The sequence below is a fragment of the Oncorhynchus kisutch genome, linkage group LG15, assembly GCF_002021735.2.
Source record: "Oncorhynchus kisutch isolate 150728-3 linkage group LG15, Okis_V2, whole genome shotgun sequence".
NCBI lineage: Eukaryota > Metazoa > Chordata > Actinopteri > Salmoniformes > Salmonidae > Oncorhynchus > Oncorhynchus kisutch.
In genome coordinates, this window is record NC_034188.2 from 36,046,844 (window position 1) to 36,107,791 (window position 60,948).

The following is a 60,948-nucleotide window of genomic DNA, read 5'->3' on the forward strand; positions in this document are numbered from 1 at the left end:
TATCAATATGCCTTGTCCATTACTGTCCTGGTTAGTGATTACTGTCTTATTTCACTGTAGAGCCTCTAGCCCTGCTCAATATGCCTTAACCAGCCATGTAGTTCCACCTCCCACATATGCAATGACATCACCTGGTATACAGTCTCTAGAGACTGTATCTCTCGCATCGTTACTCAATGCCTAGGTTTACCTCCAATTAGTCTCCTCCTACCATACCTTTGTCTGTACATTATGCCTTGAATCTATGCTATCGTGCCCAGAAACCTGCTCCCTTTACTCTCTGTTCCGAAAGTGCTAGACGGCCAGTTCTTATAGCCTAGAGCCGTACCCTTATCCTACTTCTCCTCTGGTGATGTAGAGGTTAATCCAGGACCTGCAGTGCCTAGCTTCACTCCTACTCCCCAGGTGCTCTCATTTTTTTACTTCTGTAACCGTAAAAGCCTTGGTTTCATGCATGTTAACATTAGAAGCCTTTTCCCTATGTTTGCTTTATTCACTGTTTTAGCACATTCTGCCAACCCGGATGTCTTAGCTGTGTCTGAATCCTGGCTCAGGAAAACCACCAACAACTCTGAAATTTCTATCCCTAACTATAACATTTTCATCCAAGATAGAACTGCCAAAGGGGGCGGTGTTGCAATCTACTGCAGAGATAGCCTGCAGAGTTCCATCTTACTATCCAGGTCTGAACCAAAACAATTCGAGCTTCTACTTCTAAATATTCACCTTTACAGAAACAAGTCTCTCACCGTTGCCGCTTGCTATAGACCACCCTCTGCCCCCAGCTGTGCCCCGGACACCATATGTGAATTGATTGCCCCCCATCTATCTTCTGAGCTTGTGCTGCTAGGTGACCTAAATAGGGACATCATTAACACCCCGGCCATCCTATAATCTAAGCTTGATGCCCTCCATCTCACACAAATTATCAATGAACCTACCGAGTACAAACCCAAATCCGTAAACACGGGCACCCTCATAGATATCATGCTAACTAACTCGCCCTCCAAATACACCTCTGCTGTTTTCAACCAAGATCTTAGCGATCACTGCCTCATTGCCTGCATCAGTAATGGGTCTGCGGTCAAACGAACACCCCTCATCACTGTGAAACACTCCCTAAAACACTTCAGCAAACAGGCCTTTCTAATCGACCTGGCCGGGGTATCTTGGAATGACATTGACCTCATTCCGTCAGTAGAGGATACCTGGTTATTCTTAAAAAGTGCCTTCCTCACCATCTTAAATAAGCATGCTCCATTCAAAAATGTTGAACCAGGAATAGATTTAGCCCTTGGTTCACTCCAGACCTGTCTGCCCTTGACCAGCACAAAAACATCCTGTCTTTCATATCGTATGAGATTCCATACATTGGAAAGCTGCCGCGGTCATCCCCCTCTTCAAAGGGGGCGACACTCTAGACCCAAACTGCTACAGATCTATATCTATTCTACCCTGCCTTTCTAAGGTCTTTGAAAGCCAAATTAACAAACAGATTACCGACCATGTTGAATCTCACCGTACCTTCTCCGCTATGCAACCTGGTTTCAGAGCTGGTCATGGGTGCACCTCAGCCATGCTCAAGGTCCTAAACGATATCATAACCGCCATCGATAAGAGATAATACTGTGCAGCCGTATTCATCGACCTGGCAAAGGCTTTCGACTATGTCGATCAGGGCCTGGCAGTCTCTATGGGGACTCTATACCCTGTGCCACAGGGTTGAATTCTCGGGCCGACTCTCTTCTCTGTATACATCAATGATGTTTCTCTCGCTGCTGGTGATTATTTAATCCACCTCTACGCAGACGACACCATTCTGTATACCTCTGACCCTTCTTTGGAAACACTGTGTTAACTGACCTTCAGATGAGCTTCAATGCCATTACAACTCTCCTTCCGTGGCCTCCAACTGCTCTTAAATGCAAGTAAAACTAAATGCATGCTCTTCAACCGATTGCTGCACGCCCGTCCAGCATCACTACTCTGGCCGGTTCTGACTTAGAATATGTGGACAACTACAAATACCTAGGTGTCTGGTTAGACTGTAAACTCCTTCCAGACTCAAATTAAACATCTCCAATCCAAAATTAAATCTAGGCTTCCTATTTCACAACAAAGCATCCTTCACTCATGCTGCCAAACATACCCTTGTAAAACTAACCATCTTACCGATCCTCGACTTCGGTGATGCCATTTACAAAATAGCCTTCAACACCCTACTCAACAAATTGGATGCAGTCTATCACAGTGCCATCCGTTTTGTCACGAAAGCCCCATATACTACCCACCACTGCGACCTGTATGCTCTCGTTGGCTGGCCCTCGCTTCATACTCGTCGCAAACCCACTGGCTCCAAGGTCATCTACAAGTCTCTGCAAGGTAAAGCCCCGCCTTATCTCAGCTCACTGGTCACCATAGCAACACACACTCATAGCACGCGCTCCAGCAGGTATATATCTCGCTGGTCACCCCCAAAGCCAATTCTTCCTTTGGCCGCTTCTCCTTCCAGTTCTCTGCTCCTAATGACTGAAACTTACCTCCCTCACTAGCTTTAAGCACCAGCTGTCAGAACAGCACACAGATCACTGCACCTGTAAATAGCTCATCTGTAAATAGCCCATTCAATCTACCTCATCCCCATACCGTATTTATTTATTTATCTTGCTCCTATGCACCCCAGTATCTCTACTTGCACATTCATCTTTTGCACACCCTACCACTCCAGTGTTGAATTGCTATATTGTAATTACTTCGCCACCATGGCCTATTTTTTGCCTTTACCTCTCTTATCCTACCTCATTTGCACATGCTGTATGTAGATTTTCTACTGTATTATTGATTGTATGTTTGTTTATTCCATGTGTAACTCTGTGTTGTTGTATGTGTCGAACTGCTTTGCTTTATCTTGGCCAGGTCGCAGTTGCAAATGAGAACTTGTTCTCAACTAGCCTACCTGGTTAAATAAAGGTGAAATAAAAATAACTGAGCAATCGGGGGAGAAGAGCCTTGGTCAGAGTGGTGACCAAGAACCCGATGGTCACTCTGAAAGAGCTCCAGAGTTCCTCTGTGGGGATGGGAGAACCTTCCAGAAGGACAACCATCTATGCAGCACTCCACCAATCAGGCCTTTATGGTAAAGTGGCCAGACGGAAACCACTCTTCAGTAAAAGGCACATGACAGCCCGCTTGGTGGTTGCAAAAAGGCACCTAAAGACTCTCAGATCATGAGAAACAACATTATTCTGTCTGATGAAACCAAGATTGAACTCTTTGGCCTGAATACCAAGTGTCATGTCTGGAGGTGGCAGCATCATGCTGTGGGGATGTTTTTCAGTGGCAGGGACTGGGAGACTGGTCAGGATCGAGGGAAAGATGAATGGTACAGAGAGATCCTTGATCAAATCTAGATATCCTTCCTGTTTGACCCTGTCCGGGGGTGTCCTCAGATGGGGCCACAGTGTCTCCTGACCCCTCCTGTCTCAGCCTCCAGTATTTATGCTGCAGTAGTTTATGTGTCGGGGGGCTGGGGTCAGTTTGTTATATCTGGAGTACTTCTCCTGTCCTATTCGGTGTCCTGTGTGAATCTAAGTGTGCGTTCTCTAATTCTCTCTCTTTCTTTCTCTCTCTCGGAGGACCTGAGCCCTAGTACCATGCCCCAGGACTACCTGACATGATGACTCCTTGCTGTCCCCATTCCACCTGGCCGTGCTGCTGCTCGAGTTTCAACTGACCTGAGCCCTAGGACCATGCCCCAGGACTACCTGACATGATGACTCCTTGCTGTCCCCAGTCCACCTGACTATGCTGCTGCTCCAGTTTCAACTGTTCTGCCTCATCATTATTCGACCATGCTGGTCATTTATGAACATTTGAACATCTTGGCCATGTTCTGTTATAATCTCCACCCGGCACAGCCAGAAGAGGACTGGCCACCCCACATAGCCTGGTTCCTCTCTAGGTTTCTTCCTAGGTTTTGGCCTTTCTAGGGAGTTTTTCCTAGCCACCGTGCTTCTACACCTACATTGCTTGCTGTTTGGGGTTTTAGGCTGAGTTTCTGTACAGCACTTTGAGATATCAGCTGATGTACGAAGGGCTATATAAATACATTTGATTTGATTTTGATTTTGATCAAAACCTGCTCCAGAGCGCTCAGGACCTCAGACTGGGCGAAGGTTCACCTTCCAACAGACAATGACCTTAAGCACACAGCAAAGACAACCCAGGAGTGGCTTCGGGACAAGTCTCTGAATGTCCTCTTTGGCCCAGCCAGAGAGCCCGAACTTGAACCCGATCGAACATCTCTGGAGAGACCTGTAAATAGTTGTGCAGCGACACTAACCCATCCAACCTGACAGAGCTTGAGAGCATCTTCAGAAAATAATGGGAGAACCTCCCCAAATACAGATGTGCCAAGCTTGTAGCGTCATACCGAAGAAGACTCAAGGCTGTAATCGCTGCCAAAGGTGCTTCAACAGAGTACTGAGTAAAGGGTCTTATGTAAATTATTCTTATTTTTAATACATTTGCTTTGTCATTATGGGGTATTGTGTGTAGATTGATGAAAAAACAATTTAATTAATTTTAGATTAAGGCTTTAACGTAGCAAAATGTAAAATAATTCAAGGGGTCTAAATACTTTCAGAATGCACTGTATGGGCTGATGCTGGGCTGCTTGCTCCGGACTGATGACACGCACCTCAGGGCGAGTGCGGGGAGGAGGCATAGGACGTACTGGACTGTGGAGGCGCACTGGAGGTCTGGAGCGTAGAGCTGGCACAATCCGTCCTGGCGGCATGCTCACTTTAGCCCGGGGTGCTGGCCCAGGATGCACTGGGCTGTGAAGGTGCAATGGAGACACGGTGCGTAGAACCGCATAACATGGTGCCTGAACAGTGACACACACCCCAGGGCGAGTGCGAGGAGGAGACACAGGATGCACCGGACTGGGGAGGCGCACCAAAGGCCAGATGCGTGAAACCGGTGCACATGACAACAGACTAGTGTCACGCTCCTCAGCACATCCGCTCTGCAGCGCTCTCAACGCCAGCATCTTTCTCCGGAATCTTGCGTCGAGCTCCTCCCTCGACTCCCTGACTGGCTCAACCCTCGGCTCCGCCGACCACGCCTCCCGTGCCTGCGTCAAGTCCTATATTCCTGGTCTTTTCGTAGTTCCTCTCTCGCTGCCTCCGCCTGCTTCCATGGCAGGGTCTTGTCCCCTGCCATTACCTCCTCCCAGGTCCAGGATGTCCTCCACTCCTGGGCACAGTGCTTGGTCACTTGGTGGTGGGATCTTCTGTTACGCCCGTCGTCGGAATGAGACCAAAGCGCAGGTTGGAAAGTGAACACACACCAAAAATAAATGAACACCCCCCAAAAAAAAAAAATAACACCAAAAAAAACATCAAAAGATAAACGAACGTAATGTTCTGCAGGGCTACACAGCTACTGTGCAAAAACAAGATCCCACAAACTCAGGTGGAAAACAGGCTGCCTAAGTATGATTCCCAATCAGAGACAACGATAGACAGCTGCCTCTGATTGCGAACCATACCCAGCCAACAAAGAAATAGAAAACTAGAATGCCCACCCAAATCACACCCTGACCTAACCAAATAGAGAAATAAGCAGGCTCTCTAAGTTCAGGGCGTGACAGGTTTTAATCCTCATACAGTCTCTAAAATAACGTAATGTGAAGCGTAGAGAACAGGTTTAAAATAAATAAACTATTAATACACTGTGCCTCTGATAAATTAATTGCCAGTGAGACTTACTGTGAGTACTGCTCAATCCACCATTCTGACAGAAATTACAAAGGATGATGTAACTTTTCACCTTGACCTCAAAAAAAAACATATTTAAGGTTTTTAAAGTTTAATTTATCCAAGGACACACTCAATTATTATTTTTTCCCAACGATCAAAAGCCCAGTACATGATTTTAATGGTCTCTGCACTTTATTGCCAATTTCTTTACATTGGAGGTATCGCTAAGGTTACTCTTGTAATATGTTGACCATGTATAATTCTTTATGATAGACAATAAAACATTGTGGGTGCTTATATCTGTCTTATTTCACACATGTACAAGTGTGTTAAATATGAATGTGCGAATTGGAAATGTGTTTCTTGCATATCCCAAGTCACCCTGAGACACCCTCAGAGAGTGGGGTCACTGCCAGGGTCTGCCAACAGCAACCCTGGAGCAATTTGGGTTAAGTGCCTTGCTCAGGGTCACATCGGCCAATTCTTCACCTGTTCGTCTCGGGGATTCAAACTAGTGTCCTTTCGGGCCCAATGCTTTAACCACTAGGCTTCCTGTCGACCTAGAGTGGTGATGGCCTGGCAATCATTCAAGACCACGCCATCAATGAGAAATCTATATGCTTGACCCAAACACTTACTTTACCGTCACCTGCTTTGAAGCAGTGACAGATTCGTGGCATGGCTTTTGTATTGGTATGGAGTTGAACAGACCTCCAGCTCTATTTTAAAAGAGGACTCTTCACAAAGATTGTTTCATCAATGTGGTAAAAATAGATTGGGATTTCATCAGAGGACAATTGCATGCAAATCAGTTTCCCTTGAAGGGTTGAGCTGCCCAGGGGACAGAAGTGAGGGAGATTTAGGTTGGATCTACTCAGCAGTCATTTTAGTCCACTGGGATTCGTTGATTTGTATTCACCCACACATAAAGCCATTGTGCTAATGTTAGCTATGAGTCACTATTAAGTAAGTACAGCATCAGGGCGCGTTATTTATATATTGGAGTTATTGTAGATACTGGTAATGTACTCTACTCAATATGTCTGTTTTGGGGTGGAGGATTGAAGCAGTTGGTCCTGAGGAGTCTGTCTTAGGTAAGTTATTGCAGTAGCACTTTACATGCAAATGTCATGAGGTGAGCTGTACTATTCAGCTTTTAACCCCCTTGTCCACTGTTGACACTACTCCCACTGGGCACAAGCTGCCCATTTTCCATGAGACAATGTTGTAGCCACGTGGAAAACATCATGAATTTGTAAGTCATCAACGTACACGCATTTAGAGAACTTTTTTTTCCCACCCAACCTTCAACAAACAATTTCAAATTACTTTGATTGACAGCTTAATGAAATAGTGACACAATCTAGGCACCGAAGTGATGTCAGTGCCCAGGCAGTGGGTTCTTGCTTTCCGGAAAGATTGGGCCAATTGCAACCAGATTATCGCCAGCTGATCTCTCGTTAAAACATCAATACGCTCTAAAAAAAAGATCAATCGCACAGATGATCTCAATTGCAACCATCACCGATTTACCTTTCCATAACATGGATGTCGGGGGTTATCTTTAGTTCTGATCGCAACCAATCATTTCCAAGACAATTTCGCCCTCCGGTGGGTATTATCATCGGAACATTTTATATTCTTGCTTATTGAGCAGACAAAGGGCAATTTATCTATTTGACAATCATTCCATAGAACTGAAATAAAGTATTTTATAACAATCTATGAATTGATTTATTGCACACGTGTACTTCACAGAAAAGTTGTTCCCCGGCGTAAATATGCAAATACATGCTAGAATCTCGCTAGCTCGTGCTTGGCTCTGCCCACCACCTTACTTGTTCTGCCCACTATGCTTAATTTGCTCCCATTGAAAACAACGCAGATAAACTATCTTGGGTTAGTTATAACTATATTTGGTAACAGCATCAGATCAGTTGGTCTGCTAGTTTTTATTCCACAGGTTTTTAGCTTTGAGCGCTATGTCATCTTCTGTTAGTCATGCATTTAGAAATCCAGAGGTAAACTGCAGGTTCCGAGTCTTCATTGCAATTCTGACATAGGTTCTGCTACCCTCCATCCGGCTGGCAATTATCACAAGTCATTGCTCATCGGGTCCTGCTGTTATGGTCAGCTGAATGGTCAGTCCACAGGAGGGATGTTTAACATTATGCTTGACCCAGGTTCCTGCAGCTTCGGTCCACTATCACAGGCCGAAAGATATGAATTACACCCCGATGGCTTTAAACTACTAATAATGAAGTAAAAAATGTTTTATAAGGGGCACACGTATTGCATACCATTGACCTGTCACAGCAGATGAAGGACACCACTGACAGACACTGTGCTTCTCATGCCTTGGCCCCCAGTTCAGCAGTATCAAATGAGGTCAATATTCACCATCCCAGAGTGTCGACCGCTCGCATTGTTTGCGTACACATCCGCTGCAGGGGCAGCAGTGATGTGGAAAACCTTCACACTTCACATGCAAAAAAACTACATCACTTCCAATTATTTCTCATTAAGTCATGTGTGCCCTGCTCAATTGCATGCGCCGAACTACTGTGTGCGTGAGCGAAGACAATAATGACAGCGGACAAAAGTTGCTTGATTTGAGTCTTTGGAAGTTATCGCCGGGAGTCGTGTGGTCATTACGAATTAGGACGAAGAAGTGAGACTGCAGCTTATGTCTGCGATGAAAGTGGGAAAATAAATATTCATTAGCACCTTTGGGCTGCAGAGACCATGGAATACTTGAGGGAGAACGTTAAACATGTCTGTTAATGGTTCTCTTCATTTAATGCTCAACATAATCACATAAACAATGTTCAGGACAGGAAAGATAGAGGGAAATATGCCTGTTAGCTGGAAGAGTCGCATTGAACAAGTGGACGAGGGTAAATGTCACGCACACCCAGACATACTTGTAGCTAACCTTTCGGTTTGCAGTTGGCAAACCTTTTGATTTGCAGTTATGCATAATAATGCTATTTGTGTAACCATCTTAAACCTGTCTAGAATAAATTATCCTTCATTCCAGATCCTCTACATAGGGTACACGTGATTCAAAAGAGGGTGTCTCAATTCCTGAAAGACACCCACTTCAAATATGCTACCAAAATAACACAACTTCATAAACTATAAAAGTGGGAGGCAGGTAACTTAGTGGTTACCTGAGCCGACAAGGTGAAAAATATGTTGATGTGCCCTTGAGCAAGGCACTTAACCCTCATTTGCTCCAGGGGTGATGCACTACTATGGCTGACCCTGTAAAACAACTCGTTTCACTGCACCTACGTATCTGGTATATGTTGACAACAAAACCATGTTTTTTTTTAACTTGTTGTTTTTTAAAGGATTCCACAAAACATCCCCTTTGAATGTCTTACAGTTACAGTAAGCCCTATAGCTCTATGTTGAGGGTAGCAGTTTGGTATCTGGCCATGGGTTCAGCCATCTCCTGAGAGCCTCCTATGAGAACCCAGGGCTATTTCCAGTGTGCTAGGCTATTTATAGAGTGCTGCTTGTCTCAATAGAGAGGCAAAATGATCCGGATCTTCCAAGCAATCAGGCCAGTAATCTGACCGACTAAGGGCTTTGTTGAATCAAAACTGTAGCTTGCTTGAGTATTATGGGTGTTCAGGTCCGTTTAAATCCTCAGACTTATGAGGTCATGATCACCTCAATAAAGTAGGTAAGTGTATCGCAATAGGAGGTGTGTATCATACCTAAACGCCTTTTCTAGAGGAAGTGATTGAGTTCATTAACCTTTTGCTATGTGTCTGTGTGTGCTTGGAGTGCATAGCCATTTCTGGTGTAAAGTCACCAACTGTGCCGGATGTGTTTGCAGCAGCTTCAGGGTACAGATTCTAATGAGGTGGAGTCCTCCATGGTTCTTGAATGTAGTGAACACAAATTCACAAACAACATTAATGCAGAGGCATTAAGGAAGAGGCATTAAGGAAGAGGCATTAAGGAAGACACTAAAAATAAACTTCCAGAATGAAACCTTAACCTAAAGTCACATGGACAACTTTTTTCTTTTTTTCTTGGACCATTAGACTGTATTATGACATCCAAAGTTAAGACGTACCAAACATACAATGAAACGCATTAAAAGTATTCAAGCATGTTATTTGAGGCATTTAAGCAGCTGGTGACCTCTCTTTCTCCCTTGTACCTAATGGACATTGATGAGACTCGTTGATCCATGCTTTGTTTTCTGAACGCACAAGCTAACTTACAGTGTCGTGCTACACTTGCACTTGTAGACGAGAGGCATTTATGTCTTTAACAAGGGCGGAAATGAGGAACTCGCACATCTCTGGGGTACGTGGCCGGTGGGAGATGAAAGGAGAGGCATTAAAATACAGTTAGTGGGCAAACGTTTGCCCTGGAGCTAATAATGGTGTGTGCAAGTGTAGTTCTCTCTCTCCTCCCTCTCCACTTTATGTGAATGCATTACTCCTCCAGCGCATCAACTGTGCACTTTATGAAGCACCCCCTCTCCAATCGATTGGTGTACATAACTCCAGTAAGACTGGAAAATGGTGATTGTTGCAAGGCAGTCTTGTCTTCCTCTCTCTTTCTCCATCCAAACGCAGTCAAACACAGCAAGCCCAAGTTCTCTCCTCCTGTGAATATTGGATCATATAGAATGGTCTTTTTCCAGAGCTGTTTGAATTTCAGATCATGTAGAATGTAATCTATGGATACATTTATAATGCCCCACTGGTGACCCTTGAATGGTCTACTTGCTTAATTACTTGTTCCTTGTCATCATATTTTGTCAATTGAATCGTTAACTTTAATAAAGAAAGCCAATGTGAAAGACAAAAGCATAAAATGGTCTGATTAGATTTCAGCTTTCTCCTTTCCCCAGCGATTCACAAATCCCCTGGCGGCTACTGTTCATCTATAACAATTAACGTTGAAGAGTATATTACTGCTTACCTACCCCAAATTGGTATTTTGGGCTTTCAAGATGCATTCCCCAGCACCTTTCTCCATTAGGTTGACAAGAAATGCACTGCTTGAACAGTTTTTTTGTTATGATGCGCCGGAGGGTAGGGCTGCCGTCTTATCGGCTCTCAACCAATCATGCTATTTTGTTTGTTTTTTCGCTTTGTTCGTAACTTGTTTTGTAGATAATGTTGCTGCTACCGTCTCTTATGACCGAAAAGAGCTGCTGGACACCAGAACTGGGATTATTCACCTCAAATTGGAAGAGGAGTTCTTCAATGAGTCGGAAGCAAGGGACATACTGCAGACACCCGACCAGGCCTCGATCCCAGTGATTCACTGGAGAAAGAAACTGAGATTTCGCGGCAAAAGATCAGGGTGCCTTGTGAGGATCAGGCGACGAATGGCCAATATGCCTTTGCCTTCCGTTCTGCTAGCTAATGTTATATCACTGGAAAATAAATGGGACGAACTGAAGGGACGTATATCCTACCAACGGGACATTAAAAACTGTAATATCTTATGTTTCACCAAGTCGTGGCTGAACGACAACATTAAGAACATACAGCTGGTGTCACGCCCTGGTCTTAGTATTTTGTGTTTTCTTTATTATTTTGGTCAGGCCAGGGTGTGACATGGGTTCATTATGTGGTGTGTTTAGTCTTGTTTTTTTTGTAGGTATTGGGATTGTGGTATAGTGGGGTTTTCTAGAAAAGTCTATGGTTGCCTGAAGTGGTTCTCAATCAGAGGCAGGTGTTTATCGTTGTCTCTGATTGGGAACCATATTTAGGCAGCCATATTCTTTGAGTGTTTCGTGGGTGATTGTTCCTGTCTCTGTGTTAGTTTGCACCAGTATAGGCTCAGTCACTTTGTTTTTTCTTTTTTCCTTGTTTTGGAAGAGAAAAGAACGTGAGCCGGGTGCGCCATTCTCCTTGCGGAGATGGTGCAAAATCCATCAACGCGGTCGGTCCCTGGGATTAGGCTGGCCAACACGATTCGGTTTGCTTGGAAGGAAAAGGAGTTGGAGCCTTTAGGATGGGAAACTTTTGGAAGGACAATATTGATGGGGATTCTAAAGCTGACGGTGAAGGACGTGTTTTGTTTTCCAAGGCAACTCGTTGGAGGGAGCATACGACGTGGCACTATATACAGAGGAGAAACACGATGATATCCTGAGAAGGGCAAGAGCAGTGGGAGGTGAGAGGCCGATGAGCCACTATGAAATAACAAGCCTGGCGAGGAACAACTTTAGGGTTGTAACTGTCAACATTTACAACCCTTACGTTAAGGACGAAGAGGTGAGGGCCTTTCTGGGGAGATGCATGGATAACGTCTCCTCAGCAAGGCACCTCAGACTCCCTTGGGTTTTGGAATGGGAGGAGAGGCTTCCAGGCCCTCCTCAGGGAGGACCCAAATCGACATGGTGGCTACCTCCATCCTCCTGCTATGTTCTCCCTGGGGGCTGACAGGGGGACGTTGTTTTATACACGTCAGCCTCCATTTTGCAGGCGCTGTATGGCCTATGGCCACATCTTCGCCTCGTGCAGCGCAAGAAAATGCAGATTTTGTGGATCTGGGGAGCACGAGGCGAAGGATTGTGACGAGCCTAAGGTGTGCCACGGGTGTGGCTCGTTAGCACACCTGTGGCGGGGGTGCCCGGCTCGTTAGAGGTCATACGCGTCTGTGGCTGGGGGGGAGCAGGAGCGGGGGATGGGGGAAGAAGAGGAGGGGAAGGAAGCATGCCTCATGACCAGAGTACAGATCCAGAGGGGAGGGTCGCAAGGAAGGAGGAGGAGCAAGAAGCGGCGGATGGAAGAGAGAAGGAAACGGAAGGCACGGGAGTAGGAGAACCAGGAAAAGCGGCGGAAGAAGGCAAGCGAGTGGAGGAGCATGAGAGAGAAGAAAGCGAGGGAGGGGTGGTGGAGAAGGAGACGGTGGAAGAGCAAGTGGAGTGGGGGGAAAGTGCCCTGGTGGAAGAGATGAGGGGTATGGTGGAGGAGCTGGCGGGGGAGAGGGTGGTATCTCTCCACTGCCGCCATCACCAAAGAAGAGAATGAAGAGGAGGGTGCGATTGGCTGACAGTGAGAGGGAGGGGATGGTCAAGAGAGTGATGGGGTTGGGAGAAACCTCTGGGTTGCTGCTGGTTTCCCCAGGCCCTCAACTTCTGTTGGGTGGGGTCACACCTAACAAGACTCAGGACTGGGTACAGGAGGAGGTGGGGAGTTTTTTGTTTGGGGACTCAGCCTCCCCTATTTTTTTCCAAAACCAGCTGCAGCACTGGGGAGGGGGAGGAGTGTGGGGGTAGACCCAGGGTGCAGGGCACCCCGGAGCCAAACACTATTCCTGCATCCTGGGTTGGTGAGATGGAGGAAGAGGGGGGGACGTCGGGAGTACGGATGGTGTTTTCACAGGTAGATATGGAGCAGGGGAGCATCGGGTGAGTCTCCTGTTTTTGTTTTTTTCTGTCTGGGTTTAGTATTTGAGTGTATTACATGTTTTTATTTTATTCTTTCATGGGATCTAATTCTACTTTTGTTAGTTTAAATGTAAGGGGTTTAAGGGATTTTGTTAAGAGGAGGGCGGATTTTTGTTTTTTTACAGGAGGTTCACCTGAGGGATGGAGGGGATGTTAGTAGGTTTAAGAGGGAGTGGGACAAGGGGGAGTCGGTTTGGGGTATTGGGGGGGTGCACTCATCGGGGGTAGGGATTTTGTGTGGGCACAGGGAGGTAAAAGTGGAGGGTTCTTTTGTGGTGATGCAGGGGAGGGTTATAGGGGTGGATGTCACGATAAGGGATTGTACATTTAGATTAGTGGTGGTGTATGGGCCATGTACCCAGGTCTTTGGGTAAGTTGTCTGGGCGGCTGTTGCCTGTTTTCTTTTCGGATCACGACGGGGTGCTCCTGCAGGTGGGGTCGCCAGTCTGCCTCTTTGGTAGGGGGTACTGGAAGTTAGATCGGGATGTGCTGGAGGAGCAGGCTTTTGTTGACGGGTTTTATGGTTTCTTTTGGAGGCTTGAAGGCCTCCAGGCCATGTGCGAGTGGGTGTTAGAGTGGTGGGAATTAGTTAAGGTGAGGATTAGGGCTTTTATAATAGGGTATTGCAAGAGGAAAAAAGGGAGGAGAGGAGGGAGGTGGATCGTATCCAAAGGTTAATTGAACTCGAGTACGAGGCAGGCAACCTCGGCGGGTCGTTTGACTGGGAGAGATCCGCAACCCTAAAGGCGCAGCTCAGGGAGTTGCAGGAGTGGAAGGCTCGAGCTTTCCTGGAGCGTGCGCATAGTGGCTTTCTAGAACACAATAAGACTTGTTCTGCTATGTTCTTTAAGTCGGTTAGGGCCAGACAGAGTAGGAAGGTAATGCATGGCGTTAGGGAAGAAAATGGTAGTATAGTTAGAGAACCAGAGGATATGGTCAGGGTGACAACTGATCATTTCCAAGGTTTATTTAAGGAAAGGGAAATAGAAGTAGAGTTGGGAAATGTGTTTTTAGAACACTTGTCCAGGCGGTTGCCGGAGGACATTAGAGAAGTGATGGAGGCCCAGATCTCACTAGAAGAGGTTGAGAGCGCTCTTAGGAGGATGGGAAAAGGGAAGGTGCCTGGGATGGATGGGCTGCCGGCTGAGTTTTATCTCAAGTTTTGGGGTATACTTGGACCAGTGGTCCTCGAAGTCTTGAAGGCCATCCTTGAGACGGGGGTCCTGGGGGGATCAATGGCTGTTGGTGTGCTGTCACTTTTATATAAGAAGTGGGAAGTAACAGACCTTGGCAACTGGCGGCCGTTGACCATGCTGTGTGTAGATTACAAGCTACTTGCAAAGGTTTTAGCAGACCGGTTGCGCACAGCCCTTCCCTACGTCGTCCATGAGGATCAGACGTGCGGGGTAGAGGGCCGCTCTATTAGATGGAACCTACAGTTAATCAGGGACTCCATCGCTTGGGTTGAAGATAGAGGACTGCCTTTAATGGTAGCAGCGCTAGATCAGGTGAAAGCCTTTGATCGCGTGAATAGATCCTTTTTATTCAGAGTGTTAGGTCGATTAGGATTTGGGGAGAAGTTCATAGGATGGATTCGTACATTATATGTCGGAGCGGGGTGCCGAGTTAGTGTAAATAGTCACTTGGGTGACGTTTTTGACCTCTCGTCTGGGGTCAGGCAGGGGTGCCCACTCTCGGCTCTCCTCTTCGTTCTGTACATGGAGCCTCTGGGGGCTGCCATTAGGGCAGACACAGGGGTGGAAGGCTTGTTGATCCCTGGAAGTGGTGGGCTGTGTGTTAAGATGACGCAGTACGCCGACGAAACTTCCTTGCTGCTGTGCAAGGACTCGTGCCTGACAAGGTCCCTTGCCATCTTTGGGGATTTCACCCGAGCGTCGGGAGCGGTTCTGAACCATGCAAAGTCTTCCGTCAAGTTTTTCGGAAGATGGCGCGGTAGAACGGATGTGCCCGGGGGGATATCTCTCTGTGAGGAGGCCCTGAGGATTCTCGGGGTCCATTTTGAGACCTCCGGCTCAGCGACGCTAAATTGGAACATGCGTATCGCAGTGGTACAGAGGAAGCTAGCAATGTGGAAGGCTAGGTATTTGTCTTTTATGGGCAAAGTCCTGGTCCTAAAGGTGGATGTGTTGCCGTCTCTTTTGTATTTGGCGTACATCTACCCATTGCCGGCTTGTCTGAGGAGGCCTCTAGTGAGGCTTGTGTTTCAGTTCATGTGGAGTGGCAGGTACGAGTGGGTCGCCAGGGCACGCATGCTCTGTCCCATCGGGGAGGGAGGTAGGGGGGTACCACATCGCCCCCTCAAGCTGGACGCAATTTTTGTTTCTTTCTTGTTAACAGAGCTTGCTCATCCAGTGATTCACCCGTCCGGTTACCTCCTGCAGGTGTTCTTCTCATATCAGGCGAGAAGCATAATGGTGTGGTCTAACACGGGTCCTCGGGCGGAACAGCTGCCGTGGCGCTTTGGTCATGCGGCCAAGTGGCTGCGTGCGCACCCTGAGGTTGAAGTTGGCCGAGTAGGTTTAGATCACAGGCACCTGTACGAGGAGGTCAGACAGGCAGGGAGTCCGGCGCCTGTAGTGGGCATCTCAGAAGTGGTCTGGGAGGGAGTGCAGGCGCGGGGTCTGGACAACAGGCTCAAGGACCTGAATTGGTTGAGCCTCCATAAGTGCTTGCCGGTACGTTCCATCATGTACCGGCATAGTTTGGCGCAATCCCCCACCTGTCCAAGATCTGACTGTGCGCCATGTCTTTTGGGACTGTGCCTTTGCCGGAGTAGTATGGGCTAGGGCACGGGTGCTGTTAGGTTTGTTAAGGGGGGATTTTGTATTGACGTGGGCCAGGTTAGAGAGAGGTGTAGGGTTAGCGAGAGGGACGGATAGGGACAGGTTTCTGCTCTGGCTTCTCATGAGTCTCTTTAAACGGGGGCTGTGGGAAGCCAGGCAGAACATGGTGAAGACAGGGAGAGATTGGGGGGTGGAAGGGATAGTGAGGAGGGTGGAAGGAGATTTGAGGGGGAGGATGAAGAGCGAGGAGAGGAAGTGGGGGCAGCATGCTGCTCGGGAGAGGTGGAAGGGGGGTTTAGGGCTGGGTGTCATTTAGATTTGTAAGGGGATAGATTAGGGACGGGGAGATAGGGAACGGTAGGGTGACGGGGAGGGAAGATTCTCCCCTGAGGTTTTGTTTGGGGTTTTTGTTGAGTTAAATTAAAATACCATTATTGGAGTATGAATGAAAGTTATGAGTTGTAAAGAATGAATGGTATTGAAGGTAATAAATTATTTTTTATAAAAATTAAAAAAATAGGCTGTTTCGGTTTTCGTGTTACGTTTCTTGTTTTGTATTGTTCGTGTTTATTTCGTTATTAAACATGTATGAAAATTACCATGCTGCATTTTGGTCCGATCCTTGCTACACCTCCTCTTCAGCTGGCTGGTTATACACTCTTATCGGCAAGACAGAACAGCAGCCTCTGGTAAGACACGGGGCAGGGGCCTATGCATTTATGTAAACAACAGCTGGTGCACGATATCTAAGTGAGTCTCAAAGTTTGGCTCGCCTGAGGTAGAGTATCTCATGATAAGCTGTAGACCAAACTATCTACCTAGAGAGTTTATCTGTATTTTTCGTAGCTGTCTATATACCACCACAGAGCGAGGATGGCACTAAAACCGCACTCAATGTGCCATAAGCAAACAGGAAAACACTCATCCAGAGGCGGCTCTCCTAATGGCCGGTGACTTTAATGCAGGGAAACTTAAATCAGTTTTACCGAATTTCTATCAGCATGTTAAATGTGCAACCAGAGGGGAAAAAAATTCTAGACCACCTTCACTCCACACACGGAGATGCGTACAAAACTCTCCCTAAAAAAGTGGTCAGATGAAAGAGATGCTAAACTACAGGCTTGTTTTGGGATTCTTCCAATGGCATTGAGGGGTACACCACATCAGTCACTGGATTTATCAATAAGTGCATCGAGAACATTGTCCCCACAGTGACTGTACACATACATACCCCAACCAGAAGCAATGGATTACAGGCAACATTCGCACTGAGCTAAAGGATAGAGCTGCGACTTTCAAAGAGTGTGACTCTAACCCGGAAGCTTATAAGAAATCCTGCTGTGCCCTCCGACGAACCATCAAACAGGCAAAGTGTCAATGCAGGACTAAGATCGGATCGTCCTACACCGACTCCGACGCTCGTTGGATGTGGCAGGGCTTGCAAACTATTACAGACTACAAAGGGAAGCACAGCCGAGAGCTGCCCAGTGACACGAGCCTACCATACGAACTAAATTACTTCTATACTCGCTTCGAGGCAAGTAACACTGAAACATGCATGAGAGCATCAGCTGTTCCAGATGACTGTGTGATCACGCCCTCTGCAGACGATATGAGTAAGACTTTCAAACAGGTAAACAATCACAAGGCCGCTGAGCCAGACGGATTACCAGGACGTGTACTCCGAGCATGCTCTGACCAACTGACAAGTGTCTTCACTGACATTTTTAACCTCTCCTGTCTGTCTGTAAGTTTGCTGATGACACAACAGTCGTAGGCCTGATCACCCACAACGATCAGACAGCCTATAGGGAGGAGGTCAGAGACCTGACCGTGTGGTGCAAGGACAATAACCTCTCCCTCAACAAAGGAGATGATTGTGGACTACAGGAAAAGGAGGGCCGAGCACGCCCCCACCGATGGAGAGGGGAAAATGAAACCTATTCCCCCTCGGGAGACTTAAAATATTTGGCATGGGTCCTCAGATCCTCAAAAGGTTTTACAGCTATACCATCAAGAGCATCCTGACGGGTTGCATCACTGCCTGGTATGGCAGCTGCTCAGTCTCCGATCGCAAGGCACTACAGAGGATAGTGAGTATGGCCCAGTACATCACCGGGCCCAAGCTTTCTGCCATCCAGGACATCTATACCAGGCGGTGTCAGAGGAAGGCCCTAAAAATTGTCAAAGACTCCAGCCACCCTAGTCATAGACAGTTCCCTCTGCTACTGCACGGCAAGCGGTACCGGCACGCCAAGTCTAGGTCCAAGAGGCTTCTAAACAGCTTCTACCCCCAAGCCATAAGTAACTAAGTAACACAGCTAACTAGCTGCTATCCGAGTGACTATTGGCTAATGTCGATTCTGGAGCAAACACCAATTATCCCGGAGCTAGCCAGCTGAAGAGATCCATCAGCCACTCCTGGGCTACAATCACCTATCCGGACCCGTTTTACTGCCAATGCGGAGCCCCACCGGGCCTTCATGACTGAAATACCGACGTTATCTGCCCGAGGGAGTTATTCAACTGGCCCCTCCATCGCGACATAACCTGAACGCCCATCTGCTAACTGCGGCCCGCTAATCGTTAGCTGTCTTGAGCATATCGGCTGCTATCTGAACAGGTCTATCGAACAATCTTCTTGGGCCACTATAACTATAACTATTTTGACAATTGGATTGGTCCCCTCTACCACACGGAACCCACTAATCTACCGAAGGAAAAGCACGGGGTGGCTAAAAACAGACCTCCATCTTCTGCTAGCTAGCTACCCATGGCTCGGCTAGCTGTCTGAATCGCCGTTACCCCAACCAACCTCACTACTCACTGGACCCTTATCTTGTTACGGCTGCAATCCCAATAGCGGGATCGATATGACAACTACCAGTGAAAATAGAGGGCGCCAAATTCAAACCACAGAAATCTCATAATTACAATTCCTAACACATGCATGTGTTTTATATAATTTGAAAGGTAATCTTGTTGTTAATCCCACCAAAGTGTCCGATTTTAAATAGGCTTTTCAGCTAAAGCACTACAAACGATTATGTTAGGTCTCCACCAAACCACTATAAGCACAGCCATTTTCCAGCAAAATATAGCATTCACATAAAGCAGAAATAAAGATAAAATGTATCACTAACCTTGAATTATCTTCATCAGATGACACTCATAGGACTTCATGTTACACAATACATGCATGTTTTGTTTGATAAAGTTCATATTTATATCAAAGAATCTGAGTTTAGATTGGTTTATTAGATTCACTAGTTCCAAAAACTTGAAGTGATTTTGCATAGCCACATCGTTTCAACAGAAATGCTCATCATAAATGGAGATGATAATACAAGTTATACACATGGAATTATAAATATACCTCTCCTTAATGCAACCGCTGTTTCATATTTCAAAAACGTTTATGGCGAAAGCAACACATGCAATAATCTGAGACGGCGCTCAGAACAGAAGCCAAATTAGCCGCCATGTTGGAGTCAACAGAAACCAGAAAATTCATGATAAATGTTTCCTTACCTTTGATGAACTTCATCAGAATGCAGTCCTAGGAATCCCAGGTCCACAATAAATGCTTGATTTGTTAAAAAATGTCCGTTATTTATGTCCAATTAGCGCGTTTGGTAAACAATTCCAAAGTCACAAAGTGCGTCCACTATAACGTGATGAAATGTCCAAAAGTTCTGTAACAGTCAGTAGAAACATGTCAAACGATGTACTGAATCAATCTTTAGAATGTTGTTTACATATATCTTGAATAATGTTCCAACCGGAGAATTAGAACGACTTCATATGACCGGTGGAACGCAGGTACTTCCCCTGTGAACGCGCATAGTGAATGCATGGTCAACTCGTGGCAGTGGTGACTATTTCCTGTGTCATTCGACCCCCCTTCACATTAGAGTCATCAGACAAAGTTCTATTGACTGTTGACATCTAGTGGAAGGCGTAGGAAGTGAAAACTCATCCATATCTCGCTGCCATTTCAATGACAGCTTGGTTGAAAATCTGCCACCCCCAGGAAAAAAAAACAGGAAGTGGAATTTCTCAGGTTTTTGCCTGCTATATGAGTTTTGTTATACGCACAGACATAATTCAAACAGTTTTAGAGTGTTTTCTATCCAATACTAATAATAATATGCAAATATTAGCAACTATGACTGAGGAGCAGGCCGTTGAATATGGGCACCTCTGTGCACCTTTCATCCAAACTACTCAATACTGCCCCTGCAGCCATAAGAAGTTATGATCACTCGGCTAAGCATGCCTCTCCTTAATGTCAATATGCCTTGTCCATTGCTGTCAAGGTTAGTGTTTGTTGGCTTATTCCACTGTAGAGCCTCTAGCCCTGCTCATTATACCTTATCCAACCCTTCAGTTCCACCACCCACTCATGCGACATCACCTGGTTTCAATGATGTTTCTAGAGACAATATCTCTTTCATCATCACTCAATGCCTAGGTTTACCTCCACTGTATTCACATCCTACCATACCTTTGTCTGTACATTATACCTTGAATCTGTTTTATCACCCCCAGAAACCTGCTCCTTTTACTCTTTGTTCCGGACGTCCTAGACATCCAATTCTCATGGATTTTAGCTGTACCCTTATCCTACTCCTCCTCTGTTCCTCTGGCGATGTAGAGGTGAATCCAGGCCCAGCATTGCCTAGCTCCACTCCTATTCCCCAGGCGCTCTCATTTGATTAATTCTGTAACTGTAAAAGCCTTGGTTTCATGCATGTTAACATTCAAAGACTATTCCCTAAGTTTGCTTTATTCACTGCTTTAGCACACTCTGCCAACCCGGATTTCTTAGCCGTGTCTGAATCCTGGCTTAGGAAGACCACCAATAACTCAGAAATCTCCATCCCTAACTACAAAACTTTCAGACAAGATAGAACGGCCAAAGGGGGCGGTGTTGCAATCTACTGCAGAGATAGCCTGCAGAGTTCTGTCCTATACTATCCAGGTCTGTACCCAAACAGTTGAACTTCTACTTTTAAAAATCCACCTCCCTAAAAACAAGTCTCTCACCATTGCCGCCTGCTATAGACCACCCTCTGCCCCAAGCTGTGGTCTGGATACCATATGTGAACTGATTGCCCCCCATCTATCTTCAGAGCTTGTGCTGCTAGGTGACCTAAACAGGGACATGCTTAACAACAAGCCATCCTACAATCTAAGCTTGATGCCCTCAATCTCACACAAATGATCAATGGACCTACCAGGTACAACCCCAAAGCCGTAAACACGGGCACCCTCATAGATATCATCCTAACCAACCTGCCCTCTAAATACATCTCTGCTGTTTTCAACCAATATCGCTGCGATCACTGCCTCATTGCCTGCATCTGTAATGGGTCAGGGATCAATCGACCTCCACTCATCCCAATCAAAGGCTCCCTGAAACACTTCAGCGAGCAGGCCTTTCTAATCGACCTGGCCTGGGTATCCTGGAAGGATATCGACCTCATCCCGTCAGTAGAAGATGCCTGGTAATTTTTTTTAAATGCCTTCCTCACCATCTTAAATAAGCATGCCCCATTCAAGAAATTTAGAACCAGGAACAGATAAAGCCCTTGGTTCTCTCCAGACCTGACTGCCAATGACCAGCACAAAAACATCCTGTGGCGTTCAGCATTAGCATCGAACAGCTCAGTAAAATGCAACTTTTTAGGGAAGTTAGAAACCAATATACACAGGCAGTTAGAAAAGCTAGCTTTTTCAAACAGAAATTTGCTTCCTGCAACACAAACTCAAATAGGTTCTGGGACATTGTAAAGTCCATGGAGAATAAGAGCACCTCCTCCCAGCTACCCACTGCACTGAGGATAGGAAACTCTGTCACCACCAATAAATCCACTATAATTGACCATTTCAATAAGCATTTTTCTACGGCTGCCCATGCTTTCCACTTGGCTACCCCTACCCCGGTCAACAGCCCTGCACCCCCCATAGCAACTCGCTCAAGCCTTCCCCATTTCTCCTTCTCCCAAATCCAGTCAGCTGATGTTCTGAAAGAGCTGCAAAATCTGGATGCCCACAAATCAGCCGGGCTAGACAATCTGGACCCTTTCTTTCTAAAGTTATCTGACAAAATTGTTGCAACCCCTATTACTAGCCTGTTCAACCTCTCTTTCGTGTCGTCTGAGATTCCCAAAGATTGGAAAGCAGCTGCGGTCATCCCCCTCTTCAAAGGAGGGGACACTCTTGACCCAAACTGCTACAGACCTATATCTATCCTTCCCTGCCTTTCTAAGGTCTTCGAAGGCCAAGTTAATAAACAGATCACCGACCATTTCGAATCCCACCGTACCTTCTCCGCTATACAATCTGGTTTCAGAGCTGGTCATGGGTGCACCTCAGGCACGCTCAAGGTTCTAAATGATATCTTAACCGCCATCGATAAGAAACAATACTGTGCAGCCGTTGACCTGGCCAAGGCCATACAACTCTCCTTGCATTGACTCCAACTTCTCTTAAATACAAGTAAAACTAAATGCATGCTCTTCAACCGATCAGGTGCTGCCTGCACCTGCCCGCCCGTCCAGCATCACTACTCTGGATGGTTCTGACAACTACAAATGTGGACAACTACAAATACCTAAGTGTCTGGTTAGACTGTAACCTCTCCTTCCAGACTCACAAAAAACATCTCCAATCCAAAGTTAAATCTAGAATTGGCTTCCTATTTCGCATCAAAGCATCCTTCACTCATGCTGCCAAACATACCCTTGTTAAACTGACCATCTTACCGATCCTCGACTTTGGCGATGTAATTTACAAAATAGCCTCCAACACCCTACTCAACAAATTGGATGCAGTCTATCACAGTGCCATCCCACCACTGCGACCTGTACGCTCTCGTTGGATGGCCCTCGCTTCATACTCGTCGGCAAACCCACTGGCTCCAGGTCATCTACAAGACCCTGCTAGGTAAAGTCCCGCCTTATCTCTGCTCGCTGGTCACCATAGCTGCACCCACCTGTAGCACACGTTCCAGCAGGTATATCTCACTTGTCACCCCCAAAGCCAATTCCTACCTTTGGTCACCTCTCCTTTCAGTTCTCTGCTGCCAATGACTGGAACGAACTACAAAAATCTCTGAAACTGGAAACACTTATCTTCCTCACTAGCTTTAAGCACCAGCTGTCAGAGTAGCTCACAGATCACTGCAACTGTACATAGCCCATCTATAAACAGCCCAAACAACTACCTCCTCCCCTACTGTATTAATTTATTATTTTATTTTGCTCCTTTGCACGCCAGTATTTCTACTTTGCACACTCATCTACTGTCAAATCTACAATTCCAGTGTTTTAATTGCTATATTGCATTTACTTCGCCACCATGGCCTATTTACTGCCTTTACCTCCCTTATCTCACCTCAATGCTCACATTGTATATAGACTTTATGTTGTTACATGTGTCGAACTGCTTTGCTTTATCTTGGCCAGGTCGCAGTTGTAAATGAGAATTTGTTCTCAACTTGCCTACCTGGTTAAATAAAGGTGAAATAAAAATAAATAAAAAATATGACTCCTGAACAGCTAATCAAATGGCTACCCAGAGTATTGGATTAGCTATTTGATTACTCTGCTGTTACTCTCTGTTATTATCTATGCGTAGCCACTTTAATTACCCTACCTGCATGTACATCATTGCCTCAACTACCTTGACCCCAGTTCCCCGCACATTGACACATTGACTCTGAACCAGTACCCCCTGTATATAGCCCCACTATTGTTATTTACTGCTGCTCTTTAATTCTTTGTTTTTCTTATCCCTTAATTTTTTTTATTTTTTTTATTTTTTTTTAGGTATTTTCTTTAAACTGCATTGTTGGTTAAGGGCTTGTAAGTAAGCATTTCACTGTAAGGAAAATTTGTTTTGATTTGTTTGGCAGACTACCTCATGGCTTCTGCAGTGCACCTTGCACCTTCATGAGAAGTATGACAACCTTCCCTGATTAAAACTACACCATCTCAACGACCTTCAGATGAGATTGCTCTAGATAGACTGGAGAGATTTCAGCTACCTGTAGACCAATGGCCTCAAACTTGTTGCAAAGAATTGTCTCCTTCTGAGACGTGAGCACATTTTCCTACGATACATGTCAATACTTATGTGTGAGAGTAACTCAGACATGTCAAATTTCTCATTTTTTTACTTGGATATTGGCAGTATACATGTACTGTGTGGGTGTCTATGGAAGTGTTTCCAGAAAGGCTTTCTCTTTGAGGGCATTGCTCTGCGTTCCAACCACTACGCACAGCACTAACTATTTCAGTTTGGGCTCAATGTAGGAAACATGTTTGATAGAGAGCGACTCTGTTTCGGCTGATCTGTGACCCGCTAGCACCTCGCCCGGTCAGGGGGGATGAGGCAACCTCACAAAGTAACACACGGGGACACTTTATTGACATACAACAGACATGGAATTTGAATGGGAATGGTTGTGCTTCTGTAATGGACAGAAAGCCAGGGTAATGTTACCGACAATAGCCCCAGAGCAATAATAACATTAAGAAGAAGGGGGCTGTGAGTTGGTACTTACAGTCACCGTCAGGGAATTCCTATGAATGTTGGTCTTTAACATCATCCTCTCTTTCTTCCTTTATCAGTTGTCTTTGAGAGGTGTGACCTTCCCAGGGCACAATTTATTATTTTGATATCTCTATTGGTGCTTGGTTTCTAAGTCACTTTGCGTAAAAGTCTGGCAGCCAAAAAACATCTACACAACACTTGTGTAGTTTTATCAGACTGCTTTGTGGCGCTGTAAGCTGCTCTTTTCTCTTTTTCCTCTTTGTACACGTCTCCTTGCCTCCTCATGAGGGTATCATGGAAACATGGTCACAGTGTGCATCCTGCATCACTTCCTCATCCGTTTCCACGGCAGCACCCGCCCCCCCACCAGTAGCAGCAGATGTATGCACAACACTTGTGCTGGGGCTTTTTTGCTGAGCCACAGCAAATGGGATGGAAACCAAGTGACATCATCATAAACTTGAGTTAGATAGAACATTGACACACCACACCAAACTCTGCGTGTTACAATAACTGTGCCATCGTTTTAGTTCCTGAAGCACCATGACATGCTGCAGCATGTGGAGCCTTGTTTTGCTTGCCATCAGATCTAATGTGCACATTAAGGTTAGCCACATGAGACTGTAATTTCCTGCCATTGTAAATCTATTCGAAAGATGTTAAATTAATTAAAATGCGCTAGTCCACAACAGGGTCTCCCAAACTCGGTCCTGAGGCCCCCCCTGGGTGCACACTTTGGTTTTTGCCATAGCACATCACAGCTGATTTTTTTTGGGGGGGACAGTTTGAGAAACGCTGGTCTACAAGATGCCCCACAATTCAGAGAAATTCCCAAATGTAATAACATTACATGATGTGGCACTAGTGAGCTTTCAAAGCTCATGCTAGGTTTGGTGATTTATCTTAGACACATTGTTTAGAATGTCGGCACATTATCAAATGAATAGAAATCTTCATAAATATATAAATAGAAAGGTTTTCACTGTTGGAGATCTCTTTTAGTGATGATGATGATGATGGTGCTGGTGAGGAATTGGATGATCACGACAATCACCCAGTCAATAACATATTCATTCTTCCTGCGGAGTGTTTTAGCTCGGAAACATACTATCTTTCCACTTTCTCTCTTTGCCTATACTTGTTCCCTGAACAGAGGCACAACATGTCAGTCTTTGGCTGGGGTGTGATCACTAGACAGCTTGATTCACAGTTCCAACTCATTAGCTCCATGTGCCAACGCCGCCATGTAGCCTCATCAATCGCACCCCCCGGTGCAAAGTGGCTGCTTTCTTTCTCTACCTGCCCATTACGTTCTTTGTGCCCAATGCAATTACCTAAACAAATGACACACAATGACATAGAAAATACACAGCTACAATGGCATTTGTGTTGCTTCATTTTCTGTTTAAACACCAAAAATGTGAAGATTGACTGTAAAATCTATAAATCGGGGGAAAATGTCGGGGGAAAACTTTGCACACAAAAATATATATATTTTCTCTCTGGCATTTAGGTTTTAAGCAAGCATATTTTTTAGCATGGATGTACACACATGCTTATAGCCACACACACCTACACGCACGCCTGCACACATGCTCAAAAACAACCACACACCACACATGTATTCGCAAGCACATCACACACACACACACACACACACGCACATGCATACACAGGATGGAAGGAACACACACACACATTGGTGAGAAACTAGGTTATCATAGCAGTCATTATTGCTGCAGGGTATATAGCTTACAGAGCAAGGGAACATGTTTCAAGGAGTCCTGGGACGTGGACTACCAAACACACACAAGGTATACATATACGAACACACACAAGGTATACATGTTGATTTCGGTCATCACCATCCTAACCTCACAAGTTATTGTCTCAAGGCTAAAACAACATCCCTTGTTTTTTGGCTAGAAAATGCACAGTACAATACATGTTGTTCTCTCTAAGACAGGTCAGGACATACTAGGAAAGGTCAAGATAGCATAAAAACCTTGCATGCATTTTAACCAAAGCACTCCTGTCACAATATGACATTTTACGACATTCCATTGCACACATTTATGAATATTAATACATATATGTCTAATTCTGTTCATGCCCAGAGTCCTCAAGTGAAACATACACGTTTTAATATTTGTATACTTTAGCAGACCAGAGCGACTTACAGGAGGTATTACAGTTAAGTGCCATTGCTCAAGGGCACATTGACAAATGTTTCACCAAGTCAGCTCTGGAATTAGAATCAGTGCCCTTTCGGTTACTGGCCACACCACTAGGCTACGTGCCGAATGGATTAACAACAATATAAAGTGTTGTAGTTGGATCAAAGCCCCACAATGAAAGAAGCGATGCTTCAGTGTATGGTTGGTGGACCATAGTTAGCGGCAGGGTTGTGTGTAGAAGTTAGGGAACTGCTCTGTTACCACATGATTCTAAGTCTCCATGCCAAATTGCATCCTATTCCGAATATAGTGCACTACTTTTCCTTGTAGTGTGCACTACTTTTGATCAGAGTCCTATGGGCACTGGCCGAAAGTAAAACACTATAGGGAATAGGGCAGGGTTCCCCAATTGGCGGCCCCTCAAGTTTTCTGAGAAAATCTAATTAATGTTTTTTTTTATTACATTTCCATTGTTGGACATAAAAGACTGTAAAAACACCAGGGAATGTGTTCCAAGTGAATTTACTTGAAGAAATCTGTTCCCAAGTATTCCCACACATAACAGAGGCACACGTGGTCGTATACAAATGTAAGTAAGGCTGAAATGACTACGTTTGAGTCAAACATGATATCCGTTTTGGGCTTCATACATTAAATATGTAATCAATAAATGATTTGTAATTATGTTTCGGCCCCCAGACCATCCACTCAAGGAAAAAACGGCCCAGCGGTTGAAACTAGATGATGACTCCTGGAACAGGGCATCATATCAGGTTCACTCTGTTCACTCTATGCACATTTCTAGCTCCAAAACAACCTCCTGAGTTGCCAACACGTTGTTCAGCCTCCCAACCACCGAGTCCTAATTAGCGTCTCCTCTGTTAGAGGCAGTACTGTGTAAGAGCCTGGACAGTTATGTCCTGTCTGGTTGCAGAGCAGCTGCACTTTAAAAGCCAAGTGGCATAACCAGGTTCGTGGAAACCAGGCATCTTGTCTGTCCCTTAACATTTTACCCACACCAAACCTTCAGGGGCGTAGACTCAGAGGGGCACACACAGACATGGGCATGTCAAGGAATGAGATGAGACAGATTGATAGAATAAGTGGGTTGCGGGGCTGGTGTGATTTAGAAGCACCGGCAGTGAGTTAGTACAGTCTGTTGTGGGAGGTAGGAAAGGGGGAGTCCAGTATGTTAACCTATGAATTGGGAATAAAACTTGCCTTTGAGTATACTTACCTGTCCTGGTCATCTGTGTTGGGGCTGTGTGCTGGGGCACTTTAAATAATGTGTTGTGTGGAGTTAGGGGTTCACTATAAACTGTGACAGGCACAAACACTTTTTTTGCCAAATCCCTCCTTATCTGTAAAGATATGACACACGCACTCTGAAGTTCATCTCTCGGGTGCAGAGAAATCTGTGAAGTGGCATGTGGCCAGTTCCTCTACACTACTGTGTGTGTATTCCTGACTGCGTATTGCGACAAAACTGACCAATTTGAATTTAGGCTGTAGATTAATAAATTGTTCAGTCTTATACAGACTCAGGACTCCTTACTTCTCATCAATTACTTTAGGTGAGGTGAAGTGATGGACAAACATACATTTAGTTCACAATCTAAAACTGAGTATTTGGCATTTTCTCACCAAATAATATTTAGCCTAATATGGCTGAGCATATGGCCCACTCTAAACGAAAAAGTGTAACAGCACTATTGTGATCATGGCTTTGACAACATCAGATGTGTTTCATTGAGCTCTGGGGGGTGGGTGGGGGAGTAACTAACTACAAGCAGCCAGATCTTCAATCGAAAGCTGGTTGTTGCGCCCTTATTCTCTCCATGTTGGTCTCACCACTGGATTTATTGCGCGGTAGACGGACAACCCAATTTTTCCATAAAACCTTGCGTTTCAACGCAGCAGTGTTCACGTCTATTCTCATCTCTCAAGTCAAACCGTGGTGTGAAACAGAGGATACCTACTGGACTTGGGGTGGATGCCAACAACTGAGAGAAGATTGTTTTTGGTTTAGTCATCGGGCGACAGCAGGAAAGGTGCACGCGTTCAGATGCTCAGCTGACCCTGGCTTCCCCCCCCCCCCCCCCTTGGCGATAGCGGGAGATGCTGCTGGAGTTGCTTTGGCGCCATTCCTCTCTCTCTGTCTCTCTGGCTTTAATCTTTCCATGTTGGGACAATACATTTAGCGAATGGAGATGTGAAGAGGCTTAAAGTATGGCATGCAAAGATGGTTTCTGCCAAGAAGGAGATGGTAACTGCGATGTACCCCAGTTACATTTCGACTCTCTTCTACTTTTTCTGCTTGATTGCTTGGTGAGTTCCGAGGATACATGATCTGGGGGGGAATATTTTTTCCTGTCAGATTGGCGCTGCGCTGGTGCCACTGCCCATGGTCCTGAAGACTCTAGGTGCTGAAATCTGAAAGTGCTGTAATTGTGATAAAATCGACTCCCTAATGCTAATTTTGTCATCCATAGCTTGGGTATCGGAGAGGCTACTGTAATTTCACGATAACAAATCATTTTGATTATTTGTGTCGTTTTTCAGTGTAAAGAGAATCTCTGGAACGATAAAAAAGGATGACAGAATATATCCCGAGAATTTCACACGCATTTTAGACAGACTCCTGGACGGGTATGACAACAGACTGCGACCTGGATTTGGGGGTAGGTACATACCTGAAACGGTGACAGTTTTCGGCTGTCCAATTAGTTTGTGTGCTACAGTGGCTCAAAGAGATGAGCGACTATGATTTCCACTATTGTACCAATGCCTCAGAGCCTGGTTCCTCTCTAGGGTTCTTCCTAGGTTCCTGCCTTTCTAGTGAGTTTTTCCAAGCCACCAAGCTTCTGCATTGCTTGCTGTTTGGGGTTTTAGGCTGGGTTTCTGTATTGCACTTTGTGACATCTGCTGATGTAAAAAGGGCTTTATAAATCAATTTTATTGATTTGAGTTGTTTAAATAGGCTATGAGGTTGACAGATCAAAATCACATTGTATTTTTCAACCAGAGGGCATGAGCTTTTCCGTAGCCTACTGTTTCAAATGAAACATGTTCCTCCACTGAGCCACGACTACTGCCTCCCACAGATGTGACACGACATTCCTTGTTTCAAAAGCTAGTCGTTCATGACCTGAATTAACACTTTCTTATAATCACTGCTTTGATTCTTGTGTGCGAATGAAAACGGTAGGCTACCTTCAAATGTTTAAGCGAGTTTAGATATGTCGTCTAATTGCCGTGGGGAAAGCCGCTTATTGCACTATTTAAATAGAAAGAGTGCAGTGTCGTTTTCTTGTGTCAAATTCTCCACGAGCACCAAGTACCAGACACACACATGTTTAAAGACTGTATGCTTGAATGTGAATTAATAACGAAAAAGTAACACATTTTTCGTTCATTATAGACTTGACGGTGCGTTTGAAAATAGCCTACCGTAGGATACGTCCTTCAACTCCACCCTCAAAAAGATTCTACCTTAGTGCGCGTAAATTTCAAAACTCACCAAGTGTGCATAGGTTAGATACTGATCGGCTTACTCCCAGAAATTTACGATTTAAACCTATTTATATCAGGTTCACTCCATTATATAAAATTTTAGAATCTGATGCGGGTTATTAGGTAAGCATACGTTGCATGCTATTGCATATACTGTAGGGTTTTGGCACACATCTCCACAGCACTACCAACCCAACCTTTGGCCAATGTTAGGCTGTTACTGAGGTTTTATGTTTGACATATTATTCCATGACAGGCCTACATGTGAATAACACAAGTTCTACATAAAATCAATTGAGGATTGATTCATAAAGAGTAGCCTAATAAACCAGAACTAGAGTGCTTGTAGAAAGTATACCAGACCCCTTGGATTTCTTCACATTATATTGTTACAAAGTGTGACTAAAATGGATTTGTCATTTTATGTCAACAATCTTCACAAAATACTCTGTAACATCAAAGTGCAAGATCAATTGTAACGTTTGTGAAAGATTCATGACAAATAAAACACTAACATACCTTGACATTATGGAGTATTTTGTGTAAATAAAATGAAATCTATTTTAATCCCACTTTGTAATGCAACGAAATGTGAAAAAAGTTCAAGGCACTGTACGGTCACTTCAAATCAATCAATTAATCACATTCATTTTATAAAGCCCTTTTTAAGTCAGCAGTTGTCACAAAGTGCATTTCAGATACCCAGCCTAAAACCCCAAAGAGCAACCAATGCAGATGCAGAAGCACAGTGGCTTGGGGCTATGCTGTGAAATTACATTCTAGATATTGTGAAACTGATAGAATTTTTCTCTCAATTAGGTCCGGTGACAGAGGTGAAAACAGACATTTATGTGACAAGTTTCGGGCCTGTCTCTGATGTTGAAATGGTATGTACCCGAATCAACAACTTGATACAGATGAATAGCCTAAAAAAAGTTTGATTTGTGTAGACAATACACTTAACGTTTCATAGAAGAAGAAAAAGACAACGATTAACTGGTTCTGCTTCCTCAGGAGTACACCATGGACGTGTTCTTCAGACAGACATGGGTCGACAGGAGGCTGAGGTACGAGGGTCCTATTGAGATCCTCCGACTCAACAACATGATGGTCGCCAATGTGTGGACTCCTGACACCTTCTTCAGGAATGGCAAGAAGTCTGTGGCACACAACATGACTGCCCCCAACAGGTTGTTCCGCATCATGAAGAACGGCACGATTCTTTACACCATGAGGTACTACATACACCAAAATGCTTTACACCATGATGCATACATTACCCAGCATGCCAGTTTTTCACCTTGCTAACTTTTTTTTTTTTTACCTTTATTTAACTAGGCAAGTCAGTTAAGAACAAATACTTATTTTCAATGACGTCCTAGGAACAGTGGGTTAACTGCCTGTTCAAGGGCAGAACGACAGATTTGTACCTTGTCAGGTCGGGGATTTGAACTTGCAACCTTCCGGTTACTAGTCCAACGCTCTAACCACTAGGCTACCCTGCCGCTCCAACATCCTGTCCAAACAATCAGCGTTGGGTGTGTGAGCGTTGCAAAATAAATGTACACATACATCCAAACTGATCGCGGGCATCTGCGAAGCCAGGTGCTAAAATATATTATATTTTAGATGCTTGATGCACTGCAAGTCCTGCCTCTCCCATCTACTCATTGGTTTTTAGACACCTACTAACCCACCTGGGTGATTGAGAGTTTAAGCCACACTTCAGTCCAGTTGGTGGCGGAAATGCACCTTAAAGTTGGTTGCCAAACGCTGTATAAAATCCACAGAAGAAGAAGGAGAAGCAAAAGAAGGAGGGGGAGCAGAAGGAGAATGAACAAGGATAAATTAATCAAAGAAAAACTAAAAACTAAGTTTCCCGTTTTATCTGTGGATAAAGGTCAGAGTAGAGAACATACGCTTTTGTGTGACTCAAAATTCTAGAAATGTAACAATTTTATTTGTATTTGCAGATGGCATACACGTTTGTTATGAAGGCACATGAAAGTTCACAACATGTTCCAGAAGGCATTTCTGCCCAAAAAGCATTTTGATAAAAAAATTAAAAACGTTCAAATGCCTCTCCTGTGATGTAGTGACGTTCGACATACCTTCCTGAAATGGGTCACATATGCATTTCAGGTAAAAAATAACAACCCAGTGTTTATCTCCCAAGACAAATTAGCTAGCAACAACAAGCTAGCTAAATGTCCATGAATGTTTAATGGGTTTCGACCTGTCCCCAAAATAATATAGTTGGTTCACAGTTGGTTTTGGTATTTTAACCAGCGTGTCATGAACGCATCTGGTGGGGATAGACAAAATCAACATGCGCATGATGGAGCTGGTTTAGTCAGCATGTGCTACTCAGCCTACCTACAGTATCCATCCTAAAAGTAGTTATCCACTTTATGGATATGATACATGTTTGTTTTCTGTTTGGAGGGGTCCCTACTCTCTCCAACTCCCATTAGTTTCAATATGTTTAGATGTATGTATCCCCATAGGTTGACTATCAGTGCAGAGTGTCCCATGAAGCTTGTGGACTTCCCCATGGATGGACATGCATGCCCTCTCAAGTTTGGAAGCTGTAAGTATGTATGATATGATATACTTTAAGTCTATTGTAATAGAAGTGACTTGAGAAGTGACTTAAAAAAAACGGTTCTTCATTCTTCTCATGAGACTAATAAATTGTAGGCCATGCATACTTCGGAACACTATGCATTGAAATAAACCCCAATGCAAATCCGACTATATCGTTTCTTAGCAGATATTAAACCTGACACGGTTTATGTGTTTACATGCTCTAGCAGTTCTTTGTCCTGTTTATAAAAATGCATATTTGAATACACAGATCACACCAATTTACCAGCCGGCTTCTTTTCCCCTGCTTTTTGGTGTATCTGAAAGGGGTAGGGATTTTTAAAAACATGACAAATTTAAACCCACCTATACACCTTTCACACACCGTTTTTCCGCCAACTTCAGCATCCCGCCAACTTTTTGCAGACTTTTCTTTATATGTTGTTTATCACCTCCATAATGTTAAATGCAAACAGCCCCCATGGTTTAACAACACCCCCAAACCCCCCCAATCCACCAGCTACCCAGTGATATGTTTAAAAGGGGTATACCAGCAAATAAAGTGGTAAATAAGGGTCTGTTTTAAAGGTGGTCCTATTAACACTGCCTTGTATTTGTTACAGATAATATACCACATCTTCTGTCTGAAATGTGTAGATGTACTCAATATATCCCAATTTGTAAAAATAAAAAAAATACTAGTTTGTTTTGAGAAAAATACTACCATTACCGTCACCCAGTGTCAAGCTTGTGGTATTCTTCCCGTTTTGTCATATTTTGGAATTTCATACATATTCCTCATGTAAGAAGTCATTTGCTTTTTTCTGACAATGACGCTAATAATACATGACATTCATTTTGTACCAAAAACAGAACAAAGAAACCCAATTCAGCACTATTGTTCATAATGAGTGTAACGGTCAGCAAAACAGTGACTTTTCTCCAATGGAAGAAGTTTTCAAATGAGGGTTCGGTCTTATCAGAAAACAGTAGCGATTTAAAGATAGCATCTGCTGAGGGAAAAGCAAAAGAAAGGATCGGAGGATGGTTTCCCATGCACTTCCCAACCCTCCCCCAATCTATTATCAGCAATTGTGCCATTTGTAGAGGCAGAGGACAAAATAGATTCCTCAGTTATCATTCAGTTACGTTATTCTTGGTTTAACATAGTACCTCCCCTCCCACCTTCCCCAAATCCCATCCTCCCATCCTGGCCCAGAGTCAGGGAAGCAGACGCTGCATCCGATGGGGCCTGTAGCTCGGGAAAGGTCAGAATCCCTCTTCCCGCCCCAGGTTAGCTCAGACCTATTCTGGATCTCTCCAGAGCTAGTGTGAGTCGGCGCCCCCGGCAGCAGTCCACTCCACGACGCCTGAGCCGGCCCATTTTCCCTGCGCAGTTGGTGTCATGCCGACTTTGAGTCCCCTGTGGGAAGCGACAAACGGGAACAACAGACCCCGACATGAACCCAAGCATGCGTTGTTGTTTTTTCTTTCAGCCCTCTTGTATGAACCCTCATGTCACATTTCAACGTTTTTGCACCGTTTTTTGCAATGCTGGATATGCAAAAACTTTTCCATGCAACAAAGAGCTTGTGAGACCTGGCAGTTTGTTTGAACGCAGACTCATTGAGCACACAGAAGTCTACCCTTTGAGCACACAGGAGTCTACCCTTTGAGCACACAGTAGACACCCACACCCTTTATTACCATGCTACTGTACCACTCATTTTCAATCAAATTACGAGGAAAAGGTCTCTCAAAATCCAGAGTGCGCTATTTCAGGTCATCTTCAACGTCTGTATGTATTAAGCCAGTGAGGGATGTACAGATAAAGTGGGGGAACCATGCGTAACTGGACTGCACACCATCACATCACACATCATTGTGTCGTACAAATGCATTGTGATCAGCTGACTAGATGAGGGAGATAGAAACGTTTCTCGTGTTCACAAAGCTTAGAGTTAAGGAGAGGATATCACTTGCACACAGTAGTCATACTCTCATATGACTACCATTTTAACATTTCCACTTAATGACGTGCTCTCTCTCTCTTACAATAAAGGCCCTATTATCTCTCTCTCTCTGCTCAATACCTCCATTGTACATGTTTTTTCATTACAGCTACAATTTTGAATTTGTATTAACCCCCCACTTGAGGGTTCAATATATATATTTTTTCCTTCTCTCCCCCCAGATGCATACCCTAAAACAGAGATGATTTATACCTGGACCAAAGGACCACAGTATTCAGTGGAGGTTCCCCCAGAATCATCCAGCCTAGTGCAGTATGATCTCATTGGCCACACTGTCAGCAGTGAGGAGGTCAAGTCAATCACAGGTATGGTAGGCCATTGGTAAGATACAGTAGATATCCCCAACTCTGATGATAGTGATGCCATTCTTTGTTAATAAACATTGGAATTTCTTCTTCAGTTCTTAATTCAGTTTGGAATGTTTTCTGTACAGTAGCTTTGTCCAAAATAACTTGTCTAGTTATATTTTATCATGATTAACTTTTATGCTACTGTCTCCAAAGGCACTCTCTATGGTGTCAGTAAAAATGCATGATTTTGTTTGACGCTGTATCCCTCAGAGAACAGTGAAGACACAATACAAACTAGCAGGAGTCCATCATTTTCTGTGCTTGTGCACACTGTCTCACGTCAGTCAGTTTTTTTTATGGAACAAACCAACCGTCACATCTATGGCTATCCTCTAGGTGAATACGTGGTGATGACAGTGCACTTCCACTTGAAGCGGAAAATGGGCTACTTCATGATTCAGACGTATATCCCCTGCATCATGACAGTAATCCTCTCCCAAGTGTCCTTCTGGATAAATAAAGAATCGGTCCCAGCTCGAACAGTCTTCGGTACGTATTGCACACAAATCCCGCCATTCTGTAAAATACTTATTTTGAGAGGCAGAGAAGATGCGAAAGTGTGAAAGTGTGTGAAGAGTGATGTGCCTCGTCTGTGTGTCTTTGTCTCCATTTTCATTTTGTGACTACGTGCTGCTGAGCAATGGACTTGGCTGTCTTTAGCCTCTTATATAACAATTAAGGGCTATGATTTATTAAATGTGTAAAAAAAATTATTAAATACTTCCATTGTGGTTATCCATCAAGTGGCAGTTGCATTTGCCAAAACCAGCCCATTTGTTTACAAACAGAAATGGCAGGGCCCCACTGTGGGTGGAGTCAAAGATTAAAGGATTGCACCTTTTTAAACCCGGAACTATACACTCCAGCACAGTGGTTCCCAAACTGTGGGGCCCCGGGGGTGCACCCCACAGTTTGAGAAACACTGTGCTAGAGTGTATAGTCCATAGGAGACCAAGCAAACAGAGGATATTTACTTAACATCAGGTAAGGTAGCCTTAAAGGCACTCTAATTCCATGCGAGGTGCACACGGTTCCCAGCTTAAAGGTGCACTCCTCAATCTCTGACTCCACCCACACTTCTGTTTGTTAACAAATGGGCTTCCATCTTACCCTTGAAGGTTGTCATAGAATGCACAAGGTGCCATTTTCAAATTGGGTAGTGCATCATCAGTTTTCCTCTTGTTATGTCAGTCATTGCATACCTAAAAGCGTAATTTATAACATCTTAGAAATGTCCTGTTCAACTAGCCCATGCCAGGTAACGTTTTTTTTGTCCGGTTTTTTTGCCCATAGATTTTGAATGAATACACATTAGACATGGCAAAATGTACAGAACTGCAAGAAAATGAGCTTTAAACCTGTAAAATGTTCTCTCCACCAATAATAGGGGTGTGAAAAGTTTGTGTCATGAACAGTGCTTGTGCCCATAGAAATGTGTGGTGCGTGCTCACCCGTAACGGGGGTGGAGATGTTCCCCAATGCTGTAAAGGGGGCCTGAGTGAAAAGGTTGGAGAACCCCTGCTCTAGAACTTCTCAATTGCACAGCACATTTCCATTACTTTCATTAACCTGGGTTTTACAAGTACTCCATTTAAATCAGCCTTTCTTATGTGTTACCCCTGAGCTTGGGAAATCGCATACTGTATTACAGCGTTCAATATATAGCAATTGATTGGTTTGGGTTAAATTCAGAAGACACATTTCGGTTGAATGCAGGGTTCTGAATACTCTCCGAAGGCAGTGTGTGTATGTGTGTGTGTGTGTGTGTGTGTGTGTGTGTGTGTGTGTGTGTGTGTGTGTGTGTGTGAAGTCAGAAGTTCACATACACTTAGGTTGGAGTCATTAAAACTTGTTTTTTAACCACTCCACAAATATCTTGTTAACAAACTATAGTTTTGGCAAGTCGGTTAGGACATCTACTTTGTGCATGACACAAGTAATTTTTCCAACAATTGTTTACAGACAGATTATTTCACTTATAATTCACTGCATCACAATTCCAGTGGGTCAGAAGTTTACATACACTACGTTGACTGTGCCTTTAAACAGCTTGGAAAATTCCAGAAAATGATGTCATGGCTTTGGAAGTTTCTGATGGGCTAATTGACATCATTTGAGTCAATTGGAGGTGTACCTGTGGATGTATTTCAAGGCCTACCTTCAAACTCAGTGCCTCTTTACTTGCCATCATGGGAAAATCAAAAGAAAATCAGCCAAGACCTCAGAAAAAACATTGTAGACCTCAACAAGTCTGGTTCATCCTTGGGAGCAATTTCTAAACGCCTGAAGGTACCACGTTCATCTGTACAAACAATAGTACGCAAGTATAAACACCATGGGACCACGCAGCCGTCATACCGCTCTGGAAGGAGACGCATTCTGTCTCCTAGAGATGAATGTACTTTAGTGCGAAAAGTGCAAATCAATCACAGAACAACAGCAAAGGACCTTGTGAAGATACTGGAGGAAACAGGTACAAAGTATTTATATCCACAGTAAATCGAGTCCTATATCGACATAGCCTGAAAGGCCGCTCAGCATGGAAGAAGCCACTGCTCCAAAACCGCCATTAAAAAGCCAGACTACAGTTTGCAACTGCACATGGGGACAAAGATCGTACTTTTTTAGAAATGTCCTCTGGTCTGATGAAACAAAAAAATAACTGTTTGGCAATAAAGACCATCGTTATGTTTGGAGGAAAAAGGGGGAGGCTTGCAAGCCGAAGAACACCATCCTAACCGTGAAGCATGGGGCTGGCTGCATCATGTTGTGAGGGTGCTTTTAAAAAAAAAAAATATGTATTTTAAAAAATACAAGGAAGGGGTAACATTAAAGTATTAAAACATGAAGGACAAACAGTACAGCATCAAGACACTATCAAACGTGTCAGTCCTTCCTTTTTCATGATCACAACCTTGTGAAACCCGAACCCTCCAAGATCCCCCCACAGTTCCCCAATAGCTGTCCCTCAACCATTCGAGACCCCTCCCACAGTCCCCCCCCAGAAGAAATAAAAAATACAATTCATTCCATTCCCCACCCCCAAGAACCCCCCAATGCACCAACAACCAAGAGAATGAACTAAAGAGAAAAAAGGAAACGACAGAAGAAAACAGCAAACAACAATGCAATTTTTTTTAAACAAAATAATACATTTACAACAAGGGGCATCAAGGACAACTGAAATCATAACAGCAATTCCAACTGTATATGTTTGTGTTCATGTCTGGCACTATTACATGTGTGTGTTCTTGTATGTGTTTATTTGAATGAGAGTTTGTGTATATGCATGTGTACAAACACTTGCATGGCATCAGCCTCAGGCAAACCGGCATTAGTTGTAAAAATACTGCCACTTAGTGTCATTCAAATGTACTTTAATGATGTTTTATTTAGACTTTTTTTAACCTTTTTCTTTTGACCATCATTCTCTCTCACACACAGCAACTCCACTCCCACTTGTCTCCAATTCCACATACCAACCCTCAACTTCCCTCAGCCCATCCCATCTATCTCTGCTGGCCACCCACTTCGTGTTTCTACGCAACACATATCTATCTAATCGAATAGAATCTACAGATTGCGTGTTGAAGATAAATACTTTTACTAAGAGTATTAGTATATTAGTAATTGACTGACCCTGTCTCTCCAGATCTCCTGACAGTACTATTTCTGGGGTCAATTTTAGATCAATGCTATGCATTTTCAGCCATTCCTGAACCTGAGACCAGAAACAGGCTAACTGAGGGCAATACCAAATAAATGATCTATTGATTCTGTATCCTCACAACAAAATCTGCAGAGCTTCGATGATTTTATGTCCCAAATATTCAACATTTTGTTGGTGGCAAGAATTCTATATAATAATTTTAGCAGAACAGCACAAAGTCTTGAATCTTGCGTTGTTTTATATATCAACTCATACACCCTCTACCATGGAATCGGTACATCAAAAATCTCTTCCCAACAATTTTGCAATCTGTATGGCACAGTTGTCAACATCCTGGTCCTCAAATGAATCTGGTATACTTTCCTATTTATGTTATTTTTATTCCTCTGCCAGTTTTGATCCTTTATATTGGGCAGACAGACCAGTTCCCTACCTCCTCCCGCTGCCACCCTACTCCTCCATTTTTGGAGCAATGCTGTAATCAATTGGTTATACTCTTGGATTGAGCAGACCTTCCCATACAATTCTGATAACTCCATGATGGACATAACTCTACCATTACAATTTACAATATCATTTAAGAACAAAATACCCTTTTCAAACTTCTTTCCCATAAATATTTTATCATATTTTATCAACCAGCACATTTGAGTTCAGTCATAATATTTGTTCTATCTTTTCAGGGGCATGAAATTGAAATTGTAGCCAGCTCGGCAATGCTTGCTTGAAAAAGACAGATACTTGAAAAAAGTTTTTTTAAAGTCAATTAATCAAAAATGAGACATGACAATCTGCACAAAGGCAAAAAGGGAATTTTTAAACAATATATGAGCTTTTATTATTATTATTATTATTAATCTCTTGAGAACCATTTAGGGTTCAAATAAAACTTTTGAATGAGTGAAGCTTTTAGAGAGAGGTTTAGTGCTTTTATATTTAATAATCTCAAACCACCCAATTCATATTCATTATATAGATAGGCTTGTTTTATTTTGTCTGGTTTAGCGTCCCAGATAAAGCAAAATATTTTTTGCTCATGTGATTTGAAAAATGAATCAGGAGTAGGCAGCGACATAAGTAAGTAAGTGAGTAAACTGAGATATGACTAAGGAGTTAATCAGAGCAATTTTTTCATAAATAGACAGGTATATACCTCTCCATGGTTGCAGGATCTTGTCTATTTTTACAAGTTTTCTATTGAAATTCATTGTGGAGAGCTTATTTATATATTTTGTGATATGAATACCGAGTATATCTACTTCACCATCATCCCATTTTATAGGTAAGCTGCAGGGTAATGTAAAAGTTGCATCTTTTAAGGATCCGATACGTAATATTGTACATTTATCATAATTAGGTTTTAGTCCAGAGTGTACAGAAAGGTTATCTAGATATTTATTGAGACATTGCAGGGATCTAATTTACAGACTTAACATAAAGCATGAGTCATCGGCATACATGGACACCTTTGTTTTTAAGCCTTGGATTTCTAATCCTCTGGTTGTTATTGGATCTGATTTTAATAGCTAGCATTTCGATGGCCATAACGAATAGATATGTTGACAGGGGACACCCTTGTTTAACTCCTCTTGACAATTTAAAATTCTCTGAGAAGTAGCCGTTATTTACTATTTTACACCTGGGGTTGCTATACATTATTTTTCCCATTTTATAAGAGAATTACCGAAATTGAAAAGATCCAGGCATTTATAAATAAAATCCAGTCTTACTTTATCAAAGCCTTTTCAAAAACCGCTATAAATACCATTCCTGGCTTCTTATATGTTTCATGATGTTCTATTATTTTGAGTGGTTGTCGCATATTATCTCCAATGTATCGTCCATGTAAAAAACTTGTCTGATAAGGATGAACAATACCTGCTAAAACCCTTTTAATTCTGAATGCTATGCATTTTGCTAGTATTTCTGCATCACAACATTGAAGTGTAAGGGGCCTCCAGGTTTTTAGATAGACTGGGTCTTTATATTTGCCACCTGGGTCTTGTTTTAATAATAGAGAAATCAGACCTTCTTGCAGAGTAACCTGACAGACTACTATTTCTATAATATAATTATTTCACCACCCCATTCCTTTTTCCATGCAACTTAATTTAAGGATGTAGAGTGAGTTTCCTGTAAACAGTATATGTTATATTCCTTTTCTTTTAGCCATGTAAAGACGGATCTTCTTTTTTTATAATCTACCAAACCGTTACAATTATAACTAGCTATATATATTTCACCCCTTACCATAACTAGATACTATTCTCAGGCTAAATTGACCATAATTAGTGCTTGTAAAGTTACTGCCATCAGATGTATTATGAAGGTCAAAACTAGAGCTTTCAAATGTCTGATATTTAGAGGTCAAGAAATAGGTTCTAGCAATATTTGTTTTATTCCCTTGCCTGTGAGCCAATGCCACAGATGTTAGAAAATTGAGACAAATGATGTGTGTAACAAATCTGAGTAGGTTGATGTGTATGATATTGGATATGATATAATGAGAGTGTGCATGATGTCTGTATAAGAGTAGGACTATAATGTGTGATGTCCAAATAAATAAGAACTCTGACAATTTGCATGTTTGAGTGTCTTGTGTGTAACATGTAGTGCATATAGCCTTAATCTCTTCATAATTGTAATCCATATCATATCACCGTCATTGTTGCATCATAATTACCATTAACATAATTGAAAAACACATCCCAGCATTTACATAGCCATTTACGTTTCACATGATCATGAAAGAGACCTTGCATTACTCTAGAGACGGCTTCACTACAATACAAATGTATTCCGTGCAATGTTACTATTCCCCAATGCCCCTATTCTGATATCTTCCCCTTGCTTGTTGTAAACATATATAAACGTGTAGACAAATACATAAAAAGGATAGACAAACAATAAACACATTAAATTATAAAACAGTTCTCGACAATAGAGAGAGGGAGAGAAGAAGAGAAAGAGAGTGAGAGAAGAGAGCGAGATCAGGTGTGTGTATAAGTCCATGTGTGTAAGCAAGCATGTAGTTGAGTATGTGTGTGTTCATATCCACTTCATAATGTTCAGATATTTTAATCAGTTCCCATACCTTCTTTTTTTCCCGCAATCCTGAAGTCCCTGTAGAATTTATGTTGTGGGGGTGCTTTGCTGCAGGAGGGACTGGTGCACTTCACAAAATTGATGGCATCATGAAGTAGGGAAATTATGTGGATATATTGAAGCAACATCAAGACATCAGTCAGGAAATTAAAGCTTGGTCACAAATGGGTCTTCCAAATGGACAATGGCCAAAGCATACTTCCAAAGTTGTGGCAAAATGGCTTAACAACAACAAAGTCAAGGTATTGGAGTGGCCATCACAAAGCCCTGACCTCAATCCCATAGAAAATTTGTGGGCAGAACAGAAAAAGTGTGTGCGAGCAAGGAGGCCTACAAACCTGACTCAGTTACACCAGCTCTGTCAGGAGGAATGGGCAAAATTTCACCCAACTTATTGTGGAAGGCTACCCGAAATGTTTGACCCAAGTTAAACAATTTAAAGGCAATGCTACCAAATACTAATTGAGTGTATGTACACTTCTCACCCACTGGGAATGTGATGAAATAAATAAAAGTTGAAATAAATAATTCTCTCTACTATTATTCTGACATTTCACATTCTGAAAATAAAGTGGTGATACTAACTGACCTAAGACAGAATTTTTACAAGGATTAAATGTCAGGAATGGAAAAAATTAAGAGACCACTACAAAATGATCAGTTTCTCTGGTTTTACTATTTATAGGTACGTATGTGTTTGGGTAAAATGAACATTTTTGTTTTATTCTATAAACTAGTGACAACATTTCACCCAAATTCCAAATTTCACTGTGGGTGCTAGACCTGGAGAGGCCTACAAGCCACAGAGTCTTGCACCCAATGTGAAATTTGGTGGAGGATCGGTGATGATCTGGGGGTGCTTCAGCAAGGATGGAATCGTGCAGATTTGTCTTTGTAAAGGACGCATGAATCAAGCCACGTACAAGGTTTTCCTGGAAGAAAACTTGCTTCCTTCTGCTCCGACAATGTTCCCCAACTCTGTGGATTGGTTTTTCTAGCAGGACAATGCTCCATGGCACACAGCCAGGTCAATCAAGGTGTGGATGGAGGACCACCAGATCAAGTCCCTGTCATGGCCAGCCCAATCTCCAGACCTGAACCCCATTGAAAACCTCTGGAATGTGATCAAGAGGAAGATGGATGGTCACAAGCCATCAAACAAAGCCGAGCTGCTTGAATTTGGAGTGGCATAAAGTTACCCAACATCAATGTGAAAGATTGGTGGAGAGCATGCCAAGATGCATGAAAGCTATGATTGGAATAAGCCTGTTTTTCACCAAATATTGATTTCTGAACTCTTTCTAAGTTAAAACGTTAGTATTGTGTTGTTTTGCATTATTCAAGGTCTAACACTGCATCTTTTTTGTTATTTTGACCAGTTATCATTTTCTGCAAATAAATGCTCTAAATTACAATTTAGGATTTTTTGAGAAATGTTGTCAGTAGTTTATAGTATAAAAAAAAACTTGTTAATTTTACCTAAACACATACCGATAAATAGTAAAACCAGAGTAACTGATCATTTTGCAGTGTCTCTTAATTTCTTTCAGAGCTGGCTGGCTGGCTGGCTGGCTGGCTGTGTGTGTGGGTGTGTACACAATGCATTTGGAAAGTATTCAGACACTTTACTTTTTATTAAATAGTTTTTTTCCTCATCAATCTATACACAATACACCATAATGACAAAGCAAAAACATTTATTAAACATAAAAAACTGAAATGTTACATTTACATAGGTTTTCAGATCCTTTACTCAGTACTTTGTTGAAGCACTTTTGGCAACGATTACAGCCTCGAGTCTTCTTGGGTATGACGCTACAAGCTTGGCACACCTGTATATGGGGAGTTTCTCCCATTCATCTCTGCAGATCCAATCAAGCTCTGTCAGGTTGGATGGGGAGCGTTGCTCCCCAGCTATTTTCAAGTCTCTCCAGAGTTGTTTGATCGGGTTCAAGTCCGGGCTCTGGCTGGGCCATTCAAGGACATTCAGAGACTTGTCCCAAAGCCTCTCTTGCCTTGTCTTGGCTGTGTGCTTAGGGTAGTTGTCCTGTTGGAATGTGAACCTTCGGCACAGTCTGAGGTTCTGAGCTCTCAAGAGCAGGTTTTCATCAAGGATCTCTCTGTACTTCTCTGTTCATCTTTCCCTCGATCCTGACTAGTCTCCCAGTCCTTGCTGCTGAAAAACATCCCCACAACATGATGATGCCACCACCATGCTTCACCTTAGGGATGGTGCGAGGTTTCCTCCAGACGTGACGCTTGGTATTCAGGCCAAAGTGTTCATTCAATCTTGGTTTCATCAGGCCAGAGAATCTTGTTCCTCATGGTCTGAGGACATTAGGTGCATTTTGGCATGTGCCTTTTAATGAGGAGTGGCTTCTGTCTGGCCACTTTACCATAAAGGCCTGATTGGTGGAGTGCTGCAGAGATGGTGTCCTCCTGGAAGGTTCTCCCATCTCCACAGAGGAACTCTGTAGCTCTGTCAGAGTGACCACTGGGTTCTTGGTCACCTCCTGACCAAGGCCCTTCTCCCCCACTTGCTCAGTTTGACCCGGCAGCCAGCCCTAGAATGATGGAGGCCACTGTGTTCTTGGGGACCTTCATTGCTGCAGACATTTTTTGGTACCCTTCCCCAGGTCTTTGCCCCGACACAACCCTGTCTCAGAGCTCTACGGACAATTCCTTCAACCTCATAGCTTGGTTTTTGCTCTGACATGCACTGTCAACTGTGGGAACTTATATGGACAGGTGTGTGTCCAATCAATTCCATTTACCATAGGTGGACTCCAAGTTGTAGAAACATCTCAAGGATGATCAATGGAAACAGAAAACACCTGAGCTCAATTTTGAGTCTCATAGCAAAGAATTCTCATGTAAATGAGATATGTTTTTTATTTCTAATAAATATGTAAACATTTCTAAAAACCTGTTGTTTTCACTTCGTCATTATTGTCTATTGTGTGTAGATTGATGAGGAATTATTACTTTATCCATTTTAGAATAAGGCTGCAACATAACAAAACATTTTTTTTATTTAAAAACTATTTTCTACATTGAAGAATAATAGTGAACCACACATGCAGAGATCATCCGTTCACCTACTCTGCATCTCACAAAGACACGTTGGTTGGAACCAAAAATCTCAAATTTGGACTTATCAGACCAAAAGGACAGATATCCACCGGTCTAATGTCCATTGCTCGTGTTTCTGGGTCCAAGCAAGTGTCTTGTTATTACTGGTGTCCTTTAGTAGTGGTTTCTTTGCAGCAATTCAGCCATGAAGGACTGATTCACAGTCTTCTCTGAACAGTTGATGTTGAGATGTGTCTGTTACTTGAACTCTGTGAAGCATTTATTTGGGCTGTTAATTCTTATGAACTTATCCTCTGCAGCAGTGGCAACTCTGGGTCTTCCTTTCCTGTGGCGGTCCTCGTGAGCCAGTTTCATCATAGCGCTTGATGGTTTTTGCGACTGCACTTGAAGAAACTTTCAAAATTCTTAAAAATGTTCGGATTGACTGACCTTCATGTCTTAAAGTAATGATGGACTGTCGTTTCTCTTTGCTTATTTGAGATGTTGTTGCCATAATATGGACTGGTCTTTTACCAAATAGGGCTATCTTCTGTATACCACCCCTACCTTGACACAACACAACTGATTCGCTCAAACGCATTAAGAAGGAAAGAAAGTCCACAAATGAACTTTTAACAATGCACACCTGTTCATTGAAATGCATTCCAGGTGACTACCTCATGAAGCTGGTTGAGAGAATGCCAAGCGTGTGTAAAGCTGTCATCGAGGCAGAGGGTGGCTACAAAATATTTTGATTTGTTTAAAACTTTATTTCTTGCTACATGATTCCATATGTGTTATTTAATAGTTTTGATGTCTTCACTATTATTCTACAATGTAGAAAATAGTTTTTCAAAAATTAAGAAAAACCTTGGAATGAGTAGGTGTGTCCAAACCTTTGACTGGTACTGTATATATTATATATATGATGGTGTTTATAGACATTATGGACAGTATATGAATAGAAAAGGTGTGTACAGCAGTCGATATAGAGGATGAGCCTTGACTAGAGTACAGTGTATATACTATACATATGAAGTGGGTAAAACAGTAGGTAAACATTATTAAAGTGAATTTTCAATGACTATGTACAGCAATCTCTAAGGTGCAGGGTTGAGTACCGGGTTGTAGCCGGCTAGTAACAGTAACTAAACTTCAGGACAGGTTACTGGGCGGAGGTCGTCTAGTGGTGACTCTTTAACAGTCTGATGGTCTGGAGATAGAAGCTGTTTATCAATCTAATTGTCTGGAGATAGAAGCTGTTTATCAGGCTGATGGTCTGGAGGTAGAAGCTGTTTATCAGTCTCTCGGTCACAGCTTTGATGCACCTGTATTGTCTTAGCCTTCTAGATGGTAGGGGTTGAACAGCCCTGTAGTTGCCGTACCAGGTGGTGATGAAGCTCGAATGGAAGTTTTAGAGGCACTGTTGCTCCTTCTTCACCGTACTCTCTGTGTGAATGGACCATTTCAGGTTGTTAGTGATGTCCACTGCGGCCACGTTGTCGTTGTGGATGAGGAGCGTGATCCCTCTGCTGTCTCCTGAAGTCCACGATCAGCTCCGTTTGGTTGACATTGAGGGAGAGGTTATTTTCCTGGCCCCACTTCGCCAGGGCCCTCTTCCCCTCCCTGTAGGCTGTGTCGTCGTAGTTGGTAATCAGACCTACTACTGTTGTGCCCTCTGCAAACTTGATGATTGAGTTAGAGACGTGCGTGGCACCCTTGTCGGCCCCCTGTGTTGAGGATCAGCAGGAAGTCCCGCCAGGAAGTCCAGGACCCAGTTGCAGAGCGCGGATTTCAGACCCAGCGTCCCTAGCTTAGAATTGAGCTTGGAGGGTACTATGGTGTTGAGGACTGAGCTGTAGTCGATGAAGAGCATTCCTTTTTTTTCTTTTTTTTTTTCTTTAACTAGGCAAGTCAGCTAAGAACAAATTCTTATTTACAATGACGACCTACACCGGCCAAACCCTAACCGGCCAATTGTGTGCCGCCCTATGGGACTCCCAATCACGGCTGGTTGTGATTCAGCCTGGGATCGAACCAGGGTGTGTACTGACACTTCTAGCGCTGACATGCAGTGCCTTAGACAGCTGCGTCACTCGGGAGCCGAGGAGGGGGTACAGCATTCTTGCATGGGTATTCCTCTTGTCCTGATGGGATAGGGCAGTGTGCAGTGGAGATTGTGTCATCTGTGGATCTGTTGGGGCTGTATGCAAATAGTAGTGGGTCTAGGGTAAGGTGGAGATGATATGATCCTTAATTAGCCTCTCAATGCACTTCATGTTGACAGAAGTGAGTGTTACGGGGCGATAGTCATTCAGTTCAGTTACCTTCGCTTTCTTGGGTACAGGAACAATGGTGGACATCTTGAAGCAAGTGGAGACAACAGACTGGGATAAGGGGGGGTTGAATATGTCTGTCAACACTCCAGCCACCTGGTCTGCACATGCTCTGAGGACACAGCTAGGGATGTATGTTAGCTAGCTAAGTTAGCCATGTTATCTCGACCTCGGGATACGATTTGAGAGCACTAGTTAATGGTTAGCTAGTAACTTGGCTGCATGCTAACAGTAAATTCAGTGGCTATCCAGCAGCTAGCCACACTAGAAAAACTACTCAATCAGCTTTCTGAATTGCCCTAGGGGCACCAAAACATAACATTTTAAGAACATTTTGAAGATTGTTCCACAAATAAGGTGCAAGAAAACTAAAAGCTGATTTACCTAACTGAGACCAAAGGAATTTCTAAAGTTAGCCATTCCTGAGACTGGGTGTGGTAACTCATACGTCTAAAGTTTACAGCGGGAGTTTTTGTAAAAGGGTTTTCTACATGAAACCATAGCAATGTAAACCTACACGACATCAAAGAGGGCCAACCAACTTTCTGGTTAAGAATGCAGTGATGAGTACTAAAACTGTATGGCACACCTATAATAGCACACCTGTAATCAAAGCACAGTGTCCTATGATAAACTGCATCTAACGACTTTAATGAAGTGGCAGCTACGTGTATATAGATAGGAACATCTACTGAAGAATCTGTTTTCTATTGTTTAGCGAGAGGCAGGATCCATTTCTATAGAAGAAGCCCCTTTTTATACTCAGCTTCTTAACTAACTCATCAATATGGTTTTTAAAAAGACAGCTTTTCATCTATCCAGATGCCCACATATTTGTAAGCAGGGACACGATCAGTATGGACACCATCCAAAGTAAATTATCAGACTTATTTTGATGCGCTCTAGAGAACAACATATACTTAGTTTTACCATCATTCAGTACTAATGTCAGGTCAATAAAGTTTTCTGTAATACACTGAAGGCAGAATGTAGTTCAGATAGAGAATAGTCAACGGTGGGGGCAATAGCATACACATACACATCAAGTGCAAGTGCAGGTTACCGGATTTAACACTGTAGATAGAAATTGGGGCAGTTTTACTGACACAGAAGGTGCCTCATCCTCGACTAAATTGCACTTTTAAACTGGACTAACTGAAATGGCATTTCTCAGACATGGTTTAAAATAGTCTGACTTGCCCAAGTCTGGATTTCAAAGGTCTGCCTTCCAGAAGGGCGATTAGAATTAATCTAGATCCAAGTGAAAGCTTAAATGAAACCTGTCCAGAGGAATGAAGGGGGCAGAGAGCTGCAGCAAAAATGTATCAAGTATATCACCCTGGCAATTTTTTTTCTCATCTATCTTAAGCAAGGCATCTAGCACGTCACAGGTAGTAAATTGTTGAAATGAAAACAAACAAAAAATGCTGACAGAGGTAAGAAGAGTCGATTGACTGACCAGAGTCAATTTAAACCACCGTTACTCTCAAATAAAAAGCCTGCCGAGATAAAATCATGATTAAAATAATCACTTATCCCGTTCTTCTCAGTTATGATGAGAGTCAGACTGAACTTGCTTAGGCAGCGAAGAAGGGGAATTGGTATGCTTCAGTGCATTTACTGTTTTCCAATGCGTTTTTGCCCTTTCGTGTGTTGATGAAAAGATAAATGAGCACCCACCTTTTGGCACTGTTTTGCATGCTACCCCACATGTGTGTATCTGCATCTATGAGCCTATTTGCTTTGCCTGCTGACTTGATCACATGATCGCTGAGTCACTGGGTTCTACTCATATCCTAGCAGCTGTAGAAGCTAGTGCGTGTTATTTCACAGCCACACTGATTCACGCAACGCCCCAGTGCGTCCCCTCCCACCTCCTGTCTCAGCGGGGAGCTAATGAAACTGTCCAATATGTGACAGGAGGGTGTTGTGGGAACATAAATATTGTTGCATTGGCCAAACCCCCAGGCTGTGGGGCTGTTACAGTACTCTCTCTTGTGTGCGTGTGTGTGTGCATGCGTGTGTAAGGAGGGAAAGAAAGGAATTGACTTGAGGGATGATTAAGAAGCTCCCCCTGGTGGCTCAATATGTTATTGTCTAGTGAAATGTGTGGCATATACAGTTGAAGTCGTGAGTTTACATACACCTTAGCTAAACACATTTAAACATTTAATCCTAGTAAAAATTCCCTGTCTAGATCAGTTAAGATCACCACTTCATTTTAAGAATGCGAAATGTCAGAATCATAGTAGAGAGAATTATTTATTTCAGCTTTTATTTCTTTCATCACATTCCCAGTGGGTCAGAAGTTTACATACACTCAATGAGTATTTGATAGATTTGCCTTTAAATTGTTTAACTTAGGTCAAACGTTTTGGGTAGCCTTCCACAAGCTTCCCACAATAAGTTGGGTAAATTTGGCCCATTCCTCCGGACAGAGCTGGTGTAACTGAGTCAGGTTTGTAGGCCTCCTTGCTTGCACACGCATTTTAATTTCTGCCCATAAATGTTCCATGGGATTGAGGTCAGGGCTTTGTGATGGCCACTCCAATACCTTGATTTTGTTGTCCTTAAGCCATTTTGTCACAACTTTGGAAGTATGCTTAAAGTCATTGTCCATTTGGAAGACCCATTTGCGACCAAGCTTTAACTTCCTGACTGAGGTCTTGAGATGTTGCTTCAATATATCCCCATAATTTCCCTACCTCATGATGCCATCTATTTTGCGAAGTGCACCAGTCCCTCCTGCAGCAAAGCACCCCCACAACATGATGCTGCCACCCCCGTGCTTCACAGTTGGGATGGTGTCTTCAGATTGCAAGCCTCCCCTTTTTTCCTCAAAACGTAACAATGGTCGTTATGGCCAAACAGTTCTATTTTTGTTTCATCAGACCAGAGGACATTTCTCCAAAAAGTACGATCTTTGCAGTTGCAAACCGTAGTCTGGCTTTTTTTTGCCGGTTTTGGAGCAGTGGCTTCTTCCTTGCTGAGCAGCCTTTCAGGTTATGTCGATATAGGACTCGTTTTACCGTGGCTATAGATATTTTTGTACCCGTATCCTCCAGCATCTTCACAAGGTCCTTTGCTGTTGTTCTGGGATTGATCTGCACTTTTCGCAGTAAAGTACGTTCATCTCTAGGAGACAGAACGCATCTCCTTCCTGAGCGGTATGACGGCTGCGTGGTCCCATGGTGTTTATACTTGCGTACTATTGTTTGTACAGATGAACGTGGTACCTTCAGGCATTTGAAAATTGCTCCCAAGGATGAACCAGACATGTGGAGGTCTACAATGTTTTTTCTGAGGTCTTGGCCGTTTTTTCCCATGATGTCAAGCAAAGAGGCACTAAGTTTGAAGGTAGGCCTTGAAATACATCCACAGGTACACCTCCAATTGACACAAATGATGTCAATTAGCTTATCAGAAGCTTCTATCGCCATGACATCATTTTCTGGAATGTTCCAAGCTGTTTAAAGGCACAGTCAACTTAGTGTATGTAAACTTTTGACCCACTGGAATTGTGATACAGTGAATTATAAGTGAAATAATCTGTCTGTAAACAATTGTTGGAAAAATTACTTGTGTCGTGCACAAAGTAGATGTCCTAACTGACTTGCCAAAACTATAGTTTGTTATTAACAAGAAATTTGTGGTGTGGTTGAAAAACGAGTTTTCATGGCTCCAATTTAAGTGTATGTAAACTTCCGACTTCAACTGCAGCCTAAAACTATCCTTGTCTCAGATATGTTTGTCCAATCAATGTTTGTCATGATGAAGGCCAAAGTGGTTTGCAAGACAGCACAAACAGATCTGTGACTAGAATAATGTTAAACTGGTTCTGCCTCTTGGACATGCACTGGTCATGTTTCAATTCATTTGAGGGACTGATATGCATCTAGCATTTCATAGGTGGCATAGCAGCTTGGTTTTGTAGATTCTTTCATCTCTATCTAACCTTTTAACCTATACACTGACCGATGGTAAGTCTGTGTCCATCCTCAATTTGACTGAATACGGTGTGAGCTCTGTGTGGGATATGTGTGTGTGTGTGAGTGCATGTGTTGGGAGTGTGTCATTTCCCCCGTTCACCTTTTTCTCAGTTTCAATTCTCAATTGACCCATTGTTTTTTAGTATGAATCATTCTCTACCACCTGAGTGCTTACTGGAATATTTCTCAATCTTTGTTGTCCTCAATGCATCCTATACGCACTCATTGAAACAGTAGAGACAGGGAGGAGACACTGAACACACTAACATGTGGGCCCTGAGCCACTCTGGGGACATTCATTGTGACTCACAATCCTCACAGTAGCCTACCGGGTGTTGTAAGTAGATGCAATGTTTGAACACATATATTATAAAGTCAGAAAGACCAACCATGGAAGGGCCTCCCCAGGGGAACATGTACTTACAATGGCTTACAACATCCAGTAGGCTACTGTGAGGAGTCACAATGAATGTCCCCAGAGTGGCTCAGGGTCCACATATACATTATGAATACCCTACTGTTTATATATACATATATATATATATATATATATATATATATATATATATATATATATATATTGCGACAGACCAAGGGGTTGGGTCAGACACGGACAGAGTAGGATTAGCTCAGTTTCAAAGGTGTTTATTAAAATAATATTTCAAAAGAAAAGAATAGGTCTCCCCATGAGACCCTCTCCGGGATACCGTCTTCTGGGCTCCGGGTCTTGCAGTATCCTGTGGGGATCAAAAACTGAACTCACTCCTGTTACCTCTGCAACCGTCCCTAACTATAGAGGAGTCCTTTCTTCCCCCACTCTCTCCCCTGTGTGCTGCCCTTCTGGCAGCTTTATGGGACTTGTTCAGCTGGTGAGCAATCAGCCCTTGATTACTCACCAACTCCCAATCAGCCCCAATTAGTCCTGGCCGGAGTGCCCGTCGAGGCCTGGCACGTCCAGCAGATGGAGCCAACACCTCGTGATGTATACTCCGTCTGTCACCAGGCCTCGACGAGTCTCCCCCTGGTGGCTGTACACCACAAAATATATGCATAGAAATGTCAATACAACGTGAACCCTTATGCTGGAGAAGAAGGTTGACGTTTTACGTGTCCCCAACCAATTGTGTTTTTTTGTTTGCAACTTATTTTTTAAACTTATTTTGTACATAATGTTGCCGCTACCGTCTCTTATGACCAAAAATAACTTCTGGACATCAGGACTACGATTACTCATCACAGACTAGCCGAATCCTTTTTTTCCTTTAATGAGTCTGACAAGCCCAGTGTGAATGATATACTCACTTCGCGGGAACAAGCGCCCAAGGGCGGGCTGCCTTCTGAGAATTCGTAGGCGACCCCCACTTCCTTCCATTCTGCTAGCAAACGTGCGATCTTTGGAAAATAAAATGGATGACCTACACGGAAGACTAAACTTCCAACGGGACATTCAAAACTGTTATATCTTATGCTTCACGGAGTTGTGGCTGAACGATGACATTATCAACATACAGCTGGCTGGTTATACACTGTACCAGCAGGATAGAACAGCGGCATCTGGTAAGACAAGGGGCAGCGGACTATGTATTTTTGTAAATAACAGTTGGTGCACAATATCTAAGGAAGTCTCAAGCTATTGCTCGCCTGAGGTAGAGTATGTCATGATAAGCTGTAGACCACACAATCTACCGAGAGAGTTTTGATCTCTATTTTTCATAGCTGTTTTACATACCACCACAGACTGAGGCTGGCACTTAGACCGCATTGAATGAGCTGTATTCCGCCATAAGCCAACAAGAAAATGCTCACCCAGTGGCGCTGCTCCTAGTAGCTCCTAGGGACTTTAATGCAGGGAAACTTAAATCCATTTTACAAAAAGTCCTAGCAGCATGCTAAATGTGCAACAAGAGGGGGAAATAAATTCCACCTTTACTCCACACACAGAGACACATACATACAAAGCTCTCCCTTCAAATCTGACCATGATTTTTTCCTCCGGATTACTGCTAACAAGCAAAAGTTAAGGCAGGAAGCACCAGTGACTCGATCAACAAAAAAGTGGTCAGATGAAGCAGATGCTAAGCTACAGGACTGTTTTGCTAGCACAGACTTGAATATGTTCCGGGATTCCTCCGATGGCATTGAGGAGTACACCACATCAGTCATTGGCTTCATCAATAAGTGCATTGATGACGTTGTCCCCACAGTGACTGCACGTGCATACCCCAACCAGAAACCATGGATTACAGATAACATCCGCACTGAGCTAAAGAAGTCCCGCTATGCCCTCCGACGAACCATCAAACAGGCAAAGTGTCAATACAGGACTAAGATTGAATCGTACTACACCGGCTCTGATGCTCATCGGATGTGGCAGAGCTTGCAAACCATTACAGACTACAAAGAGAAGCACAGCCGAGAGATGCCCAGTGACACAAGCATACCAGTCGAGCTAAACTACTTCTATGCTCGCTTCGAGGCAAATAACACTGAAACATGCATGAGAACACCAGCTGTTCCGAAAGACTGTGTGATCACGCTCTCCGCAACTGATGTGAGTAAGACCTTCAAACAGGTCAACATTCACAAGGCCGCAGGGCCAGATGTATTACCAGGATATGTACTGCGAGCATGCGCTGACCAACTGTCAAGTGTCTTCACTGACATTTTCAAACTCTCCCTGTCCGAGTCTGTAATACCAACATGTTTCAAGCAGACCACCATAGCCCCTGTTCCCAAGAACACTAAGGTAACCTGCCTAAATGACTACCGACCCGTAGCTCTCACGTCTGTGGCCATTAAGTGCTTTGAAAGGCTGGTCATGGCTCACATCAACACCATTATCCCAGAAACCCTAGACCCACTCCAATTTGCATTCCGCCCCAACAGATCCACAGATGATGCAATCCCTATTGCGCTCAACACTGCCCTTTCCCACCTGGACAAAAGGAACACCTATGTGAGAATGATATTCATTGACTACAGCTCAGCATTCAACACCATAGTGCCCTCAAACCTCATCAATAAGCTAAGGACCCTGGGACTAAACACCTCCCTCTGCAACTGGATCCGGGACTTCCGGACAGGCCACCCCCAGGTGGTAAGGGTAGGTAACAACACATCAACTGAGCTGATCCTCAACACAAGGGCCCCTCAGGGGTGCGTGCTCAGTCCCCTCCTGTACTCCCTGTTCACTCATGACTGCACAGCCAGGCACGGATCCATCATTACGTTTGCCGATGACACAACAGTGGTAGGCCTGATCAACGACAACAATGAGATTGACCTCCTCCCTATAGGCTGAGACCTGGCTGTATGGTGCCAGGACAACAACCCCTCCCCCAACGTGATCAAGACAAAGGAGATGATTGTGGACTACGGGAAAAAGAGGACAGAGCACGCCCCCATTCTCATCGTCAGGGCTGCAGTGGAGCAGGTTGAGAGCTTCAAGTGTCCTTGGTGTCCACATCACCAACAAACTAACATGGTCCAAGCAAGCCAAGACAGTTGTGAAGAGGGCACAACAAAACCCATTCCCCCTCAGGGGACTGAATAGATTTAGCATGGGTCCTCCTCCGATCCTTAAAGGGTTCTACAGCTGCACCATCAAGAGCATCCTGACTGGTTGCATCACTGCCTGGTATGGCATCTGCTCAGCCTCTGACCGCAAGGCACTACAGAGGGTAGTGCGAATGGTCCAGTACATCATTGTGGCTAAGCTTCCTGCCACCCAGGACCTCTATACCAGGCAGTCAGAGGAAGGCCCTAAAAATTGTCAAAGACTCCAGCCAACCTAGTCATAGACTGTTTTCTCTGCCACTGCACGGCAAGCGGTACCGAAGCGCCAAGTCTGGGTCCAAGTGGCTTCTATACAGCTTCTACCCCCAAGCCATAAGACTCCTGAACACCTAATCAAATGGCTACCCAGACTATTTCCATTGCCCCCCCTCCCCCTCCTCTTTTACACCGCTGCCGCTCTCTGTTGTTATCATCCTATGCATAATCACTTTAATAAACTCTACCTGTACATATTACCTCAACTGGTGCCCCGCACATTGACTCTTCACCGGTAGCCCCCTGTATATAGTCTTGCTATTGTTATTTTACTGCTGCTCTTTAATTACTTGTTACTTTTATTTATTATTCTTATCTGTATTTTTTTAAACTGCATTGTTGGTCAAGGGCTCGTGAGTAAGCATTTCACTGTAAGGTCTACACCTGTTGTATTCGGCGCATGTGACTAATACAATTTGATTTGATTTTTAATTGAAGTTACAGAACAGAGTAGCGGTGTTCTATAGTACACTGTATTACTTCTACAACTAATATAAAGGACAGGACATGAGATGGGAGTAGAAACTAACGTGGGCATTGTTTAATGCATTTCACAGAACAATACATTCCAAGCATTCCAATGTACATACGCATGCGGGTCGTTACCGGTGCCCTAAAGAACATCAATACACAACAAGTGTAGACTAGAACTTATTTTCTACTCCCAATATAATGTAAGCAAGACCCATTGTGTCCTAATCCAAGCAACTCCAAAGCCATGCGTTCTAATCTAAACAAGGTGTCACACGATGAGGAATGAAGACTGTACTCCAACAGAAGCCGTCATTGCTATTACTCCTTAATTTGATGATTATAGCTCATCTGATTACATCAGTCACACCTCATTAATCTGTACCAGGAACGATTGTGCATCTGATCTTGCCAATTAATCCAAGGAAAGACACATTTTTATTAAAGCTAATATCTACTGTACCTTTGGAAGTCCTCTGCCTTATACACTTACATATGCATGCTGTAGGTAGGCAGAGTTTTGGAGATGGAGGATGAAGTTATGTTTCTGTATCTCTAACATAAAGGGGATTTTCTCTGATTACAGCTATTTGCTAATAATCCCAAGTGACCTGCAAGCTTACTATAACTCCCCAGTTATTGTAAAGGTATAATCCTCAGAGTGGAGACAATTTGGTTATTGTCTTAAAAGGAATTGGAGGTGAGGGAAAGTAGGTATGCTATGTGAGGTGGTCGCTTGGGCAACCTCATTAGGATGGAAAACACAGGAAGCAAAAGGTCAAAGGTCATCGACCAGATGTTTACAGGTCATTCTAGTGTCGGAAACGTTCAGTTTCCTGTTTTTCATGTTAAATATTAAGGCCGGCATTCATTGATTAGTGTGTTGGAGTTCCAATTCAATTAGCCAAGGGATTGATGATTATATGAGAAGTTTACTCAGGTGTACTAGCCCTGGAATAGATGAAATACAATGAACAGCCAGGGGGGTCCCCCAGGAATGGTTTGAGTAATGCTAATATAATAGGATAGTACTGTATGTATTATTTGAGTGTGTTGACATAACTATTATTTTGGTTACAATTTACAGCCAAGGTTACAAACTTTTTCAAATTTTCAGGCATCACCACGGTCCTGACCATGACCACGTTAAGCATCAGCGCGCGCCACTCCCTCCCCAAAGTCTCCTACGCCACCGCCATGGACTGGTTCATTGCCGTGTGCTTCGCCTTTGTCTTCTCCGCTCTCATAGAGTTCGCTGCCGTCAACTACTTCACCAATGCAGAGATGGAGAGACTGAAAAGGAAGCCGCCAAAATGCCCGCCGGCGCCCCAAACAACCCCAGTGAAAGTGAAGGATATGGAGGAAGTTCTGCAGGTGTGTTAAGACCTATCCTCAATCCCTATACCCTTTCCCACGTCAGAGACTGAAGTATGCACTTGTTCATTCCCCTTCGTTAATTTGTATGCTGATCATCAAATGGAGATTCATTGCAAGTCTCAAAATTGGATAAATGGACTTACTAAAATATAATACAGTAATACAGTAAACTGAAGGTTACTTTAGCATTGATAATTTATCATGTTTGGAGGGTCTCTTTTCCTGGCTCTCTCCCTTTGTGCCTCTCTTGTTCTCTTTGTACCTCTCTTTCTCTTTGTACCCCTCTCTGCCAGCCTTCTCTCCCACTCTCTCCGTGATATCACGAGCTAGAAACATTCAATTCCTGAAGGCCAAATAGGAATAGTAAATGATGAATACATGTTAAGTTTGTCCCATTTAGAGTACAGCTGCACAACTGTCTGCTTAGATCAATGCACGCCATTTGTAATCCAGCGCAGAGGCTTAGCAATATTATCTAAAAAAAATAGAAAATTGAAATATGCTCTGAACGTCCTACATTTGTTTGCTTTCTCATCATTTAAAAAATGAATCTTCAGCTTGAAGATAAATGTGTTTTGAAGACCCGTGTTGTAGAATAGTCGACCCATTTTCATTTGTTATCTACATTTACAATGTGATGCAAGCATGTTTGCAAGAGCCATTTTGGTATTACCAAAAAAATGAACGGCTCCGACAAAGTTTTGGGTTTTTGCTCGTCATACTGCGTACAGCATGTTCTCATGAAAGGGTATTTGTACAGAATCGCGTATAATGGGGGTTGATCAAACATGTTTACATTGAATTCATTACTCCATGCATTTGCATTCTACTGCAGTATGAACACAATCCTTCAGTTAAGGGGAAATGACATGCTAACTATCTCATGTCACAGTCCAACTGTTGATTGATGGCTGATACTGACTGGGAAAAAGCCATACATTCCCCCTGTATGTCCCGATGACTGCTTAAAGTGTGCCCTGTGGATCTCAAATCTTTGTGCGGAGTAATCGCGCCTGAATGCAGTTTTAGTGACAACTGCACATCAATGGATTAGCAGGTTGCCACAGCAACACTGCTGGGGCACATCTGTACAAGTTTCAGAAGCCCTGGCGCCGGGAGATAACTCTGTTCCTACAAAGCTGTGGCTCCAGCCCCGCACGGCTAACAGTGGGCAAATCAGCTCGGCATTAGGGCCCGCGATGTGTATTGATGTGGCTCAGATTTATCTAAAACCTTTTACCTCCCAGCCATAGTGATGTCAAACCTAGCCTAGTGTCCACAGCACTGCGTCTCACATCTCTCAGACAGTAAAGCAATACGCTTAGCCAGTTAGCACATTCCGGTAGGGGAATTATCACCGGTGAGGCTACAGTGCAGCATCTCCCTCTTCTGGGGCTGAAACCTATGCTAGCTCTCAGGAGATAAGCTCTTTTGATGTTTTACTGTACTGCCATGCCGCCCCATGGAACAGTACTTTGTGACATAAGCTTGTGTGAAATGAGTGAAAACCTACACAAATAACGTCTGGGAGCTGGGCTATTCTACCACGCAGTGCAGTATGTATGCAGACTAAAGAGTGTCGGCGGTATAAAGTAGGCCAGTCATATTCAGGCACATAGGAAAGGCTTAGAAACAGTGGTGCCTGACTGTTAACATGGTATAGCTCTGCATAGTTGATATTTCTCAGCTCAGTACAATTGTCATATTGTACCTTATCACAAAGAAACAAGGACAAATGGTCACATTTGAATTCAAATTGCTCCACTTCAAGGGACTTGCCTGTTGTTGCACATGAGTGAACTATGTGCACAATTCATTCACATCACTGCAGTTTTGGGTTGATGGTTATTTTTCCCTCTCCACAGCATAACCCTGACACCAATGGTAACCTGCGGAAACGGATGAACTATATGTCCCAGCAAGATGGCCAGAAAGCCGAGTCAAACAGCACAGCAGCGGCAAGAGGGGTAACCAGGAAACAACCCCAGTCTGGCCAATCATCTTCATCCAAAGGGGCAACTGGCGGCGCCATCATCCTACCACACTCCAGCCCTGGCCCCGCCAGCCAGCCCAACACTTCCTCCTTGACCCTGTCTGCCATGAACACGCCCCTGGCTCCACCCACAACTGAAAAAGCAATGACAATACTAGCCAATCAGAGCCAGCCCACTGCTGACTCCTCGCTCCGGGACCTTCTAGGACCCAGACTGGAGCACATTCAGCTGATGGGCAAAAATGAACCCAAGCAGTTGCCATGCTCCCAGCCGACCACCGCCAGTATGGGTGGGACCAGTAAAATCGACAAGTATGCCCGCATCCTGTTCCCGGTGTCCTTTGGCGCATTCAACATGGTGTACTGGGTGGTTTACTTGTCAAAAGATACCATGGAGGCCAAATTTAGAGGCCAAATCTAGTTTCTAGCTTCTCTTGGGGTCATTTTGGGAATCCTTTTCTACAAAATGTAAAATGACAGGAGAAAAATAGCTTTGGAGACATGAGAGATTAAATAATTTTCAACTAACAAGGAAACCGAATATGCTGGACAAGAGCCTCTAAAGATTACACCCAGGAATACTAATCTCTGCACATCTGTTTGTTTAATTTCCGAGAGGTCATCTGAGAATGAGCATGGTAAAAAAATAAAAAATAATTTAAAAAAAATGTCTGATTCCAACAAATATCACAACTATGGCCATATCCAATATGCAATACAGTAACGGTGTGTAACGGTTTGATGGATTGGTTAGTTGTCTTAATGTTAGTGAGTACAGTAACACCTGATCTTTGCATAAACAGTTAATAGGTCCCTCTAGTCTTGGCAGGCATTGCTCCAATGACAAAGGATAAGGACAATATCACTGAAGACGAGCTGGACACACAAGGTGTCAAGCATATGAACAAGAAGATTTTGGGTGTACTTTCTCCCTTATTGATGACCAGAAGTAAATGACTGGGTATGTTGTCATTTGTTCTGGTATCAAAAGTAGATACACTTTTGTCCACTCAAGTCTAATTTGCGCTCCCAAGTCTGTGCAGCAAACCTCGACCAAGCTTTGTTAAATAGCATAGAATGAGGATACCAAATACCATAGGTGCTGGCCTATTTACTTCACTCAGTACCCTACAAACAACATTTCCAGGGGGTAATGTTCATCTAAGCCCCATTAGTTCCCTCCAAAAACATTCTAGGAAGTCTTTGTTTGAACGGTCAACTATGAAATTAGCGTTTTTATTTTTTTTACATGGTCAGTTTCTGGAACATTGTGTACTAATGTATTCAATCAATATTCTTCATTCATGTTAACTTACAAAGGAACATATTGTAGGAACCCTTTGGTTTGGGAACGTTTCCTCTTAGTTCGGGAGTGTTTATTTGTGAGCAAATGTGGGGCCTGATTCATACGGTTTTGTCCGCTACCTGTTATTGTTATTGTGCATCATGTGTGCAGAGGAAGAGTCATTTCCCATAACCAAATTGATACTATTAATGTAGAATGCCGTGCACTACCATGAGTCCATCGGGACACGCCCAGAAATTCTGTTGGTTACCCACTGGGCACACGACGTCATTTCAACATGGAAATGTTGGTAGTATTTGGTTGAGACGTTGATCAATAAGATTTCAACCTTTATTCACCCACTCAAAACGAAAGCTATGAGTTTGTTGAATTCCCAATGTGTTATCACTATGCTTTTAAAATCATCTAAAAGCACAACCAAATTCCAATGGGAAAAACAATGTCGGATTTTTGATTTAGTTGTCATCTAAATGTGTTATTAGTGCACTTTCAGCCATTTAAAAAGCAGAACAAAGTTCAAATGGAAATACAATGGTAGAACTTCATGTGTTATCACTGTGCTTCATCTAA

At 43.5% G+C, this 60,948-nt stretch overlaps 1 protein-coding gene across 1 annotated transcript; it reads left to right on the forward strand.

Annotated features, from left to right (window-relative positions):
- Positions 1-28,859: 28,859 nt before the first annotated feature.
- Positions 28,860-60,623, forward strand: LOC109905979 (gamma-aminobutyric acid receptor subunit alpha-6-like). Its single transcript, XM_020503614.2, has 9 exons — positions 28,860-29,074; positions 29,309-29,427; positions 31,079-31,146; positions 31,274-31,494; positions 32,767-32,849; positions 35,040-35,183; positions 35,565-35,717; positions 56,820-57,076; positions 58,945-60,623. The coding sequence occupies exons 1-9, from the start codon at positions 28,989-28,991 to the stop codon at positions 59,491-59,493; spliced, it is 1,680 nt and encodes a 559-aa protein (XP_020359203.1). The 5' UTR covers positions 28,860-28,988; the 3' UTR covers positions 59,494-60,623.
- Positions 60,624-60,948: the final 325 nt, after the last annotated feature.

Excerpts from the sequence above, each read along its gene's own strand:
- LOC109905979 (XM_020503614.2), top strand. The coding sequence starts at position 28,989 with ATGGTTTCTGCCAAGAAGGAGATGGTAACTGCGATGTACCCCAGTTAC. Across the intron at positions 29,428-31,078 it reads ACTGCGACCTGGATTTGGGG|GTCCGGTGACAGAGGTGAAA; the intron begins GTAGGTACATAC and ends TCTCTCAATTAG. Across the intron at positions 35,718-56,819 it reads CCCAGCTCGAACAGTCTTCG|GCATCACCACGGTCCTGACC; the intron begins GTACGTATTGCA and ends TCAAATTTTCAG.